This window comes from Lathyrus oleraceus, chromosome 7, assembly GCF_024323335.1.
Source record: "Lathyrus oleraceus cultivar Zhongwan6 chromosome 7, CAAS_Psat_ZW6_1.0, whole genome shotgun sequence".
Lineage (NCBI taxonomy): Eukaryota > Viridiplantae > Streptophyta > Magnoliopsida > Fabales > Fabaceae > Lathyrus > Lathyrus oleraceus.
The window spans coordinates 25,050,954-25,123,042 of NC_066585.1; the positions used below are offsets into that span (position 1 = coordinate 25,050,954).

At 35.8% G+C, this 72,089-nt stretch overlaps 3 protein-coding genes and 1 non-coding gene across 7 annotated transcripts; all 4 read left to right on the forward strand.

The window, feature by feature from the left end:
• The first annotated feature begins 14,970 nt into the window (after positions 1-14,970).
• On the forward strand, positions 14,971-16,224 carry LOC127101819 (uncharacterized). The gene is made up of 5 exons (XM_051039261.1): positions 14,971-14,998; positions 15,139-15,257; positions 15,340-15,739; positions 15,833-15,989; positions 16,098-16,224. Exons 1-5 carry the CDS (start codon positions 14,971-14,973, stop codon positions 16,222-16,224), a joined length of 831 nt encoding a protein of 276 aa, XP_050895218.1.
• A 16,965-nt stretch (positions 16,225-33,189) lies between these two features.
• Positions 33,190-33,296, forward strand: LOC127109019 (small nucleolar RNA R71). Its single transcript, XR_007796508.1, has one exon. It is a non-coding gene; the product is annotated as a small nucleolar RNA R71 (small nucleolar RNA).
• A 12,011-nt stretch (positions 33,297-45,307) lies between these two features.
• Positions 45,308-47,306, forward strand: LOC127101820 (uncharacterized). The gene is made up of 4 exons (XM_051039262.1): positions 45,308-45,890; positions 46,008-46,569; positions 46,876-46,984; positions 47,250-47,306. The coding sequence occupies exons 1-4, from the start codon at positions 45,308-45,310 to the stop codon at positions 47,304-47,306; spliced, it is 1,311 nt and encodes a 436-aa protein (XP_050895219.1).
• A 1,774-nt stretch (positions 47,307-49,080) lies between these two features.
• On the forward strand, positions 49,081-54,828 carry LOC127105309 (NADPH:adrenodoxin oxidoreductase, mitochondrial). Of its 4 annotated transcripts, none has more exons than XM_051042476.1 (13): positions 49,083-49,419; positions 49,510-49,614; positions 49,753-49,866; positions 49,982-50,035; positions 50,222-50,338; positions 50,617-50,726; positions 50,814-50,887; positions 51,247-51,308; positions 51,558-51,756; positions 51,971-52,031; positions 52,258-52,325; positions 53,011-53,153; positions 54,325-54,828. In XM_051042476.1, the coding sequence occupies exons 1-13, from the start codon at positions 49,291-49,293 to the stop codon at positions 54,574-54,576; spliced, it is 1,488 nt and encodes a 495-aa protein (XP_050898433.1). In that variant the 5' UTR covers positions 49,083-49,290; the 3' UTR covers positions 54,577-54,828. The 4 variants fall into 4 exon arrangements, with proteins under 4 accessions (XP_050898436.1, XP_050898433.1, XP_050898434.1 ...); XM_051042477.1 differs by having other exon boundaries at positions 49,391-49,419; positions 49,739-49,866; XM_051042478.1 differs by having other exon boundaries at positions 49,400-49,419; positions 49,731-49,866.
• The last annotated feature ends 17,261 nt before the right edge of the window (positions 54,829-72,089 follow it).

Here is a 72,089-nt window from a genome sequence, read left to right on the forward strand (position 1 = left end):
TATCATTTTATCTGTGGAATCCATTTCTGTCCTGATACGTGTGTTGTTTGGCCTTCCTTTTTTCTTTCTATGCATCTCGTCGTTGTGCCAAACTATATAACCTTCATATGGAGGTCAGTATTCCTCCATTGGTAGTACCGAGAAGCTTTGATTATATACATTCATGATGGTGACGGCCTTGTACACATCAGATAAATGGATGTAAGCGTCTTGGAGAGTATAAGCGCATGCTGCAATGGCATGGGAGCAAGGAATGCGGAAGGCCTGGAATTTTCCACAATCGCACCAACTTCTGTTTAGTCTAACAGCATATGCTAAATTTGGTTTCCCCTTGTTGTGATTCATTGTTTGTTTCTTGGACGCTGAAATTTTGCTATGACAGCCAAAGACTGTTATAGCGTGTATGCTAGCTTTGGTACTCTCTTCTTTCATGACTTTCATGCAACACTCACTAAATACTTGCCCGTACATTAACACCGCACTCCATCTTTCACCTCTGGTTGCGAACGTAGAAGCCAACCTATAATAGGTCGATCTTACTAAGGCGGTTATTGGCAGATTTCTAATTCCTTTGAATACCCCATTCATGCATTACACAAGGTTTGTTGTCATGTGGCCCCATCGACAACCTCTGTCAAATGTCATTGTCCACTGCTTTACTGGTATGTTATTTAGCCATCTCCACGCGTCTTCATTAGACAGTCTAATTTCATCACGATAATATTGAAATGACGGCTGAGTTAGAGCATATCCAGCATTCACCACCTTCTTGCGAAGATTCTTATCTTTTATTGCACGCATGAAGTTTTATGCAATATGTCTAATGCAATAGACATGGGTAGAAGGAGGATCATGTCATCCGTTGTCATGGTTGTTGTAGGCACTCTCAATGACAACATGTCTATCAGAAATCAAACAGAGATTGGCTTGTGGAGCCACATGCGTTCTGAGATGTCAAAGAAAGAAACCCCATCCACCAGCTGTTTCACCTTCAACCAGAGCAAAGGCAATGGGAAAGACATTGTTGTTGTCGTCTTGTGCAACCTCCATAAGCAAAGTACCCTTGTATTTGTCGTATAACCAAGTGCCATCAATTTGAATAATAGGTTTGCAGAATGTGAAACCTTTGATGCATGGGTCAAACGCCCAAAAGAGACGGTGAAAGATTCTATTACCTGTAACACAGGTTCCGTCTGGCATCATTGCTGGCAATGTCTCCATAATTGCCACAGTTCCTGGGACATATGTTTTTAGGGCCCATAAAAACTGTGGCAATTCTTTGTATGAATCCTCCCAGTTGTCGAATACCTGTTCAACAGCCTTTGTCCTCGTAATCCAGGCTTTCTTGTAAGATGGAGTATAATTATATGTTGTTCTGATATGGGATATAATTATATTCACCTTCACCAATGGGTCTTTATTAACCAATGGCAGAATGTCTTGACATATCAATGCAACACTTAGTTTACAGTGATCTTGTTCAACATTAGTTGCAATGCAACTGTGAGGTGGGTTTATTGAAGCGATCTCCCAAGAGTAATTTTTCTTTTTGTAAGACGCAACCAACCGAAACTTACAAAGGATGTTACGACATTCGATAACATACCTTCTTGAATCAGTGTGTTTCACTATAAAATCAGCAAAGTTTTTCATGTGGAATTTTTTGATAGCTTGCACACATTCTTCTTTGGTACGAAACATGTCTCCCACCTTTAATTCGCCTTCTGATCGTGGATACAGGTTATAGAAAACACTGTTGGATGTATCATCGTCGTGTAGATCCAAATTTGTCATATGTTGAGGCAGATTGTAGACATGACTAGGAGGTATTAGTGGTGGTTGATCATCATCTTCAATGTTGTTGTTCGGCATCTGATCAACCTGTATCTCGGTCTCCTCTTCTTCTTCATCAATAACATCCACTTCTGCTTCTACTTCTGGGTTGACGTCATCTGACCATTGTGGATCAAATTCACCAGATTCATCCTGACTGGTTATTTGAGATTGCTGAGACGGTATACATGGTTGAAGAGTAATGTACAACTCAATACAGTTGCAGTCTGAATGTTCATGACTAACAAACATGTATTCAACATCTTCATCGTCTCGTACCTTAAGCGGGAAAAACTTGAATTGACTATTCTAAAAAAATATTGGATTTTGATACATGATCTTTGACACAATACCCGATCCTATACAGGATTGTATTCTTTTTTTCAAATGCAAGAATGTTGCATTTCTCTTGATCGTAAGTCTAATGGTATCAGTGTTTCGAAAACAAAAACCATATAACTCAGACTCGTATGTATCACCGTTGCAGTGAACGTTGACATTGTATTTTGGTGAAGATGACATTGTGCAGATGAAAACTATTTTCTTGCTGCAGATGAATGTGAGTGATGTGTCTTGGATGTTGATAGTAAGACACTTAAATAGGTAAATGATGTGTCTCACATGCTAGCTAGTTCGAAGTGATGTGTCGCACATGCAAGCTAGTCCGAAATGATGTGTCAACCATGCAAGCTACTAAGAAGTGACATGTTCAGCATGCAAGAGAGATGACAGCCACATGTCAGACATGCAGACGCACACTCCAATTGAATTGGCGCCCCCATTCATTCCTTGCACATGGGCTCCAATCCATTTGGAGACACCTTGTCAAAGCATGCATGCAGACCTCGAAACCAAGCAATCAGACCTAGGTCTTGCATGCATGTCCCTATGGAGGCGCCAATTTGAATGGCGACACCATGTACAAGTTGTACATGGGCGCCAATTCAATTGGAGACACCATGGAAGCACAACTTTTCATGCTCCCATTCATTTTCCTATAAATACATCCACACCATCAACACTTCTTCCACACCATCACTCTCACTACTTCTTCTACAATACTTCTTCTACAATTTCATCTGCAACAACTTCTTGTAGTTTCATCTGCACCAACCGCTTTCTTCCCCGATAAAATGTATATCCTCACAATGGGCGAAACGCATAGAGGAACGGTTGTGAACATAACAACTTATGTAAGTTTTTTTCTTTTGTTATTTGTTTTAATAGAGGTCCCTTTTATTTTAACATACCAACTTAGTCAAGTTTTTTGTTCTTTCTTTTATAGGATGTTTCAAGGTTCCGGACTCGGGTCCACGAACATGTCCATATGGACCCGATGATTCAACCTTATGTGGAACTCGCTGGTTTTGGTCACATAAGCAAGATTTTGTCTTGGTCCGTAGATAATAAATTCATTCTTGCTTTGTGAGAAAGATGGCGTCCAGAGACACACACATTTTGGTTCCCAACCGGTGAATGTACCGTGACGTTAGAAGACGTCTATATGCTTTTGGGAATATCCATTGAAGGTAAGGCTGTTAATGGTAAAACCAACTATGCAAATTCAATTTGCATGGACCTCTTGGAGACTGATTTGTTAGATGATAACGCAAGAGGTCAAGGTATACTACTTTCACGCCTTAAATCATACTATAATAGTTTATACTTAGATGAGCATTCTACCGAAGATGCTCGAATAATAAAAACTAGGTGTTACATTATGCTGTTAATTGGTTCGTTTTTATTTCCCTAAGGTAGTGGTTCTAGCATGCATATTATGTATTTACCTTTACTTAGACATGTAGATAGAATAGGAAGTTACAGTTGGGGATCTGCTTGTCTAGCCTATCTCTATAGCTCCTATGAAAAAACTCACACAAAGACACATCTACATTTTCTGGATGTGCTGTTTTGCTACAAGCATGGGGTTGGTCAAGACTACTGTCCCTAGCACCCGTCAACAACAATCCTTTCACATTCCCTTATGCACAAAAGTAAGTTGTTTAAATTGCTATATCTTTACTTACTTCTTTAAAGATTATTATCTCTAACTAATATTCCTACCTTTTTGGTGTAGATGGTATGCACGTGGTATGAGTTATAACAGATGTCCTAGACACTGTATTACTCAGTATTGCAATATGTTGGATCACCTTCGACCGACAGACGTAAGGATAATAACTTAATTTATTTCGTTATAATTTGTTAACTTCTTCTACCTAGATTTTAATCCTATCTTTTTTCACATTTCAGTTCATTTGGTGTCCATACCTTAATTTGGATCATGACCATGAGGTCAACGCTGAAGACACGGCCGTATGGATTGCATGCACACCGATAATACGGTTCACAACTGTGGATATGCACAACAGTGATCGTGTGAAGTTGCAGTTCGGTATGCCCCAAAACATCCCAGATCCCCCAGCAAGCCTAGGAGAGTGGCATTTTGCGCAAAGTTAACGACCAATGGAACTTCAATCCATGGAAATGCTTCGCAAGATCGGAGTGTTGCAAATGGAAGCACCGCCGTGACCATGTCTTAACTGACGCAATCATGCCATAAGAAGAAAAACCAAGTCGTACTTATATGGCTTGGTACAGATTGGTTGATTTTCAGTTCATCGCCGAGGATATGTACCTCTACGACCCACGCCAGATGACTTACACACCTGACACCTCAACATCAAACCCCTAACAACAGTGTTAGACCGGATACACATAACCCCTCGTCCGTCAAACGTTCCGTTTAACCAACACACAAACATATAACCAAAACATGCCATACACCCAACCCCAATACCAAGAGCATACCCCATACCATTATCAACAAATTGACCATCAACCTGAGACCCAACATCGCTTCGCACCCACCCCATCACCCTACCAAAGTCGCCTTAGCCAGGACACCCAACGATCATTCAACACCAACCGCCCCTCCTCCTACCATAGCCAAGAAGCCCAAACCTCACAAAACCAAAACATCCAACAACCCTATCTCTACCAAACACCCCAACAACCTTTCCAACCTTTCCTCGACGTATCATTCACACCCATGTCTCCCTTCAACCGTCCCGGTCGCCCATCAATGAGTCAACCACAACCCAACTACTCTGGCATGGGTCATGAACTCAGCTACAGAGTACACCCTCGATGCATACTGAAGACTATGTAGACTTGTCTGACTACCTCAACAGACCATCTCCTGTAGTTGGTAGTGACGCTACTGGCCCCTCAGATGCTCAAACACCAGTGGTGAATCATCAACGTGAGTTAGGCCCACGGGTTAGGGTAGCTAGGGGATGTGGGACCGGAGGTCGGTTAGGTGATCCCGGTCATCACCATTAGGCTTTTTTGTGTAAACGAAAAATTTTATTAATATCAATTGGTCATATTTCAAATTTATGTATCACGTAGACCATTTACCAAAAAAAATTACATTTTACACTGAGGTGCCAATCCAATTGGCGCCTCCTATCAAGTAATACACATGGGCGCCAATTGGATTGGTTAGGGCATATGCCCTAGCCAATCCAATTGGCGCCTCCATTCAATTTTTAAGAGGAGTCGCCAATTCAATTGGCGACTCCTCCTAAAAGTGGGGTAGTTTGAGATTTTTTTTTTGAAATCGGGGGTATTTTGGGAATTTCAATGAAAAAATGGGTTATTTTTGTAAAAAATAATAAGAAAGTTGATTGAATATATCAATTTGTAAGTAATTTGTTAACATGGTTCTTAGGTGATACTAGATGAAATAGAGTCCTTTTGTTTTAATTTTTTTTTATGATTTTTATGATGTATATAATTTTGTTTAAATAAATTTTTCATAAAAACTTTAAATGAAAATTTGATTTTAATAATTACTCTTAAAATATTATTTTAAATATTTTATCATTTTATCGAGAAAAAAACAGGATATTAAAATTTCAAAAAATTATTTAATTTTGAATTCATTTCAAATAATTATTTGTAAAAATTATTTTTTAAATATAACTTTTTAAAAAGAATTACAATTTTGATTATGTATTGATCTTCGTTTATTTTATTTGATGTAAAAAGTATTTGAGAAAAACAATTTTCAAAAAACTTCTAACATTTTAAAAAGCATTTTTATAAAAATAAATTTTTGAAAATACAATAAAAAAATCTATTTTTTTTATTAATTTAAACAAATAGGCCCACAGATTATAGTTATAAATTTGTTATTCAACTTCTCTTTAATAAAATGTTATTTTAATATATTATAAAGTTGAACGAAATTATGAAGAGTATTGATGGCCAATTTATTATCATAAAACAAGTTGATATTAGTTTCACGCTTTATCTTAAACCTTATAGCACAAATTTAATGCATAATAATTTACGAGTTATTAATGACATTGTTGTGAAAACGATCTCGAAATTACAAAGTATAATTGGTTTCTTGATCGGTAAGAAATTCACAAGAGTAGAAGAGAAAAAAATAATAAGGCAATGAAATTGGTTATAAATTATTATTATTTACTTTCTTTTTGAAACAAGATTACAAGTGTTACAGAACAGTAAATATCATATCTCATCCTAATTAGGATTTACTTTTTGCAATGATGAGAGACGAGTATGTTATTTATAAGAAAACTAACACACTAAACTAATAGGTTTTTACACATAGGTCCATTACACAAGTTAACTTAGAGAACAAGCTAACTTAAATAATTGAGCATCACAAATAGGCCTAATTCGGCATGCTAACAATCATAGCATACTTCGATTACAACATGTGAACAGACTTCGACGACATGCTAAGGTGATGTCGAATTGTCGAACCAAGAAGCTACCCTTAGACCATTGTAGAGTTCGATCCAATATCTCACAAATCTCCACCTTGGAACAAACTCTATAACATCAAGGGAACAAACTAGATTTCTTCATACAATTTTATCAACTGCATACAGTGGAAAAACTTGTAACTTGGTAATGTCTTGGTGATCATATCAGCAACATTATGATCTATCGAAACCTTTACCACTTGGACTTCTCCCACGTTCGATTACCCCTCTAACGAAATGCAACCTCACATCGATGTGCTTGGTTCACTCATGATAGACTGAATTCTTTGACAGGTGTATAACACTTTGACTATCACATTTAACAGTGATAACTCGACCTTGAAGTTTTAGTTCCTTAACAAAACCTTCAAGCCACAATGCTTCTTTCACAGCTTTAATGGAGGCGATATATTTTGCTTATATGGTTGATATGGCAACAACCTTCTAAAATGTTGTTTGCTAACTGATTACTGTGCCAAACATAATGAACACATATCTGGAAATAGATTTTTTGGAATCCATACAACCTGCATAATCATAGTCGACATACCCTTCAGGTTGCCTCATCAGAAATGTTTCATCTAGATCTTTATACAAGAAAGCAATCTTCACATCCATTTGTTCCAGTTCTAGGTCGAGTTGTGTCACTATGGTAAGTAACATTCGAATGGACATGTGCTTCACAATAAGAGAGAACACATCATTGAAGTCGATACCTTTTTTCTGAGTGAAACCCCTTGCGATCAATCTTGCCTTATATCTCTTCGACGCCACTCATTTGATTCCTTCCTTAACTTTGAAAGTCCACTTACAACTGACTAACCTGGCTCCAATAGGTTTCTTGATCAGTTCCAAGTGTGGTTATCATGAAGAGACTTCATCTCATCATCCATGGCCTTCAACCATTCAATCTTATTTTGACTCCTCATAACTTCCTTATATTCTCTAGGTTCTTCATCTAGAACCCTACTTGCAGAGATTAAGGTATAAGTTATGAGATCTGCATACCCAAGTCTTTGGGGTGGCTTGATGACTCTTCTCGGCCTATCTCTTGTCAATAGGTAGTCATCGACAGTTTCCTCATCTTCCTCAGTATCTTCAGCATCTTGTGCTTCTTCTTCAACTTGATCTGGGATACACAATTCAACATCGACATGTTCCACCTCAATACTAATCTCTTCTTGTTTCATCTCTTCTTCAGATATTTGTGCATTTTGACTAACATCGTCTGTTTTCTTGAAAGATGTCTTAACTTAATTGAAAACTACATATCGACTGGTGATACACCTCCTGTGACCTGGCTCTAGGCACCATAACCTATAATCTTTGACTCCTTTAGGATATCCCATGAAAATGCAACTCAGAGCTCTAGGTTCAATCTTGTCTTGCCTAATGTGAGCATAGGCTATGCATGCAAATACTCTAAGTTTGTCGAGATCTAGTGGATGCCCGACCAAATTTCTTCAGGTGTTTTCATATCTAACACAATCAAAGGACATATTCTTATCAGATATGTTATTGTTGAAACATCTTATACCCAAAACACCTTATTTAATCCATCACTAGTCAACATGCATCTAACTCTTTCTAAAATGGTTTGATTAAACCTTTTAGCCTAACCATTTTGTTGGGGAGTACATGCAGTAGTTATGTTCCTTACAATACCAGAGGCTTCACAAAAACTATCGAACATCTCATTGCAAAATTCGAGGCCATTGTCAGTTCTCAACCTCTTGACCTTCCTGCCAGTCTGATTTTCGACCATAGTCTTCCAACTTTTGAAGTTCTCGAAAGTTTCATCCTTAGTCTTCTGGATGAATACCCATAACTTTCTGGAATAATAATCAACTATGGATAGAAAATACCTTACTCCTGAATGTGATGGACACCTCGCAGGCCCCCAAAGATCACCATGGATGTAATCAAGGGATCCGTGTGTTCTTTGTTGGCCTTTATTAAACTTCACTCTGCAAGATTTTCCAAGTACAGAGGGTTCACAAAACTTCAGATTCTTGACTTTGTCTCCACCAAGTAGATTTTGTTTCCCTAATTCGACCAGACTCCTTTCACTGACATGGCCCAATCTCATGTGCCAAGTTCTTATCTTCAACAAAAGTTTCATGGATGCAACATCTCCAGAACTACTGGCAACTTCAGCCTCAAGGGTATACAAGCCTTGTCTTTTCACGCATCTTAAGACTCCCTTCGACCCCTTCATGACTTTTAGAATACTTTTCTCTCCTTAGAAAACATATATTTTCTTGTCGAATTCACCAAGAGAAATCAAATTTCTCTTCAAATCAGGTACATACCTGACTTCGGTCAACAACCTTATTGACATATCATGGACCTTGAATCTCACAGATCCAACACCTGTAATCTTGCAAGCTTTATTGTTTCTAAGCAATACAGATCCACTATCTTCATCACATGGTTCCTCGAACAAGTCTTTGTTTGGATTCATGTGTCTGGTGCAATATGAATCCATAACCCACTATTTACTTGAGTCTCCGCTTGAAACCACAAGAACATTAAATGAGTCAAAATCATCTTGAACAATGGTTGCATTGCCATTATCCTTACCTCCATAATCTTTCAGGCGTTCATGTCACACTTTTCTTGTATGACCCTCTTTCTTACAATGATAACATCGAATACCAGATGCATTACCACTATAAGACTTCTGCTGACTTTTACCCTTCTTCTTGACGAACTTGCCATCTCTCTTTGTAAATTCCGCCTTAACCGACATACCTTCACCAGTTGAAGATGGCATGTGCTCATTTCATGCGTTCAAATCCTTAGAGTACAAGGTTGATTGAACTTCTCCAAATGTCAGAGACTCTCTTCCATACAAGAGAGTTTCTTTGAAGTGAGCATGTCTTCTAGGCAAATAACAATACAATAACAGTGATTGATCTTCATCCTATTTTTACATCGATATTTTCAAGATCAAGAATCAGCTTGTTGAACATATCTAACTGCTCAGCCATAACTCTGTCTTCACTCATCTTGAATGAATACAGAGCTTACTTCAGATATGGGCGTGTGACCAATGATTTGGTCATGTACAAACTTTTGAGTTTCTCCCAAAGAACCGACATCGTCAATAAGATGGCATTGTGGGCTTTCTCTACCATAGTCAATTTTTCTTGATCCTTTAACGCAATGTCCATGGTTACGGCTCCCTTCAATGCTTCTAAATAACCCTGTTGTACCAGTAGGGCTTTCATCTTCAAGCGCCACATACCAAAATCGTTCACTCTGATGAACTTTTCAATCACATATGTTGACGACATCTTATCCATGCTCACTGCACCAATTTGTTGTGAAAATGATGTCGGAATTACAAAGTATAATTGGTTTCTTGATCAGTAAGAAACCCACAAGGGTAGAAAAAAAGAAAACAATAAGAACATAATGAAATTGGTTATAAATTGTTATTCTTTACTTTCTCTTTGAAACACGATTACAGGTGTTACAGAATAGCAAATAACCTCTCTCACACTAATTAGGATTTGCGTTTTGCAATGATGAGAGACTAGTATGCTATTTATAAGAAAACCAACACACTAAACTAATGGGTTTTTACACACAGTCCCATTACACAAGTTAACTTAGAGAACAAGCTAACTTAAATAATTGGACATAACAATCAGGCCCAATTCGACATGCTAACAATCCTAGCATACTTCGACTATAGCATGTGAACAGACTTCGACGACATGCTAAGGTCATGTCGAATTGTAGAACCAATAGGCTACCCTTCGACCATACTAGAGTTCGATCCAATATCTCACAGGCATATCTCTAAAAATTTAACAATATTTAACCGAACAATTATACTTTACTTCTTATTAGAAAATTTTCTAAGCAACAAGATTCATACATAGGAAGTTACATTACCTTTAACTAGAACTTGTATAAGCAACATTAATGTAAGCTTATATATTTAGGCTTTCACTTATTTTAAATAATAGTGTTCTTTCTATGGTGGCTTTGAGTTAGTGTAGAACACATTCTCAATTTGCAAGTGGCTCACCATAATAAATGTTATATATTTGTGAAGGTGAGAAAAAATACAAGAAAAAGAGTTGAATTATTTTAGACTTTTTCTTTCTTTTTAAAACTCTAGTCAGATTCTAAACACAAAGTATAGAATCTGAATCTGAGGTGAGAGATAAGCAGCGGATAAGGAAAGAGAGACACACAAAGTTATTCTAGTTCCTCTCACAAACCAAGAGTAGTCTAGTCCCCTAGTACTTACAAGAGATTTTTACTATAATCACACAAGATTACAATTTGCAAGCATACGAGACAGAGACTTCTTATGCTCAAACACTAAGTAAGAGACTTATATGCTCAAGCACACAGGCAAGAGACTTCCAATGCTCAATCATATAAGCATGCGACTTATATGCTCAAGCACACAAGTAAGAACCTTCAAATGCTCAAACACTAAGTAAGAGACTTCTAACAATCTACCTAATAGATAAAAGATTGTTTCGGTTAATACATTTGATACACAATCAGAGGTGTAGACAAAATACAATACAAGAAGATTCTTTAAGACTTAGGGATTTCTAGAATATACAAAGATAAGAAATCCTAAGTTAAACTTGTGCTTATGTTTTGATAAATTATTTGCTATTTGAATGTAAAAAGTTCATTGTTGTACTTCATGTCTTCAGTTCATTAAATAGAGAAGGAAAAGAGTCGTTGGAGAGATTGCACAAGACAGACTTTGAGAAGTTTGAACAGAGACGTTGAAATGTTTCTTCAAATGGTTAATAATGTTAAAAGGTCATTTGAAAATTCTTTGCTTCAAAAATAATTATTGGTTACATCTCAGCTTAGGTCTTCACATGATCAGAAGAAGACAAAATGGCCTCAGAGTCTGGCAGTGGCCTATCAGAGTCACTTTGATCTTTGTGCTTTGACTGACCTCAGATTCTGATCTTCAGAAGCAGAGAGGCTGCCTTCTTCAGAGTCTTATCTTCAGGCGTTGACCTCTTCATAGTATGATCTTCAGAAGTATACTTCTGATCCTTCAAATTCTTATCATAAAGCTTTTATTTAGATGTTCGCTGTTAGAACCAATACTTAGATTATTCTTAAAATTTTAGTCCATGGTCTTGCACACTTTAACAAATATTAGTATACCTAATTGTTCTTTAAATCCTTTGTTATCGTCAAAACCTCTGGGATATGGTATAAACCAATTTTGTTCCAATGGTCTCCATATTTTTTATGATGACAAACACAAGTATTTAAGAACAGTGGTTATTAATTTAATTAACGAGTTGACTTCAGGGTCTGAGGTTTGTAAGATCTCATTGAGTCTAATAGTATAAAGGGTGAGATTTGTAAGTTTCCCCTAAATTCTATCCAGGTTAATTAAATTTAAACTTTAAAGCAAAATTAATAAATCTTCAGAATTTTAACATAAATAGTAAGTGTCAAATTCAGGTGCTTAATTATTTTTATATATACTCCACCTTTTGTCATCCACATTATATTTAATGAGTATTTTATTTCACAATATTTAATTTTAGTATTAAAAAATAATTTTAATTTAAATAATTACTAGAATAATTTTTTCATTACTAAATTTATTTTATTAATTAATTTTTTTATAAATATATTTTGAACATTGTTTAAGACAAATTTTAAAATAATAATATTGGGTCTTTAGTCCAATTCATTGCAATGTCTCTCCATATCAACCACAACTATTTCAATTGCTATGTTTATTTAGTCTATATAAACACCAAACTTTTCATCATCTAAATCATCTAAAACAATTAGACTATTCAAAATAAAGATCAAACTTAAACCTGCAGAATTTTTGCAGTTCTGGTTCAGTAACACAGCAGCAACAACAAGATAGTAACAATGACCAAATATTAATTTTGAAAATTTATTAATTTATTAATTCTAGAAAACTTAATTACTTAAAGTTATTAATTAAAAAAATATTAATGGAAAAATTATCCTAGTAATTGTTTAAATTAAAATTATTTTTTAATGTTAAAATTAAATATTGTGAAATAAAATATTAATTAAATATGACATGGATGTACAACACATGTGCAATGTCATTAATGAGACTGTCAAATGAAGGGGCCATGGAAATTCCAAGGAAAGTAAATTTTAGGAACAAAAATGTGTTTTTAAAATGGGGGGCTAAATTTTAAAAAACTTCAAAATAGAGAGACAAAAATGTATTTAAGCATTTTTTTTGAAATTCCTACCATTAAATGTTTTGTATTGTTGACTTTAGAACTGATGTAACTTATTAACTATATTGAAGCATGTGGTAATATGTTCTTAATTATGTTTCATTTCTACTAATATACATCAGAAATTTAGCGAAAACATACTTTAGTGTAGTTTCTACAAATTCAAAATTAGGTACGACTTGGTTAATCAATATAAGTTTTCTTAAATCCTATGACTATAGAATTCTAAGACATTAATTATGAGGACCAAAAGACATTGTTCATATGTCATGACTATTTAAGGTTGGGACATATTAGTTTATTTAAAAGTTTAATATATTTTTTAGTCTCGTATCTTAATATTAGGGTTCATTTTTTGCCCCTTAACTTAAAAAAGGTTTATATTGGTCTTTTAACTCTTCAAAACATATCATGTTGGTCATTTCCATCACCAATTGGACGAAAAGGACAAACATTATACGTTTTAAAGAGTTAAAGAACCAATATGAATATCTTTTAAGTTAATGGACAAAAATGAACTTCAATGTTAAGATACGGTACCAAAAAGGATATTTAGTCTTTCCTAAATGTCTAATAATAATTATTCTGGCATTTAGTTGGAAATATGAATGAATGTATAACATTACTTATTCTACTAAAATGTTAGAAACAAGATTGAACGTATCAGTATCAAAGCATATCGGTAAACATATTAGTATCAAAATCATATCAATATCAAGCATTTCAGCATATCAATAAATGGACACAACAATGAATCACGAATAAATCAACTAAGTAGGTAGAATAATCAATAACATAAAAATGCATAGAGAAAAGACAAACATAAGTCAAGCAAACATACTAGTAACCCTCTCTCACACAAACGCGCGCGCATACATTTAATAATAGTAATTTATTGAATAAATATCTATTTCTTTTTAAATAAATTATCTATTTTATATTAAAATTTTATTATATGATAATTATTTAGAATATATTTACTTAATATTCAATAAACCATATAATAATTATTTTATATTTAATAACATCAATTTATTATGTAAATATTTATCACATAATACTAGTAAAAATATATTAGTTTGAAATATATAAAAAATTGGCTTAGTTGCAAGGGGCCTACACATTTTTTTGAGAGAGGTAATGTGTTGTTGGACCCCTACTAATTTATTCAATCTTTTAAGATAATTTTTCATTTTTTTTACTATAAAGTTCTTTCATTCGCATTCAGGATTTCATGCTTGCATCTCAAACCCTAATAAGTTCAACCGAAAATCCTCTGTGTCTCTCATTTTCTCCATCGAAGATCCTCAAGCAAAGGCTCAAGATTCCACCTGTTGTACTCAATTTGTAGGTTTGCTTTATGATGAACTTTCATATTTTCTACATCAACTTTAGATTGTTAGTCTTGAATTGCGAATTTGGTGGTGTGTGAGTACTCTTGATGCATGTGTTCTATTGCAATGTTAATTACTAGTGTTGTGGAGTTAGAATTAGATTTCTTTAGGATATCATATCTTTAGAGTTGGACTTAAAATTGTGAGTAATCTTGACAACAACACTAGTACTAGTATTGTCCGTGAAAGCTTCCAATTTTGTGATATAAATTTCATGTTTTTGTAGCAATTTTCATTCCTTGTTTCTGTTTTTGTGTTGATTGCATAGTTTCTAGTGTGTGTTCTATTATGGGTTTCATAGTTGCAGTGGGGCTTGCATAGTTTCGAGTAAGAAATATAGCTTGCTTACAAGTTTTCAAAAATTCGAGCGTCCCCTATATTAAACATTAGTTATATACGTCAAGCTCATTTGACGAAAATTTTACCTCATAGCCCTAAAATTATACCTATACCCTTATATTTTGTTAAAAATGCTAATTTTGCCATTGTTTATTTTTAACTAATTTATCGTTTCACTTTTAACCATGTAATTGAGACTTCGAAAATTGCACCCCTTCAGACTCGCACCAGAACACATTGAAAAAGACTCCCCGTATGTATTTTTTTCTTTACCAAAACACTTTGTTAAAGACATCCAATTTATTGTAAAATATGTTCCGGAACACTGTCTATAAGAGTTCCGATTTAGTCTAAAAAATGTATCGTTCTAGAATACTTAACAGATGTGTTATGATTAACACACTCATATATACCGAAACTTTTTCCTAAAGATTTCCGGTTTGTTAACTTTGTGTATCATAACTCTTTTATGAAAACTTCCGGTTTGTGTTGTTAATTTATTTTGGACAATTTTTTATTGTGCAGGTATGGAAAATCTTCCCCAAATATGTGTAGATACTTCTGATACTTTTTCAACAACTCAAAGATTTGGTACACGAGAAGAGATGATAAGATGGATTAAAGAGGTTGAAATCCGAAATAAAGTAACTGTTATTATCACTCGTTCAGATACTGAAACAAACAAGAGAATGAGAAGTAACAAATTAATATTTGATTATGATAAAGGTGGGAAATACAAGGATACTGATAGTGGAATCCAAAGTGCGGCCAAAAAAATGTGGATATCCATTTAAAATCAGGTCGACTTTGGAAAAAGATGGGTCTGGCTGGAAGGTTGATGTAAAATGTGGAGCCCATAACCATGGTTTACCTGATAGATTAGAAGGTAACTCCTTTGTTGGTAGGTTGACCATGAATGAGAAGCAGCATGTCGTTGATTTGACAAAGAGACATGTTCCACCTAGACACATATTACTTTCCTTGCAAGACCGAGAGCCAAAGAATGTCATTCGGATCACGCAAATATACAAGTATAAGATTGTGATAAAAAAAGATATAAGAGGTCCTAGAAGTGAGATAAAACATTTGTTTAAGCTTATTGAGGACGCGGACTATGTGTATTGGAGTAGAAAAAGAGATGACTCAGAAGTTGTGAGAGAGATATTTTGGGCCCATCCAGATTCAATTAAGTTATTGAATATATTTCCTATTGTGTTAGTTATGAACAACACCTACAAGACAAATAAATATAGACAACCTCTGTTTGAAATTGTTGGCATGACATCAACCGAGTTAACTTTTGTTGTCGCATTTGCGTATATGGAGTCTGAGCAGACAGAGAATTTTTGTTGGGTGTTGGATAAGCTTAAACAATTGTTTGTGAAGAAAGATTTGTGTCGATAGGTGATTTTGATAGATAAAGATCTTTCTTTGATGAAAGTAATTGAAATTGTGTTTCCTAGATCGATTAATTTGCTATGTAGATTTCACATTAACAAAAATGTTGGTGCAAAATGCAAGCAATATGTGGTGAATGACATGCAAAAGACGATCGACATATTATGGGTGGAAGTTGTTTGGGCTAGTGATGAAGTTGAGTATGATCAATGATTGCAACAACTTGAGCAGACATGTGTTGATTTTAGTGGATTTATTGATTATGTGAAAGACACATGGTTGACTCCACATAGACAGAGATTTATTAGAGCATGGATTAATCGTGTGCTACATTTGGGTAACACGACGACTAATCAGTATGTTTTTTTAAATATTTTTTACTATGTATTTTTTTAATTTGTATTATTTTAAATATTTTCAATATGTATTATTTTTAGGTTTGAATCTGCTCATTGAAAGTTAAAGCAGATGTTAGTGAACAGTATAGGTGATATGGTCGAAAGTTAGGAAGCTATGAATAAAAACTTAAGGTTACAACTGGGCAACATTAGAGCTTCATTTCAAAAAAGTTTTTACGAAGTTGAGCATGCGCACATAAGTCCATTTATGTTAATCTGCGTGGTTCAGTGACTCGAGCTGCTTTGAGACGTATTCCTGAAGAGTTATTGAGAGTTAATTATGTTGGAACTAACAGGCAAATATGTGGTTGTACTCTTAGAACATCTTATGGGTTACCTTGTGTTTGTGAGTTAGGAACAAATGGAATATTGCTTGGAAATTTGATGCCCTTTAAATTAAAAAAAAAGGTGGTTTCGGGCTTCACTGGTGGAGTGGAATAAAGATGTTTTGTTGAAGCATATCTAAGTTATGGCTGCAAAAAGTCTTTATATAGATTATAGGTATGTATTTTACATACAATGCTTCTTTTTTATAAGCAATTTATTGGTGTATTTAACCACAAACCAAATTATGGTATCTGGATTTTTAAGAAACTTTTACATGTGAGAGAGTTGGCTATAATATATATTATACATGATATTGGCAATGGAACCAATACATATCTCTAGTATTACTCTTTGCTACCTATAGGTTCTATAGTTAAAAGATATGTATGGTGAACAAATCATAGGGGAGTTTGGTGTTAAAAAAAATTTAAAAGTTGCAGACATACTTTCTAATTCCCCCCGACGTCTTATTCCTGTTATCCCAATAGTAATTGAGCAGGGTGAGGAGTAAATTTATCTTCTTTATTTTCTCATTAAACGATTATATATGAAATGGTGTAATTATGGATCTCATTCGTATTCAAGTGGTTTGCACTAATAGTTGCTCGAAATGGATAACTTTGTTTTCGGGAATTCGAGGATACCGCCAATATTGCGTTTCAACCAACACAGATTTCAAAGAAGTTGAAATTGTCAAAGAAACAACCATAATCAAAGAAACATTTCACTCTTCAATTTCCTAATCATATTAGGTCATATATTGAAGGTGTAGTTAATGTTGTATCAGATGGTAATTTTGGATTTAGACTCATTGCATCATTGCATGGATATGGTAAGGATGGTTGGTCGATGGTTTGCCGAGACTTGGAGTTGGAAGTAATAGACAAGGAAAGATCAAGTTTGTATGACAAATTATTTTGTAATCGGTTAGCAGAAGTGAGATAATCTTTGATGATAAAATCCTTTGGTCCGCAACCACCACAAAAAATGGTTAACTCTACCAGATATGGGTTACTTGATATCGAATTACTATAATATTGTACTTGTCTGTTTAGGCAATCCGTGCATGACTTTCTTTCTTATGACAAGTTTACATTCACCAAAATGTCCCAATTTATTGCATTGGTTTTGTAAACCAAAATCATTGGTTTCATGTACTTTGTTTATTTTATTTAACATATGACTTACTGTTTTAATTATTTTACTTAGTTTACTTTATTAAATATATAAATTAATGTTTTAATTATTTTATAATCAGGTAAACATGAAAGGGGGGTTTCCGTTGCCACCAGTCATATTTGATTGGAAGAAGTTTCGTTGTCCAGTAACAACGTCTTGGATGTTAGGGTTTACAGGACGTCTACAACATTGACAATTACTTACGCCTATATTACCATGAATATGTAATCAAAATATGAATATTATATAATGTCTCATGATCACATAATTAATAAGAAATTAAAGGTACGTCTAAAAGTTAATACGTAGGAAAAAGCATAAACATAAACCAATGTGAACGAGAAATATGCAAATCTTGAAATAAATCAACGAACTGCAGGTCATCCTTGTCATAATTAACTTGTCTCAGATATCGCTGAATCAATGTAGAAATAAGAGCCCAATTAGGATCAGATGGTCCTACTTTGTAAATAGGAACTAGCACCTCTCTTAGCACATCACGATGTGGCGGACCAAACAAGGATGCGAAATACGATAATACCACTCAAGGTATCCATCATTTGTATTAGATGGAGTGATGGCCAATATTGTCGGACAGATCACAACAACAATGCTCTGATGGTAATCAATCCACTCAACATCAATATCATCAATCATCATATAATCAGGAGGTGAGGGTGAAACATACTGCTTGTATCCGAACTGACGTATACATCTGTCAGGCAAGTATGGAACAACTATGTCACCCCACTTCATTCCAACTTATAGTAAGAACCCTTGCATTTATGAACATGTGCTTGTACCTCATTTTATGACACTCCTAAGTAATCAACAACAAGTTTAACAACAACCTCTTCAGTGATATCTTAAGGGCTCCATAACACTCCCTTGATGGATAGATGAAGCAGACAAGAGACGTCATCCAGAGTAATGCCCATCTCATCAAACGACATGTGAAATGAAGATCTCTCTAGATGTCATTTCTCCATAAACGTGAATATCAGGTTTGTGTCTATCTTCGTCAAACTGGTTTTTTAAAGTGAAGATAATCCAGACCTAGAAACCCAACTCTCCATCTGTTGTGGAAGAGTTTGTGGAACCCTCGATGTCAGCTTCAACCCATGTCCAACAACCTTCAACTCTTTCTTCAGATCTCTATCCTGAAAATAATTAAAGCACATATTAAAAAACACAACATAAAAAATTCAAATATTATTCAATATCAAATATAAGTCATTTACTTACCTCACTGAACCATAAATGTCGAGCAACATGTTGCTCGTACTTTACCAAAAGAGACGTATTGTAAAACCCTATTAGAAAGCCAATCGGTTGTGTTGCGGATGCAAATGCACCAATATGCCCTTCCTCACCAGCCAACGTCGATGTAATGCTCCATCTTAAACCACGTGTAAGACCTCAATTGTGACCCTAAGATCCCTCATGCAATTTCATCATAAGCATTAGCATTGGGATCATGCCTTAACACCATCCTTACCCCTCCTTCATTGGGTTTGTTTTGGGAGAGATCACCAAGAACTTTGTGATTATATCATGCATGTATACTATCATTTTACTAACTAAAATACCAAAAATATGTCTTTGCATCTATCTAACTCTTTTGTAGGTAGGGGCATGATCTCATTGATGCATCAAGATCACATCTAGGGTTTGAGACCCTCATGAACAAAGAGCACAACCAAGAATTGATTCAAGAATGGTTATGAACATCATATATGAGTCCCAATGATCTCTACATGTTATATTGATCAAGTTTTCTTCAAGAGTTTGAGGGTGATTTTCCTTGGAAACCCTAGTTTGACTAGGTATCTTGAGTAACTTCTCCAATAAGCTGTCTCACCAATTGATCATTTTTCTTAAAGGGACACTTCAAATTTCATAATATTATGCATATATGATCTACCATGAGCCAATAAAGTCAATAGAATTGGAAATTATCAAGTTGGTTGATGGTGGTTGGCCAGATGAATTCATCTAATCAAAACTGGGTCTCCCTAGACCCTATCTCCTACAATTTTCACCATATGAAAATGATTCCAAGAGAAAACTTACTCTAAATGAAATTATAAACAACTCTCATGTTGAGACCTATATCTAGTTTTGCTTGGAAAATCATTTTCTATGTTGAAACATTATAGGTCATTTTGTCTAAACCCTAATTTGAAAGTCAACTTCCCAAGGCCATAACTTGCTCAATTTTTATGATATGAAAGATTTCCAAGTATCTACTTCAACTTTGATGTTTAGAGTGTGAGCTAATTCAACTTTTTTGAGCATGTGATATGAGGCTACATTATAGGTCACTTTTGACCTATACCATTGATCAAGTGATTTTTCCAAACTTCAAAAATGCATAACTCTATCATTCCAAATCCAAATGACATGAAATTGGTGACCATTTTGAATGTCTTTGAGATATATAAAACTTTGATGAAGACACGTTTCTCATTTTAAGCTCCCATAAAAAGTTAAGCAAGGTAGAATATTGAGACATATGGCTTGACACTTAGAATTTTTTTTTATATGTCAAATTTTTCCAAACTTCCACCTCAAACTTCTCCAAGTTCCAAGCTCCAAATGAAAATGTGTTCAACATCAAACTTGTTCCTCTTGATCTCACCTTCCCAAAGAGCTCAAATTCATTCATTTTGGATGAGAAATGCATAGGCTGCGCATGGCTTAAACAGGATGATATCATTTGGCATGGATCAATCTTCAAGCATCAATGCACATATGCCTTGCAATCTAAGCCAACTTCAAACCGCCTGATCTTCAAATTTGGACTTTCAACTATCATTTCATGGGCCTATACGCGCCCATGCAATATTCCATCATCATTTGCCAATTTTGGAAAGTGGAAGTGAGCGTGCAAATATCACATGATTCAACTATAAATAGAGCTTCAATTGCTCAGAAATACACACAACATTGCGCCAGCTTTGATCCCCCATTGAAAACCCTTCACTCTCATAGGATAAACTTGATAAATTCATTTTAATTTGAGCTTGAATCTCCACTGTTTTGGAATTCAATTCTCCAGGAGTTCATTGCTTCTAAACCTTTCCATTCCCTTCCTGTAAGCAAGTAGAGTGAGTCAAAGTGCAAGCCAGATCAAGATCCATCGTGTTCAAACCTCCATTGAGGGTAATTTGCAGAAATTTTAAACTCTTCGATTCTCTTAAATCCTTGCTCAATTCCATTGATTCTTTGGTTGTCTTAAGTCCTACCAATGTAGGCAAGAAGATTGAGTTGCTTTGAGGTCAACTCGAAGCAACTTAGTTCATGTACCTCAGATTTCAATTCCACATATCTCTTAATATATTTGGAATTGGAGTAATTGGAGGTTAGATTCGAGCTCAGTGCCATTTTCTCTTTAAGATCATGTCCTTATTTCTTTTTTTGGTGATGGTTCATCTTGACCAGTCTGGTGAGTGCCACCGGAGAAGATGACCGGAGCTCTGGCTCCGGCGATGAGGTGTCTTGCATCTGAACCACAGGATCCATATGTCACGTTTTAATCTTGAGCGTTTGTTGTAAATACCATGTGTACAGCGCTGTTGACTAGCATCAATGTGGAACGCGCGTTTTGGATCATCAGATCTTCCACCTCAATTAATGAGGGAGATCTAATGGTCCACTTATTTTTGAATTTCTGATACTTTGTTTTACTTACATTTTCTTCAATAATTCATATTAAATTCAATATTGATCCAAAAAATATGGAACTTTCACCAGAAATTTTCAAATATTTTTCTCTTCCATATTCTGAATTAAAATTATTTTTTGGATCATTATTAATATTTTTCATGAATTAATTGATTTTGAATTTGTTTTTAATTATTTAAAAATATTTTTAAATGTCCAAAAATTATGAATTTTTTTCTCCAAAGTCCTTTGACCTTGTTTGATCTATGATAAATCTCATGGCCATTTCTTTGGTGTTTTGATGAGATTTTAGGATTTGGACAAAACATATTTGAATTAAATGCACTATTTTATTATTTTTAATTGAATAAATGCCATTTTAATTGTGTTGACTGATGCGTTGTAAATCTTGATGTTCGCAAGTGTACGAACGCGTCAGAGTAATATAAAAGATTATCGAACCACAGAGACCAAGTGTCAATCTATCGTTATCTATTATTATGGTGTTTATCAAAGGCAATTAAAATAGGTGTTTTTGTAGTGTGCAATTGAAAAGTAAAGTTTTAAAATAAATTTAATTAATAAAGACAGGGTCTAACGTAATTCACATAATTAAATGATAATCCAAGTACTTGCTAATAGAACTACTTATGGGCAATGTTTCCTACTTTGAAAAGAACTAATTTAACACGAACTGTCGCTTTCGCGTATTCAGAACCGAGTTGTACTCCCTAATCAAACCCTCTTATTGTCACTTATAAAAAGGCGCGCATTGCGTTAGAGTAGTAAACCTATTTTTAAGAAATATAGTATCTTGACTAAGTTGAAAAGTATTATAACCTGGATTTCTTAACCAAAAGAGGTTCTCAGAACCAGACTCTAAACTTATAAACGCGTCCGAAAATAGTTTCAAAATCTCTTTTCTTCTTGATGTTAAAAACTCCTAATGAACTAGACAAAGCGTTTTCGCTGTTTTTGAAATAGTTAAAAACAATTAAGTTTAAAAAGACGTTGGACGGCTTTCGATCTTACCCAACGGAATTGAAGTGCGGGAAAACTTAATTTGAAAATTAAAATAGCCCTTTAAGTGTTTCTACGAACAATTGTACGGATTATTGGTTTAATTACGATCCTTACATTCTAGCCTTATAAATTTAGCTAGACATGGTAAAGTAAAAGTGCATTAAAATAAATAAAAGTAGTGCGAGTGCAGAAAGTAAATAATTTAAAGCGAGTGCGGAAAATAAATGAAAGTAGTGCGAGTGCGGAAAATAAATAATTTAAAGCGAGTGCGGGAAATAAATAATTTAAAGCGAGTGCGGAAAATAAATAAAGTAAAAGCGAGTGCGGGAAATAAATAAAGTAAAAGTGAGTGCGGGAAATAAATAAAGTAAAGCGAGTGCGGGAAATAAATAAAGTAAAGGCGAGTAATAAAAACCTGCTCCAATCGGAGGGCTGAGTAAATTGCAATGCGGAAAAGAAAATGGCGGCAGGATTAACTTCCTTCCAAAGTGCTCCAAACTCGAGTACAGACTCTATCACGGACTCAATTACACAATTGTGGTAACACTCCAATGCGAAGCGATTACCACTTTATAAAACTGAATATATGCCTAAGTGAAACAAAGTTGCTTCTGATTTCGCCTTGTTCCAACGTTCGGACCTTTGTCTGCTCTAAGTTTGGGTGATTGTAAAACTGAATTCGCGTTTCTATTTATAAGAAAATAAAAAAAGGTGGAATTTACTTGGATGCCCTTCAACTTGAAAATAGAGGAAACCGTTTTCCTCTTGTGGCGCCCGCCACAAGGCCATGGCGCCCGCCACAAGCACAAAGTGGGGCGCCTTAGTGGAAGTGGTTGGAAAACGTGGGAGTTGATGGAAGTTTGAATTGGACACGTCATGACTTGGACTGTGGCGCCCGCCATTGGGTAGGCCATAAGAGCAAAATGCTGATTTTTAGGGTTTTTGGCTCTTTTTCGCTCCTTTTCTCGATCGGGGCTCCTATTAAGGTAAAAACCTGAAAACAAAGGAAAACACAGTAATAACACAACAAAACGATAATAAAATAACTAGAATGCATGCGAAATCGGAGTCGAAAATACGTAAATTTTAATGTGATCAAACTCTCCCACACTTAAACCTTTGCTTGTCCTCAAGTAAAACATTGAAAAGCTTATAAAAGAAAATTTGTGAAAACGAGTGCTTCAGGTAAAAATTCTAAGTTCAAGTCGGGATGCAGTGATAGATACTAACTGAGTGAACTAAGGGTATCATGATGACACTAATCCGCAAATACGGACATAAACTTCATTCCTATATTAACCAACCCATATTATCCCACAATACCTAGGCCTGCCTCTTCATCTCTTTTGTGTCCTTTTCATTCAGGCGCAATCACATTAAGCCCGTTATCCGTACATACTTCATAGTAGAGTGGCCTGTTAGTGATTATGATCAGAGCATGGGATTTCTGGCACATAAATATGTGTAAATCCTTTTCTGGACCCAACTGTAGTTGTGGGGGATCGGATCGTAATCCGCCCTACCGAGTTCAGTGCCAGATACGTCTGAACCAACTAACAGTGAATACTGCTTTTCTTTTTCTTTTTCTTTTTCTTTTTGTAGCAATTTTTTACAATTCTTTGGTTTAAATGACTTTGTGAGGGTCACCTATACCGGAGTTGCCTTTTTGCTTTCTTTTATTTTTTTGTTTTTCTGGATCATTCACTTATTTGCATCGGTCCCCTACGTAGAGGATGCATAGGCCGGAGCTGACTGCTGAGATAAACTACTAAGGACTTATACGGAAATGATGATTAAGGCCGTGGTATATGGGGTTTCGGGAATGATTCCTATATTTACGAAGTCTATGGTGCTAAAACAGATACTGATGTTTCGCAAAGTTCTCCCAAGTCACCGCATCCTTACTCAAAACATGTCCTTAAAACCTGAAAACTTTCGAAATAACACTATTTTCTTTTTGCAAAAATTTTTTGGTGGGGCTAAAGGTATGGGGAGGTAGGATTGTACTAAGGATCTACTATATTTGGTGACTCGTCAGACTCATGCATTATACTAAAAAGCAAAATAAACAACTGAAAGGGAAATTAAACAACTAAAAGGAAATAAATAGTCTAAAAACAGCAAATAAACTGAAAATAAAAGGAAAACGATAAATGCTCCTCCCACACTTAAATCGAACATTGTCCCCAATGTTTCGAAATAAGATAAGGGAAGAGTTACCTGGCAACCTATTGCTGACCACTAGTGCCCTCGCCATCCTGAGGTGGACAACGGGAACGGGTACGACGACGGTCTCTCTGATCCATCCTCGCCTGCAGGGTATCCTGAGCGGTCCTCACGTCTCGAAGGTGACCTAAAATGGTACCCTGAGTGTTTTCTACGAGAGCAATGTGTCGCTGGTGGTAATGTTGTTGACGGGCTTGTGTGTCGGTGATCACTTGCAGAGACTGTAGAACAGTGTCATAAGACCTGTCTGTCCTCCGCTGCGATTCTTGCATGAAGTTCATAGTACCCGTTATTTGTTACTGGAGTGTAGAGAGTAGGTCGTCACGCCTTTGATCTCTAGCCAGGTGGTCACGCCACATCTCCTCTGTAATATAGAAGCCAGGAGTGGTACCTGCAGAAGAAGAAGATGGTGCGGTGTGTGGTGGTGAAGGATGATGGGGGGACACATGTGGTACGGGAGATCTCTCTCTCCGATCATATTCATCATCAGTGTCTGGTCCCGCCTCATCAGGAATGTTAGGAGGAAGAGGATCCAAAACAGGTGGAGCATCTAAATCGTAGGTCCAATTCCTCTCATCACGTATATCTGTACGTCTAGTGCAAGGTAGAATAACAGATGGGATGGCCACACCATGAATCATAAGTGTGTAACCTCCTTCTCTCCTTGAGCGGCACAATTTCATGTCTCTCAGAAATTTTAAATTAATTGTGCGAGGAGGTAAGGGGTTTAGGGTAGCCATCTCATTGTTCAGGTTAAGTGCCCGAGCAATAGACGTAATTAATCCACCAAAAGAAATCGGTCCCGCCTTATTCAGAGTTAAAATCATATGGGCGAGCATGAACGGAACCGAATTAATTTTCCTATTTTTGAGGCTTCCTTGCAAAAATAGAAGCTCTCTAGCGTTAACCTTATTTGGATTCTCCCGGCCAAAAACAGTGCATGCCAACAGATATCTAAAAACTCTGATGGCCGGGTTATGGATGGTTGAGGCAAGAACTCCTTCAAAAGAGTTAATGGAAGTGTTTGATAGACGCTCCCAGAAGGAAAATACCTCAACAGCCCATTCGGAATCCAAAGGGGCCTCACAAATAGCACCCTCCCCATGAGGGATCCCTAACAGACTGGCTAGTTCATCGGTACTGAATTGGTATTCAACAACAAACATTCTAAATTGAACAGTACCGACTGTGCTAGCAGTGTTAGGGCGGACAACATAAATTAAAGAACTTAAAAATTCAATTGTCAGCCGCTCATAGGTGGGTTCTTTGTTGATAAAGAAATTATGCAAACCTAAGAAGTCTAATAAATGGAAAATGTTATGGTAGATGCCTAAAGTATATAGACAATCTTCGTCAACATACCTCGTCGGGAGAAGTTCCCGATTTTGCAACCGTTCAATGATTTTTCTTTGTCTCTCCCCTGGTTTCCCTCCTCGAAGAACGAATCCGTTGAACTCCATTTGAATGCTCTTGAAATGTGGATGAAGAAGATGAAGTGGTTGGTGAAAAGGTTGGATTTTTACAAAATCCGGTGGATGAAATCAAAAACGGAAAGTGGATTAATGATTTGTGTGGTATGATGGTTAGGAAAGTATGAGCTTTTTGTGGGTTCAAGGGCTTTTTTCCAAGGTGAAAAAATGGGTTTTGAAGGTTGTAAGTTGCAAAAATGGTGAAGAAGAGAGGTCTGCCCCGACCATTTACAGACGCTGTGGCGGGCGCCACAGGTCCTATGGCGGGCGCCACAGGTTCTATGGCGGGCGCCACAAGGCAAAATCCGGCTGGGCCAGATTTTGGTCCTTTGGTTTGGGCTTCGCTTGTCTTTTGGCTTTAAGGGGGTCTGGATAGCATTTGTCTTGTGATTCTCCTAGTTTCTTTGACTTGCATAATTTTATAAAAGTAAAAACGAAAATAAAAAGTGAAACTGAAACAAAAACAAAAATAGAAATTAAATATAAATATAAATAAATAACTGAAAAAATTAAAATGCAAAATAAAATAAATATAAAACATATATAGATAAAAATAGAAATACTAACGTACGGTAGTAGTTTATATAGTATCCAAATGCGATAATGTAAAATGAGTAATGCAAATACGATAAATATATGAAAGAGAAATAAAGTGAAATGGTGAGATCAGGTATTAGGGTGGTCGTCTGCCTGAGTGGATTCACGGAGCACGGCTATCTCCTGTCTGAGCTCGGCGATCTCCTGATATAGACAATCGGCTTCAGTAGCGTGGGTGAGATCAGACACTCCAATCTGTAAAGTTAGGTCCGCCACTTCCTGTCTAAGCGCTGCAATCTCTCTACGGCACTCAGCAATCTGGGTGCGTATGTCGGGTGTCTGCAATGAATGATTATTAGAGAGAACAGTGATTCTAGGAGATGGTGGTGCAGGTGTGTATTCAGCAACTGGGGGCGATCTCGGCTCCTCAACGGTCTCTCCTTGGCCCTCTAGAGCATAACTCCAATTCGCTGGATCATGCACACTGGTCATCATAGGGTCTGGCAATGTGAAGTAATGGATGGCCTCACTGTCGACTAGCAATCGGAACTGACATGGGTGGAAAGAGGCTCTCCTCATCAATCCTCTGGTCAAACAGAAATCGATGTCCATGGTAGTATATCCACAGTAGGTCCGAAGATGCAACAGCTTGCAAGACAGACCCAAAGCGACAGCAATCTGTATGACGATTCCACCAACATGGATGACTCCTTCGGTGGATCTAGAGATACCGCTGAGATTATTCAATAAAAAGTTCCCACATGCTACTGGGCGAGACTGGGATGCGCAAAATAATAGGAAGATCTCCTCTTCACTCAGTAGAGTCTCTGCATCTTGTCTTCCCATGAAGGAATGTGCTAATATCATCTGAAAATATCTGAAGGTTGGGTTATGTATGACATAAGATAACTGTGTAGATGGATCCTGGCTTCCTCCGCCTGATATATCACTCCAAAACTTCTCCACTTCCTTACCCAGGAAATATCCCAAAGGTGTCTCCGGGATAGCATCAGGAGTAGTCTGGAAACCTAATAAGTCGCCGAACTCTTTCTGTCTGAAGGAGTACTCAACTCCAAAGAGCCTGAAAGCAGCATACCCATCTGGTCCAGAATATGGGTCGTAGTCAAATGAACTCAGGAACTCCAAAGTCAGGTTCCTATATGTGTTGCTCAAGTCATCAGCAAATTCGTCCCAGTGGAGCTGGTGGCTAAGGAATCGGATACTAGGCTCGATACCCAGTGCCTCCATACAATGCTGATCGGGGTAGCGTGTGGGTGCCATAGGGCGCTGGTATAAAGCAATGTAGCGCTCCCTCTGAGCATTGTCTCTATAGGCGAGATGCATGTCATCAAAAACCTGTATCCTGTAAAAGTTAGGAAAGTGATCCTGAAAATACAAACCATTCAAAGTTTAGTCTTAATGCAAAATAAGAGAAGATAAAATAAAAATAAAAATAAATGTAAATAAATGCGAAAAAAAAGTAAAATGAAAAGAAAAACCATGGGTTGCCTCCCACACAGCGCTTGTTTAACGTCATTAGCTTGACGGTTAGAATTTATACACCTGTAGTAGTGGTAATTGGTGGATCAATCAAGGTGTGGCTTGAGTAGTATGTTGGAATGTCTCCTCCTTCGTAGAGCTTCAGTCTTTGTCCGTTTACAAGGAATGGACTACAGGTATCGTTCTTGATTTCTACGGCTCCGGATCTCAGAATCTTGGATACTGCGAAGGGACCAGTCCATCTTGAACGTAGCTTTCCAGGGAAAAGTCGTAACCTAGTGTTGAAAAGGAGAACAGAATCGCCTACATTGAAGTTTTTCTTTACTATTCTTTTGTCATGATAGGCTTTTGTCCTCTCTTTATATATTTTTGCATTTTCGTTGGCAGATTGCCTAAGCTCTTCTAATTTATGAATGTCCAGGATACGCTTTTCTCCAATGGCTAAGTAGTCTAAATTCAAAGTTTTAATGGCCCAATAGGCCTTATGCTCTAACTCGAATGGTAAGTGACAAGATTTTCCATAAACTAGTTGGTAAGGAGTAGTTCCTATAGGGGTTTTGAAAGCGGTTCTATAGGCCCATAATGCTTCTTGAAGCTTCTGAGACCAGTCTCTCCTAGAAATAGAAACAGTTTTCTCTAGGATCTGTTTTATCTCCCTATTAGATACTTCTACTTGGCCATTAGTTTGTGGATGGTATGGTGTTGCTAATCTATGCCTAACTCCATATTTTCTTAAAAGTTTGTCAAATATTCTCGATATAAAGTGTGATCCTCCATCGCTTATGACTAAACGTGGTGTTCCAAATCTAGGGAATATATAGTTTTTAAATAGTTTGATTACTACCCTAGTGTCGTTTGTGGGTGCAGCTATAGCTTCAATCCACTTAGACACATAGTCTACAGCTACTAAGATATATCTATTTCCTAAGGATGGTGGAAAAGGTCCCATGAAATCTATACCCCATACGTCGAAGAGTTCTACTTCCTGAATGTTTCTTAGAGGCATTTCATCACGTCTTGAAATGTTTCCAGTGCGTTGGCATCTGTCGCATTTGACAATGTAAGCATAGACATCGCGCCACATGGTAGGCCAGAATAGGCCAGCTTGAAGAATCTTGGCGTATGTCTTAGAGGTGCTCGCATGTCCACCATAAGGTGCAGAATGACAATGCTCGATAATATTATTTACTTCTTCTTCTGGGATGCAACGGAGAAAGATGCCATCTTTACCCCTTTTGAAAAGGAGCGGTTCGTCCCAATAGAAATTTCTCACATCGTGGAAGAATTTCTTCTTGCGGTAGTAGTCAAGATCAGGGGGTACTATATCAGCAGCTAGGTAATTAACGAAATCTGCATACCAGGGTACGTTATTTATTGCTAAGGAACTTTGGGAATGCTCATAAGGATCTAGGTTATTGTCTTCAATGGTTTCTACTCTAGCGATCAGTCTATCATAGGCGAAATCATCGTTTATGGGTACTAGTTCAGGTTTTAGATGTTCTAGCCTAGAAAGGTGATCGGCTACTACATTTTCAGTGCCTTTTTTATCTCTTATATCTAAATCAAACTCTTGTAGTAATAGAATCCATCGGAGTAACCTGGGCTTGGCATCTTTTTTACTTAATAGGTAACGAATGGCAGCATGATCGGTGTAAACAATAATTTTTGCTCCTACTAGATAAGATCTAAATTTGTCTATAGCGAAAACTACAACGAGTAATTCTTTTTCGGTTGTTGCGTAATTAAGTTGGGCAGCATCTAGGGTTCTACTGGCATAATAGATGGCATGTAACTTTTTATCTTTTCTTTGTCCTAGAACGGCTCCAACTGCATAATCACTAGCATCGCACATTATCTCAAAAGGTTCTGACCAATCGGGCGGTTTCATAATGGGTGCAAAGATTAATGCTTGCTTTAAAAGATTAAATGCGTCATTACATTTTTCGTCGAAAATGAATTCAGCATCTTTCATTAAAAGTCCGGTTAACGGTTTAGTTATTTTGGAGAAGTCCTTAATAAAACGCTAGTAGAATCCAGCGTGTCTAAGAAAGCTTCGGACTTCTCTGATTGTTTTTGGTGGTTTTAGGTTTTCTATAACTTCTATTTTAGCTTTATCTACCTCTATACCTTTTTCAGAAACTATATGTCCTAAAACTATTCCTTCGGTCACCATGAAATGACATTTTTCCCAATTTAGCACGAGGTTCACCTCCACGCATCTCTCCAGGATTTTCTCAAGGTTAGCAAGACAATTGTGGAAATCGAATCCGCAAACCGAGAAATCATCCATAAACACTTCCATGATACCATCTAGGTAATCTGCAAAGATTGACATCATGCAGCGTTGGAAAGTAGCTGGGGCGTTATAGAGGCCGAAAGGCATTTGTCTGTAGGCAAAAGTTCCATAGGGGCATGTAAAGGTAGTTTTTTCTTGATCTTCGGGGTGAATAGGTATTTGGAAGAATCCAGAGTATCCATCTAGATAGCAGAAGTAAGAGTGTCTCGCTAGACGCTCCAACATATGGTCTATAAATGGTAAAGGGAAATGATCCTTCCTAGTTGCTTTATTTAATTTTCTATAATCTATACACATCCGACATCCTCCTTCTAAACATTTTGCTACATGTTTGCCTTTATCATTTTGCACGACTGTGATGCCTCCCTTTTTAGGTACTACATGCACAGGGCTCACCCACTTACAATCCGAGATCTGGTAGATTATATCTGCCTCAAGCAACTTAAGAACTTCATTCTTAACAACATCACTCATTATAGGGTTTATTCTTCTCTGATGCTCCCTAGAGGGTTTTGAATCTTCTTCGAGTGAGATCCGATGCATGCATACGGATGGGCTTATACCTTTCAGGTCAGAGATATTATATCCTAAGGTTGAGGGATATCTTCGTAAAATGTCTAAAAGTTGGTTCGTTTCCTCTTGGCTCAAGGTATCACTGACTATAACTGGACGATTCATCTTTTCATCGAGGAACTCATATCTCAGGTTCTTATGCAGCTCCTTAAGTTCTAAGGTTGGTTTCTTAGGGCATGGTATAGGATCTGGAGTAAGGGATAAACATTTGTAAAGGTTATCATCGATGTAAGGTTCTTTAAAGTCATCATCTTCCTTTATGGGGGTTGATGGTAACTTAATAATTTCTTTTTGTTCTAATTCTCTAACACATTCATCAATGATATCTAAGGCATAACATGAGTCTCCCATCACAGGTGCCATAAGAAATTTCAAAAGTATAAATTCTATTTTCTCGTCGCCTACCTCAAATGTCAACTTTCCTTTCTTGACATCTATTATGGCTCCTGAAGTTGATAAGAATGGTCTACCTAGAAGAATTGGTATATCATTGTCCTCTTTGATGTCCATGACGACAAAATCAGTAGGGATAAACAGCTGACCTATCCTAATAGGAACATCTTCTAAAATGCCTATCGGATATTTGACAGATCTATCGGCTAACTGAAGTGACATCTTAGTGGGTTGTAATTCTCCTAAATTTAATCTCTCACAAACTGCCAGAGGCATTAAGCTCACACTAGCTCCTAAGTCTAGAAAAGCTTTTTCGATGACATGATTACCCAAAAGGCAAGGAATGGAGAAATTTCCAGGATCTTTATCTTTCTTTGCTAATTTGTCCTCGGAAATTGCATTACATTCCAAAGGCTTCAGATCGTCAAGTCTACGTTTGTTGGTAAGGATGTCTTTCAGAAACTTTGCATAAGAAGGTATTTGGGTGATGGCTTCTGTGAAAGGGATTTCTACATGAAGTTTTTCTATAACTTTAATTAAATTTTGATATTGTTTATTGATTTGGGTTTGTTTGAGTCTTTGCGGATATGGTATAGGTGGTTTATATAGCGGGGGTGGTACGTAAATTTTAACTTTAGGTTCTTCTCCTTTCTCTCGACCTTCCTGGTTTTCAGATTCCTCTGGTTCCTTTACTTTGTCCGGGGGTTTGGTACATTCCTTAGAAGTTTCGGGTTCACTTAATCTTGGGTTTGGTGGCTCATCATAAGCGTTCCCACTTTGTAGGGTAATGGCATTGGCTTGTCCTCTCGGATTTTGTTGAGGTTGTCCAGGGAATTGTCCTCCAGGTGTAGTCTGAGGGGCTTGGTTTAAAGTTACCTGAGAGATCTGGGTTTCAAGCATCTTGGTATGAGTAACTATTTGGTCAACCTTGGTTCCTAACCGAGTAATCAATTCGTTAACATGAATGTTTTGGTTCATGAACTCCTTGTTTTGTTGGGTTTGAGCGGTGATAAAATTTTCCATAATTTTCTCAAGGCTCGGCTTTGGTGGTACAGGTTGCATAGGTTGATTTGATCTAGGGGCTTGATAACTAGGTCTCGGAGGTGCATTATTTTGAATAGGGTTATTGTTTTTATAGGAGAAGTTAGGGTGATTCCTCCATCCAGGGTTATAGGTATTCGAATATGGGTTCCCTTGGGTGTAGTTCACTTGCTCGGAGTGGGTTTCGTTTAATAGACTGCATTCTGCGGATTGGTGTCCTTGGGTTCCACATATCTCACAATCCGACGAAACTGCGGCTACAGTATTCGGGTTTATGCACATATGCTCGACCTTAAGGGCTAATGCGTCCATTTTAGCTTGCATCATATCTATAGAGCTTAGTTCACGCACTCCTCCTTGGGCTTCCTTCTTCTCAACTGTCGCTCGTCCGACTCCCCATGATTGATGGTTTTGAGCCATGTCTTCGATGAGGGCACTAGCTTCAGGGTAAGGTTTGTTCATCAGAGCACCGCCTGTGGCAGCGTCGATGGTCATATTTGTGTTGTAATGAAGTCCATTATAGAAGGTTTGAATGATTAACCAATTTTCTAAGCCATGATGTGGGCATGCTCGTAACAACTCTTTATATCTCTCCCAAGCTTCGAACAACGATTCTCCTTAGTTTTGGGTAAATCTAGTTATATGGTTTCGAAGAACGGCGGTCTTACTCGGGGGAAAATATCTAGCAAGAAAAACTCTTCTAAGGTTATCCCAAGTCGTAATGGAATTGGGTGGAAGGGAATCTAACCATGATAGAGCTTTATCTTTGAGGGAAAAAGGAAATAATCTTAAACGTATTGCCTCAGGAGAAGCTCCATTGGTTTTAAAAGTATCTGCTAATTGAAGAAATATTTTTAAATGTTGGTTTGGGTTCTCGGTAGCGAGACCCGCGAAATGTCTCTGTTGCACTAATTGCAACAAGGATGGTTTAAGTTCAAAATTATTGGCTGGGATGATTGGGTTTACTATACTAGAACTAGGTTCTTCGTTAGATGGTTGAGCGAAGTCCTTAAGAGGTCTTTGGTTTTGATCTTCGGCCATAGCTCTCTTAATTCTATGAAAGAATAAACGTGCGCGAGCGTAACGTTCAGGTTCCGCCAGAGGGTTTACTAAACTTAAACTTCCGGTGCTGCGAGTTCTTCGCATCGACCGGCGGGAAATAACCTAAGTCTAAACGATATAACAACAGGAAAATGAAATTTGACAAAATTGGTCCCCGGCAACGGCGCCAAAAACTTGATGCGTTGTAAATCTTGATGTTCGCAAGTGTACGAACGCGTCAGAGTAATATAAAAGATATCGAACCACAGAGACCAAGTGTCAATCTATCGTTATCTATTATTATGGTGTTTATCAAAGGCAATTAAAATAGGTGTTTTTGTAGTGTGCAATTGAAAAGTAAAGTTTTAAAATAAATTTAATTAATAAAGACAGGGTCGAACGTAATTCACATAATTAAATGATAATCCAAGTACTTGCTAATAGAACTACTTATGGGCAATGTTTCCTACTTTGAAAAGAACTAATTTAACACGAACTGCCGCTTTCGCGTTATCAGAACCGAGTTGTACTCCCTAATCAAACCCTCTTATTGTCACTTATAAAAAGGCGCGCATTGCGTTAGAGTAGTAAACCTATTTTTAAGAAATAGAGTTTCTTGACTAAGTTGAAAAGTATTATAACCTGGATTTCTTAACCAAAAGAGGTTCTCAGAACCAGACTCTAAACTTATAAACGCGTCCGAAAATAGTTTCAAAATCTCTTTTCTTCTTGATGTTAAAAACTCCTAATGAACTAGACAAAGCGCTTTCGCTGTTTTTGAAATAGTTAAAAACAATTAAGTTTAAAAAGACGTTGGACGGCTTTCGATCTTACCCAACGGAATTGAAGTGCGGGAAAACTTAATTTGAAAGTTAAAATAGCCCTTTAAGTGTTTCTACGAACAATTGTACGGATTACTGGTTTAATTACGATCCTTACATTCTAGCCTTATAAATTTAGCTAGACATGGTAAAGTAAAAGTGCATTAAAATAAATAAAAGTAGTGCGAGTGCGGAAAGTAAATAATTTAAAGCGAGTGCGGAAAATAAATGAAAGTAGTGCGAGTGCGGAAAATAAATAATTTAAAGCGAGTGCGGGAAATAAATAATTTAAAGCGAGTGCGGAAAATAAATAAAGTAAAAGCGAGTGTGGGAAATAAATAAAGTAAAAGCGAGTGCGGGAAATAAATAAAGTAAAGCGAGTGCGGGAAATAAATAAAGTAAAGGCGAGTAATAAAAACCTGCTCCAATCGGAGGGCTGAGTAAATTGCAATGCGGAAAAGAAAATGGCGGCAGGATTAACTTCCTTCCAAAGTGCTCCAAACTCGAGTACAGACTCTATCACAGACTCAATTACACAATTGTGGTAACACTCCAATGCGAAGCGATTACCACTTTATAAAACTGAATATATGCCTAAGTGAAACAAAGTTGCTTCTGATTTCGCCTTGTTCCAACGTTCGGACCTTTGTCTGCTCTAAGTTTGGGTGATTGTAAAACTGAATTCGCGTTTCTATTTATAAGCAAATAAAAAAGGTGGAATTTACTTGGATGCCCTTCAACTTGAAAATAGAGGAAACCGTTTTCCTCTTGTGGCGCCCGCCACAAGCACAAAGTGGGGCGCCTTAGTGGAAGTGGTGGGAAAACGTGGGAGTTGATGGAAGTTTGAATTGGACACGTCATGGCTTGGACTGTGGCGCCCGCCATTGGGTAGGCCATAAGAGCAAAATGCTGATTTTTAGGGATTTTGGCTCTTTTTCGCTCCTTTTCTCGATCGGGGCTCCTATTAAGGTAAAAACCTGAAAACAAAGGAAAACACAGTAATAACACAACAAAACGATAATAAAATAACTAGAATGCATGCGAAATCGGAGTCGAAAATATGTAAATTTTAGTGTGATCATTGACCATTTGTATTGACTTGGTTGAGTTTGCTTTTTGTTGTTGGGTCTTGGTCAAGGTTGATTTGACTTTGTCAAGTTAATATCATTGGATTTAGGGGATTGATGGAATGTACATTCCATCTCCCAAATGAATGAATGATATTAATTTGGTAAAAGTCCTCCTTTGACCAATTTGTGATCTCATTCATCCCTTTCCCTCTTCATCTAATCCCCCTTCTTCATCCATTCATTTCCATTTGGCCAATGACATCTCAAGGTTCTAATGCTAGTTGATTAAAAGATTGACATGAGTATAGATGAGATTAGGCCACACATTTTGCATACTTTTTGTGTGTGGTATGTTTCATGAGCATAGTTCATAATACTATGTCTCCAACATGCATTAACACCAAAAGCCTATTGCCCGGTCTCAAATAGTTGTGACTTCTACATAAGTCCAATTACAATTGCTTAACATAGCGCTAAATTTGTGACACAAAAGGCATAAGCATTCTAGTTAGTGAGATTGTAAGTCTCCCCTCTTTCATGGTATTGTGTGGAAACTTGGTCTTCTTTCCTTCCTTTGGAAGATGTTTTGGTTCAAGGATCCATGCTTGTGATAAGTGGGTTGAGTGTTCTCCAAAGAATGTCTTGAAATGAAAAGCAAAGCAAAACTAACCTCTAACTTACTAACCATTAACTTTTAATTTCAAGCTTTATCTTAATGCAATTTTACTTTTAACACTTTATTTCATTTGCCATTGTACATATCATTCTAATTGTTTATGTTAACGCAATTTTCACTTTGTCCATTTGGACCATATTGTGTGATATATTTTGTTTGTGTATACTTTGCTTGTTTGTGTGGTCTTTGACCATTAATGTACATAATAATCATAAAAACCATAAAAAACTTTCGAGTGGACTGTTGGCTTGATCTTGGACAAATGGACTTAGAATCTAGGCAACCTCCCTAAGATAAAAGGACATGCCCAATGCCAATTTGTGAAGAACCAAGTGCTTGCAATTTTTGAAATCCATCTGATACATCTTTGAAGATCTCTCTAGGATTCATCTGTAACATGATCATTGGGAAACTGTTATTTTGAACCTGTGACTTGTGGAATTCATCTGTTACATGGGCTATTTTTGAAGAAGATCATGAAGTGGATAAGCTTGGATGAGACCATCTTTATTTGATGCCTTGCTCTTAAAGATAATATAATTGTGCATTTGTGTGTTGCTTGATTCTAAAAGTCCAAGGGAATTCTGGGTTTCTATTGACATTTTTGTCTATTGGATTGCTACCCATTTGGTCAGATCTTTTCAACTCTAAACTTTTAAATTTTTGTGCATAGGGAAGTCTCTTCATCTTCTCCCCATTTCTTTAATTTCAAAATCTCCCCCTCCATTTTCAAAACCTTCTTTGTGTGAACTATTTTTGTTCTAAACTTTGACCACTTTTGCAAAAGATAGAAACTTTGGCCTTATGCCATTGCATTTTCAAACTTATTTTATTAAATCAAAATTGTAAATAAACTTAACCATACTTGACTTAAACTTTCAAAAATCCAAAAAGAACTAATCCATTCAAATCATTTTAGGCCTTGGTGCCCTCTCAAACTTAATTTTTGTTAAAAGCAATGCATCCATTTTGAAATTTGTACCACGAACTACGAGGTTTTGATCCCTCATTTTTATGTTGGTACGTAGGCACAAGTCCGAAGGTCTTGTCAAACACAAAAATATAATTAATAAATTCTTTTCTCATCCCCCATTCTATTTGTTTGTAAACATCACTTTGTACAAAATACATATGAACACAAAAGGGGCTTCCTAAGAGTACCTAGGACACTTTGGATGCTAACACCTTCCCTTTGTGTAACCAACCCCCTTACCTATGATCTCTAATTTTTATTAGTTTTTATTTGAAAACTTTTTACTAATTGGGTTTTGTTCGTACTTTTTCTCTTTTCCCTTGGAAACAATAAAAGCGCGGTGGCGACTCTTGTTAATTGATCTCTAGCTTGTCAATAGCTTGATGATCATGAATTTCCCGCTACACCACGATCTGGAATCTTACCGTCTTTACCTCGTGTTCGAGGCACTATAAATTTTAAAAAAAAAATCCTGGAACACTTCGTTGGTTCTATATGTTGGCATCAATTTTGGTAAAACTTAGAGTGATCACAAGTTGTCACGCGTGTTGTCTTGACATGTGATATCAACTTCCTGCATGATGTTTAAATATGGTTGTGTAGGATTTAGCTAAGATATCAGACCCGATGTTAAGACATGTGTATACAGAACATTCAGTCTGAATGTTATGTATCTTAATATTGCACTTTTCATGCAAAGCTGTGTGTGATTATGTGGAGATTGAATGCGCTAATCAATGAGTAATTTGATTTAAAACCAGAATGATCTATTTTCTAATAAGAGATGATTAGCTGCTGTTTCTTAGAAGATACGCAAGGAAAATAGAATTAGGGTTTTATGCTGTCCAGGCCCATTCAAAAGCTTCTATTTAAAGGCCATGTAAACCTGGTTTAAACACACAAGAGACGAACGATAAAGAGAGAGAGTTTTAGGGTTTTAGCCTTGTGTGAGCTTGTGTATTGTGAGCCATTCATTCATCTTATTGATGTTTGAATTGGACTGACTTTTGTGTTGTAATTTGTCCACTCTAAGCTTTGAAGCACGAGTGTTTGTTTACTTGATTGAAGCTTTTAAGCAAGATCAAGTATGTGTCCTTGAAGAGTGTCTTCTTTCTTGTAATATTTGTTTTTATATCACTGCTGTGATTGAGGGGGAGTGAGTAGGGTCTCATATCTAAGAGTTCTTAGATAGAAGTCACACGGGTAGAGATTAGGTGAAAAGACTGTAACTTGAAGTTGTTTACTGAGAGTCTTTGAACTAATTCTGTTTAGTGGATTTCCTTCCTGGCTTGGTAGCCCCCAGAAGTAGGTGAGTTTGCACCAAACTGGGTTAAAAATTGCTTGTGTCACTTGTTCAATTATTTCTTTGTTTTTATCCTGTTTATACTTTAGTTGTTGTTCAAATATTAGTGTCATAACATTACCATCGACATCTCGTATCTGATACCAGAATTTCAATTGGTGTCAGAGCAGGCATCCTACTCTGGTTCTGGATGAGATCTTGGGACGTTACTTTTTGGTACTATGGATAGAGACGGAGGATCTGTACACAGACCACCAATTCTTGATGGATCTAACTATTACTAATGGAAACCTCAAATGGTAGTCTCCTTGAAATATTTGGATAATAAGGCTTAGAAGGTTGTTCTAACAGGTTGGGAATATCCCTTCACTACTAAGGAAGGAGAAGTTACAACTGATAAGAAGCCTGAGGAAGAATGGACCAAGGAGAAGGATGAACTAGCTCTTGGAAACTCTAAAGCATTGAATGTTATATTCAATGGGGTTGATAAGAACATCTTCAGACTGGTGAACAACTGTGAGGTGGCTAAAGATGCTTGGAATATTCTCAAAACCACTCATGAAAGTATCTCTTGAGTGAAGATGTCTAGATTGCAGTTGCTTACTACTAAGTTTGAGAATTTAAGGATGAAAGAAGATGAAAGCATTCATGACTTCCATATGAATACCCTTGAAATTGCTAATGCCTCAGGAGCTCTGGGTAAGAAGATGTCAGATGAAAAGCTTGTGAGGAAAATTCTCAGGTCACTTCCCAAGAGATTTGCCATGAAAGTGACAGTCATAGAAGAATCTTAAGATATCTGCAAGATGAGAGTGGATGAGCTAATTGGATCCCTCTAAACATTCGAGTTGGGAATGAGTGATGGATCTGAAAAGAAAGTCAAAAGCATAGCCTTTATGTCAAACACTGAAGAGAAAGAGGAAGACATTAGTTAGGATACTGATGAAGATCTGGCAAATGATGTAGCATTACTTGGGAGACAATTCAACAAACTCCTGAAGAGGATGGATGTAAGGTCAAAGTCTAATGTCAAGAACAACTCATTTGACATCAGTAGGTCCAATGATGCTGGAAGAAGAACAAAACCTGAGGAAAAAACCAAACAGGGCAAAGGAATTCAGTGCCATGAATGTGAAGGGTATGGACACATTAGAGCTGAATGTGGGACCTATCTCAAGAAACAGAAGAAGAGTCTTGCTGCTACTTGGTCTGATGACTATTCTGAAAGTGAAACAGAAGGAGAGTCTGCCAATCTTGTGACTGCCTTGACTAGAAGATGGGATTCTGATGAAAACTCCAGTGATGATGAAGTAACATTTGACGAATTAGCTACTACCTATAGGAAGTTGTGTTTCAGAAGTGAAGAAGTGTGTCAACAAGTGGAGAATCAGAAGAAATTGATAACCCAACTAGAGGATGAGAAGACAAAACACTTAGAAACCATTTCTAAGTTGAAGATCAAAGCCGTATTCCTGAACTCCAAACTGGATGAGATGACGAAGTATGTCAGAATGCTAAACAGTGGATCTGACACCTTAGACAAAATCCTCAACACTGGAAAGATGGCAGGAGACATGACTGGCCTTGGGTTCAATGAATCCTCTCCTGATTGTAATCCCACTGGTAGCAAACTAAAGATGTCACATCAGTTGTCTCAACATCACAAGGAAAGACAACATAAAGGAAAACACCAAAGATGGAGATGTCATTACTGTGGGAAATTTGGCCACATAAAACTATTCTGCTTTAAGCTGTATGGTTATCCTAGTCCTACTCATCATCAACCTAGATCCAAACAACACATCCCTGTTAACAGAGAACACTAGTTCCTAGGGCTGGTGCTACTAACTTGATAGCTCACACCTCCTTCAGAGTCTCAGCCAAAGAAGATTGGTACTTTGACAATGGGTGCTCCAGACACATGTCTGGAAGCAAAAACCTGCTAATTGACCTCCAACCTCATGCCACCAGCTATGTAACTTTTGGTGATGGAGCAAAGGGTGAAATCAAGGGGATTGGAAAGCTGAACTGTCCTGGAGTCCCTAACCTTGATAATGTGCTGCTTGTTAAAGGATTGACTGCAAACCTGATCAGTATCAGTCAACTATGTGACCAAGGTCTAAATGTGAACTTCACAAAAACTGAATGCTTGATTACTAATGCAAAAAATGAGGTGATCATGAAAGGAGTCAGGTCTAAGGACAACTGCTATATATGGAATTCTCAAGAAACTAGCTATTCATCAATATGTGCTCTAGCTAAAGAAGAAGAAGTGAAACTGTGGCATCAAAAAGTAGGTCATATGCATCTTAGAGGAATGAAAAGGATCATATCTGTTGAAGCTGTCAGAGGAATCCCAAAATTAAAGATTGATGAAGGAAAAGTTTGTGGTGATTGTCAGATTGGAAAGCAGACAAAGATGTTACATCAGAAGATCAAACATGACACCACATCTAGAGTGCTGGAACTTCTCCACATGGACTTGATGGGACCTATGCAGGTGGAAAGTCTTGGTAGGAAAAGGTATGCTTATGTTGTGGTGGACGACTTCTCCAGATATATCTGAGTAAATTTTATAATTGAAAAATCTGATGTGTTTGATGTGTTCAAAGATCTTTGCCAAAGACTTCAAAGAGAAAGAGAAAGTCACGTTATCAGAATCAGAAGTGATCATGGGAAAGAATTTGAGAACAGTAAATTTGCTGAATTCTGTTCATATGAAGGAATTGGTCATGAGTTCTCTTCTCCCATTACCCCTCAGCAAAATGGTGCGGTAGAAAGGAAAGATAGAACTCTCCAAGAATCTACTAGAGCTATGATTCATGCTAAGAATTTGCCTTACCACTTCTGGGCCGAAGCTATGAACACGACCTGCTATGTTCACAATAGAGTAACCTTGAGGAAAGGGACCCCAACCACTTTATATGAAGTCTGGAAGGGAAGAAGACCTACTGTTAAATACTTCCATGTGTTTGGTAGTAAACGTTATATCCCGGCTGATCGTGAAGAAAGAAGGAAAATGGACCCCAAGAGTGATGAAGGAATATTTCTGGGCTACTCAACAAACAGCAGAGCTTTTAGAGTTTTTAATTCCAGAACAAAAGTTATGATGGAATCTATCAATGTTATTGTTGATGATCAAGAGACTGATGTCACAGATGATGTTGAAACATTTCTGAATGATGCCCCAGCTGATCTCTTAGACAAAAGTAATGAGAGTGAGTCCACTCAAGTTGAACCTAAAGCTGATAAAGTTAATAAGGAACCCTCTATCAGAATTCAGAAGGATCATCCTAAAGATCTCATTATAGGAGACCCAAATAAATGGGTCACCACTAGATCAAGGGAAGTGATCTCACATGCCTGTTTTGTGTCCAAGATTGAGCCTAAGAATGTCAAAGAAGCCCTAACTGATGAATTCTGGATCAATGCCATGCAGGAAGAGTTAGGCCAATTAAAGTGAAATGAAGTGTGGGAATTGGTTCCAAGACCTGAAGGAATAAATGTTATTGGAACAAAGTGGGTTTACAAGAATAAATTTGATGAAAAAGGTGTGGTTACTAAAAATAAAGCAAGATTGGTAGCACAAGGATACACTCAAGTTGAAGGAGTTGACTTTGATGAAACATTTGCTCCTGTAGCTCGCCTGGAGTCCATTAGATTACTGCTAGGAGTGGCATGTATTCTGAAGTTTAAACTGTTCCAAATGGATGTGAAAAGTGCCTTCTTAAATGGCTACTTAAATGAGGAAGTGTATGTTGAACAACCTAAAGGGTTCACAGACCCAAATCTTCCAAAGCATGTGTATAAGTTGAGGAAAGCCCTCTATGGGTAGAAACAAGCCCCTAGAGCTTGGTATGAGAGACTCACAGTGTTTCTCATTGACAATGGATACAGGAAGGGAGGCATTGATAAGACTTTATTTGTCAAAGATGAAGGAGGAAAGCTCATGGTGACTCAGATATATGTGGATGATATTGTGTTTGGTGGAATGTCAAGTAAGATGGTTCAACATTTTGTTGAGCAAATGCAGTCTGAATTTGAAATGAGCCTTGTTGGAGAAGTAACCTATTTTCTTGGCCTGCAAGTCAAGCAGATGGAAGATTCTATCTTTCTATCTCAAAGTAAATATTCCAAAAATATTGTTAAGAAGTTTGGCATGGAGAATGCAAGCCACAATAGGACACCTGCTCCTACTCATCTGAAAGTGTCTAAAGATGAAAATGGTGTCAGTGTGGATCAAAGTCTCTACAGAAGCATGATAGGGAGTCTGCTATATCTCATAGCAAGCAGACCTGACATTTCTTTTGCTGTAGGTGTATGTGCCAGATATCAAGCTGAACCAAAGATGAGTCACATAAACCAAGTGAAATGGATCCTGAAATATGTCAATGGTACTAGTGACTTTGGGATGCTATACACTCATGAATCTGAATCTGTGTTGTTTGGATATTGTGATGCTGATTGGGCTGGAAGTGTTGATGATAGGAAAAGCACATCAGGAGGATGCTTCTTCTTGGGGAACAATTTAATATCATGGGTTAGTAAAAAACAAAATTGTGTGTCTTTGTCTACTACTGAAGCTGAATACGTAGCAGCTGGAAGTAGTTGTTCTCAACTGGTGTGGATGAAACAAATGCTGACTGAATACAATGTCACGCAAGATGTCATGATATTGTACTGTGACAACCTGAGTGCTATAAACATTTCTAAGAATCCTATTCAGCACAGCAGGACAAAACATATTGATATCCGTCACCATTTTATTAGAGAACTCGTGGAGGATAAGATTATAACCTTAGAGCATGTTGCTACTGATATGCAATTAGCTGATATTTTTACAAAGGCATTGGATGCAAATCAGTTTGAAGTCCTGAGAGGAAAATTAGGGCTTTATATTTATGAAGACTTGTAGCAATTAATATGGAGTGGGAAAAGTAAGCAAAGTAGTATCTATGTGGCTAAAATAAAGCGCCCCCATTATGGTAAATCATCACCTATTTTTGGAAATACCATCTATTACCTTTTCACACGCAACCTCACTACCTACTTGATCACACTGAATCCCACCGCGTTTTTGACTCGGATTTCACATGTTTATTAGGTCTTTACTATCATTTTGCTTGTGTTATGCTCTCTTATATGTTGTTTTCAGATATTTAGCTCTTTCGGGACCCTTTTAGAAGAAACAAAGCAAAAAGACCAAAAATTAGGGTTTTTCGGCAAATATTGCACACATGGCATTATACATGGCGACCGTTATAGGAGAAGCCATGACTCATCAGCCCTCAACCAGGAGGTAACTGCCACGATCCCATGAACTTACCCATTTCCACACATGGCGGGCGCCACCTTTGTATTTCACGTTCCCACTAAGGAGAAGTTGAAGGGCATCATGGTCTTTGCAAGCTGCTGAATTCCTCTATAAATAGGTCGTTCTAGTTCATTTCCAAATCATCCAACTTAGTTTACAACACTAAGACTATATTTATCATCTGTAAAAGTGGTAATCCGTCACATCGAGGGGTTATGACACCTTAGTGAGATTGAGTTGGAGCACTTTGATTTTGCTGTCGTCTTTATCTTCAGAGTCGAAGGTTTATTTTCCTTGTACCAGATTTAAAGCCTCCGTTTGGAGCAGGTTCTTATTTAATTGCTTTTATTTATTTTACTTGCCATGCTTTACTTTATTTAATTTCTCGCCACGCTTTACTTTATTTAATTCCTATCATTGTCTTTACTTTATTTAATTTCTCGTCACGCTTTACTTTATTTAATTCCTGTCATTGTCTTTACTTTATTTAATTTCTCGCCACACTTTACTTTATTTAATTCCTGTCATTATCTTTACTTTATTTAAATTTCTCGCCATTATCTTTATTGCTTGTTTTAATTATTTTACGCGCTTTACTTGTTCTTGACGCCTTACATTCTAAAACAACTTTTCATCATGATCAATATCGTTGTGTTTGTTGGTATTACCATGTCTGGATAAATCTTTCAAAGGTTAGAATATAAGGATCGCGGTTAAAGAGATGTTTCACATATTGAATCTGTAGAAATGCTTTAAAGGCTGTTTTGATTTTTAACTCGAGTTTTCTGAAACAAACTTGGTTAGTTTTAACTACTCAAGGAGTGTGAAAGCACCCTGGCTTAGTTAACTAGGAATTTTTATCACTTTAAGGAAAAACAATTTTTGAAATTGTTTTCAGACGCGTTAATAGATTTAAAATCAGGAAACTCCTGGGGTAAACTTTCTAAATCAAAATCACTTTTCAACTAAGTTTACGAGTCTTATTTCTTAAAAATAAGTTTACTACTTTAGCGTTTTGCGCACCTTTTATAAGTGACAATAAAAGGCCTTAATTTAAGGGTAAACTCGGTTCTGAATACGCGAAAGCGACTGTTCCTGTTAAATGGATTCTTTTCAAGAGTAGAAAATATTGCCCCATAAGTAGTTCTATTTAGACAATCGAAAAATCGTTTAACTGACGTGAAATACATTCAAACCTGTCTTTATCTGCACTGCACTTAGTATTTTCTTTATTTACTGTTATTTTGCAACATCAATATCTCTTTTATACCGCCTTAGATGAACACTGCAACGATAGTAATCGATAGATTGACGATTTGGTCTCTGTGGGATCGATATTCTTTTATATTACTCTGACGCGATTCGTGCACTTGCGAATACATCGATCACTACTCCAACTCTTCCAACTTCCTGCTTCTTCCTCACACTCCTCTACTAGGGCAACTGCAATTTTTCCATAGAAACGTCAAAATGTCACAACATCAAACTACTTCTACTTCAAAAACTACTAAGTCCACTCAAAAGGTTAGCGCTCCTTCCATGGACTTTCATGATGATGAGATTCTGGATGTGGTTCCTCTATCAGTTATTCCCTGCGAGACCCTTGATTTGAACCATCCCATGGATGCATCAACTTCTGCATGCCCCAATCAAGGTAACAACTCTAGTATCCCTTCTAGCTCAACTCATGTCACTAGTTCTAAGGAAGATATACACCACACTGATCATGTCATAAGGAACCTAGTCACTAGAATCCTTAATGAAGGACATTCTATGAAGAGAGTCTCTACTCCCCTGTCTAAAATGTACCCCTCGCCCGAAGGTGCACAACATAGTGAGAAGAATAACGATTCCTCCAAGTCTGAGAAGGACATGGCTGCTGAAGGTTTGTGCTCTCTAGGGCAAACTATGTCTGGTAAAGGAAAATCTATGACATCTAAAACTGCCAATGCTTCCCATTCTGAGAAGCATGATGTTGCAAATGATGTGATTGACCTAGAGGATGATAGGTCTGATGAGCAAGAGGATAGCTTACTTCATCACTTAAAGCCAAGTGTGGCTAAGCGTATGAAGACTCGAAAAGGAAGATATGTGGCTGAAATGATGTCAGATATAACATCTAAGAAGACTGCTGGTGTTGGTCCTTCCAAATCTTGGAGCAAGGTTGAAGTGAAGAAGAGGAAGGTTAGAGAAGTCTCTGAGTCTGAAGAAGATGTTGAGGAAGATGTCCCTGACATCTCTCCTGTGAAGAAGACCATTGTGAGGAAGTCCCATGTGAAAGTTGCTGCTGTGCATTTGGATAATATCTCTTTCCATCTTGAAGATGGAGCTGCCAAATGGAAATTTGTGATTAAAAGAAGGGTGGCTGTGGAAAGGGAGTTAGGAAAGGATGCTGTTGAAGTCAAGGAGGTCATGAACCTAATAAAGACTGTTGGGTTGATGAAGACTGTGGCTGGGTTCTCTCAGTGTTATGAGGGTTTGGTTAAGGAATTCATTACCAACATTTCTGAGGATATTGCTGATAAGAATAACAAGGAATTTTGCAAAGTATTTGTGAGAGGTAAGTGTATCACTTTCTCTCCCACTGTTATTAACAATTTTCTGGGAAGAAGAGTTGAGGGTGCAAGTGAATTGGAAGCTACAGACAATAAGGTCTGTAGAGAAATTACAGCAAGACAGGTGAAAGGGTGGCCTATTAAAAAGCATCTTCCTTCTGGGAAGTTAACTGTCAAGTATGCAATCTTGCATAAAATAGGAGCTGCAAATTGGGTGCCTACCAATCACATTTCCACAATTGCTAATACCCTTGGAAGATTTATTTTTGTTGTTGGAACCAAAATGAATTTTGATTATGGTAGATTTATGTTTGAACAAATTGTCAAGCATGCATCTACTAATGCAGTTAAGCTGCCTATTGCCTTTCCCTATATGATTTGTGGGATTATCCTGAGTCAACACCCTGGGATTCTGAGTTCTAATGACTTACCAAGTAGAAGAAAACCTGCTCCGTCAGTGCACTATAAATTGTTTGAAGGCAGTCATGTCGAAGACATTGTCATGACATCTGTTATGGAAAAGCCAGCCTCTAAAGTTGGAACTATTACTGAGCTGAAGGAGACTTGTAAAGAGCTGGATGAAGGGATAAGGGTAACAACAACTAGGAAAGAATCGTTGGAAGCCCTGATTGCAAGCTTGGAGCAAGCTGAAGGTGAGAATATTAAACATGCTAAGGAAGCTGAAGCCCACACCTCTAGTGAGAGGTCTGCAACTAATAATGAGACAAGTGGCAATTCTGTTTCTGATGTTGATGAAGCTGCAAGCTCAAGCTCCTCTGATTAGCTCCTTTGAATTTGACCCCCATTGATGTGATGATTTTTGTTGCTGTTTTGATGGATTTTCTTGATTTTGGCAGTTCTGTTCTGCTGTATTCATGTTTTGTTGGTTTGTATCTCAACTTGCTTACAGTTGAATATGTACTTGGTTTTGTAACCCTTAACCTTTGACAATTTGGTTTATGACTAAATAGACATTTATTTTGTCTCGTTGGTCTCTTTTGGCTAAAAAGGGGGAGATGTAGCTATAGCCATAGCTGTTGTTTAATGTTATGAGGGAGGGATAAATATTTTGTCTGTGTAAAGCAGATTGGTGCTTGGTGTGGACTAGCTGAAGGGGGAGGTGGTGTGTTCTGAGCACAAGCACATGTGTGTTTACTAGTTGCTATTTTTGCTAGTAATGTGTGTATGTTTACTTCTGCTGCTGCTGAACTGATACTTTATTTGATTTCTTGTGAACGTATGATTTGATGTATGTTTTAGCCAAAATTTTCCAAAGGGGGAGTTTGTTGGTTCTATGTGTTGGCATCAATTTTGGTAAAACTTAGAGTGATCACAAGTTGTCACGCGTGTTATCTTGACATGTGATATCAGCTTCCTGCAGGATGTTTAAATATGGTTGTGCAGGATTTAGCTAAGATGTCAGACCCGATGTTAAGACATGTGTATACAGAACATTCAGTCTGAATGTTATGTATCTTAATATTGCTCTTTTCATGCAAAGCCGTGTGTGATTATGTGGAGATTGAATGCGTTAATCAAGGAGTAATTTGATTTAAAACTAGAATGATCTATTTTCTAATAAGGGATGATTAACTGCTGTTTCTTAGAAGATACACAAGGAAAATAGAATCAGGGTTTTATGCTGTCCATGCCCATTCAAAAGCTTCTATTTAAAGGCCATGTAAAACCTAGTTTAAACACACAAGAGACGAATGATAAAGAGAGAGAGAGTTTTAGGGTTTTAGCCTTGTGTGAGCTTGTGTATTGTGAGCCATTCATTCATCTTATTGATGTTTGAATTGGACTGACTTTTGTGTTGTAACTTGTCCACTCTAAACTTTGAAGCACGAGTGTTTGTTTACTTGGTTGAAGCTTTTAAGCAAGATCAAGTATGTGTCCTTGAAGAGTGTCTTCTTTCTTTGTAAGATTTGTTTTTATATCACTGCTGTGATTGAGGGGGAGTGAGTAGGGTCTCATATCTAAGAGTTCTTAGATAGAAGTCACACTGGTAGAGATTAGGTGAAAAGACTGTAACTTGAAGTTGTTTACTGAGAGTCTTTGAACTAATTCTGTTTAGTGGATTTCCTTCCTGACTTGGTAGCCCCCAGACGTAGGTGAGTTTGCACCGAACTGGGTTAACAATTGCTTGTGTCACTTGTTCAATTGTTTCTTTATTTTTATCCTATTTATACTTTAGTTGTTGTTCAGATATTAGTGTCGTGACATTACCTTCGACATCTCATATCTGATACCAGAATTTCACACTTCTTAAGAGTTCCGGTGTGAAAAAAAATCAAACATCCGGAACACTTTTGAGAAGACTTCCGGTGAAAATAATAAAAAACTTGAAGACTTCTGAGAAGAGTTCCGGTGTGCAATTTGAAAATCGAAAGACTTTTGCAATGAGTTCCGGTGAATTGGAGAAAACTAGAACACTTACTAAATGTGTTCCAGTATGCGAATTGTAAACCGAAAGTCTTGCCGATTGAGTTCTGATTTGGAGCGATACAATGTGTGTTTCCGAAAGACTTGAAACGAGAGTGAAGTAAAATGAAAATTTTAAAAATATAGCTTATTTATATGAGGGCATTTTGGTCCAAAAAATTATAATATAAAAATAGGGGGATAAGATAATTGATGGGATATTGGGTAAAATCTTCTCATTTGACCAACAAAAAGGCCAAGCCCAAAAAGATCTATTTCATTGCTGACCCGGAAACTGGACTGGACCCGCCTTTATGAATTAATCTGGGTCGGGTCATCCGATTCTTTATGGTACTTGATCACCGCTTTTCAAATCTTCAACCGGAAAACCTTTGAATTTTATGCAGAAAACGCATATACAAAGGACAGTAACAGAGCAATTCAATTACCCAATTTCTTTCCCCAGTTGATAAAATGCTGCAAAGGAGAATTTCCCACTCACGAAAGTGGCTTTGTAGAAGCTTCTCGAACGTTCTTCACTCGGAGCCTTTGCGAGTGTGTGTTGTCGGAAGTGGCCCTGCCGGTTGCTACACTGCCGAGAAGGTTAGTCATCTCTGTCAACATTTTAGGGTTTTTAGTTTTGAAAATTGAAAATGGGTAACGAAATTGAGTAATTGGATTGCGTTGGTTTAGATGCTGAAGGCGCATCAACAAGCACAAGTTGATATCATTGATAGGTTGCCTACGCCTTTTGGGTTGGTTCGCTCTGGTGTTGCACCTGATCACCCTGAAACAAAGGTCTATTTTTGGATTTAGTGGGAAAAATGTTTGCTTGTTAATTTGTTATTATTGTTTGGGGGTTGGAATGGGTTTTCTATATTTTTCTTTGATGAGAGTAACTCTATTGAGCTTAGTTTACCAGAAAAATTGCAACAGATTGTCGTCAACCAATTTTCACGGGCGATGCAACATGAACGGTGCTCGTTTTTCGGAAACGTGGCCCTTGGATCCAGCATATCTCTTTCTGAATTACGCAAGCTGTATGATGTGGTGAGGCTTTGGTTCTGAATTTGTTATGCCAATGGTAAAATGTTCCATGTACATGTTGATCATGTTGATCAGCTGTACTATCTTTTTCAATGACTCTGTTTATGCGTTCGAGCAGGTTGTCCTTGCATATGGCGCTGAAAGCGACAGAGATCTTGGTATTCCAGGAGAAGTATGCTTGATTTATTCATTTTTCTTTTTTTCTTAATTATAGTGATATGATGCTGGAATATTTGAATTCATTGATACTTTATCATAGTATAAGTGACGTTTTATTGTTTATCACGTGACAGTTGTGCATTAACTGATAATTTGTTGCTTTCATTTTAATGCCTTGTTTACATTTTTTTCTTCTCAGAACTTAAAAGGGGTAATATCAGCTAGAGAATTTGTTTGGTGGTATAATGGGCACCCAGATGGACGAAATCTTGATCCAGACCTGAAGAGCACTGATACAGCTGTAATTCTTGGACAGGTAACTCTACCTCATGTGTTCTTACAATGGCTAAATTTTACAGCGACTCTTAACTGAGCAGATGCTATAATGTTTTGTTCATAAGAGATGACTTTTCAAAATATTTGAAGCAGCTTGGTGCTATTAAACTCCTATCATGATGGGGTGCATATTAGGGTTGACCCATTGTGGGTGTGTTGGTTTCACAGCTCAAATCCTAATCAATTAGATGACTTATATTGATTTAAATTTTAACTTTGGTTAAGGTTTACTAGAGAAACGGTTTTATTTAATTTCAGGGGAATGTTGCTTTAGATGTTGCACGTATTCTTTTACGACCTACTACAGAGTTAGCGACAACTGATATTGCCAGTCATGCTTTGGCTTCTTTAGAGGAGAGCTCTATCAGGTTTTAATTGCATTATTTGAAACAACCAGATATTCTTATTGATATTATTCAGCATGTTGTATATCAGTAATATAAGCAATATTACAGGGTAGTTTATTTGGTTGGAAGACGTGGTCCAGCCCAAGCAGCTTGTACTGCCAAAGAGCTACGTGAAGTTCTAGGTAACTTTTGCATAAAGTCCTATACCAAATCTATTTTACCCATTTAGTTACTTATTCATATTTGTTTGATTCTTTTTGGTGTCGTCCTATGTAACTGTTTGGAAAAGGGCACTTTGGCTATATGATGATTTTCTTTGTTAGACATGGATGTTTCCTTTGTAAAAGAATACTTCTCACTTTACATAGTATACCTTGTTATGTGGGTTTCTATTCTCCATTGGTTTCCATGATTTCAGTTTTTGGCTTGCCGTTTGATATATTATATTGGTTTATCATCCTTATCTGTATTGGTCACAGTTGCCGTTTTACACCATTCCCACTTATATTACACTAACTGAAGCTCCGGCATCTATTTACAGGTATTCACAATCTTGATATTTCAATACAGGAATCTGATCTACTACTAACCCCAGCTGATGAGGTATAAGATGAACCAATTTTATTTGATTCATCATTATTTTTCCAATCTTCACCCAGGAAACATGAAAATATAAAGATTCCCTGAGTAGTATCTATTTTCTACTTGCTATTTTGTAGTTCTATTTTCCTGTTTTGCATCTTCTATCTAGAATCTAGATATGCTATTCTGTAAATGTTTTTACAACTAAAAAAAAACTTAGATTTCTTTTCACTAATGTTATCAATGTATTGATGTTGTCACTTGGCAAAGGAAGAGCTTAAGAGCAACCGAATACACAGAAGAATTTTTGAGTTGTTATCCAAGGCAGCCACCTCAAGACCAAGACATGCTGGTTTGAACCAGCGCCAGCTCCGTTTTGTGTTCTTCCGTAAGCCAGATAGCTTTCAAGAAGCAAAAGACAGTACTGGCCATGTCTCTGGAGTGCGTTTTGAGAAGACAGTTCTTAAAGGTAGTTTTCATTTTTATAAGAAATTAATTTATTAGAATTTAGAACATGGATAATACACTCTAATATAATAGAATACGTTCAATAGTTTAAAATTGGCATAATTTATTGTGGTAACAGATATGCCCAATGCGTATACACTACTGGGATTGTTTGAAAATACGAGTCTTTTTTTTACAGTGATATTCTTTTTTGATTACTCAAATTAATTTTATAGGTGCTGGCCCTGGAAAACAAATTGCCGTTGGTACCGGAGAATTTGAAGATATAAAATGCGGGTATACTCAAGAAACAATATTAAATCACCAAGTTTTTTATTTGTAAAAATTGTTAGCATTTGGCATGAAATATTTTCTGCTGATATTATTATATTCAAAGCTTCAAATGTTACAGTATTATATATTATATATTATATATGCCACTACCGATATTTATTCCTGCACTGTTATCACAAAATGGTCTGAATATTTACTGATTACATTGCCACTTGCTGGCTTTTTGTAGGATGGTTCTTAAGAGCATTGGTTACAAATCAGTACCGGTAGATGGCCTCCCTTTTGATCACAAGAAAGGTGAAGGAATAACGGGTGTTCCCAATTTACTTACTTTTAGTTCATATTATTGTTAATTAATGTTACATATTTTCTTGTGACAAAGCCATGTTTTTATTCAATGTTAATTTCAAAATATGCTTGATTGTAGAAATTTCTGCCGATTTTGGGATAATGGTACTTTCTAAATAGTATTCAGCCTTTTTTTTCGAAAAGCAGTATTCAGCCTTTTTTTCCCGAAAAGCAGTATTCAGCCTTTTTTTCACCAGAATATGATTTGTTTAAGTTTTGGGACACGTGGTTTTGTCGATGGCAGGATTTTGAACATTATATTGTTTGATTGACTGTGACCATATTAGACTTAGAAGTTGATCAGAGTTTCAGAAGTTTTTAAGTGGCAATAAAACAGTACATGGATGGCCCAAATTTCAAACCTTAAAATCAAAATTTTAGATTCAACTTGCACTAGTGTATTCACTGTTTTTTTTCTTCAGTGTCTGTAGGTAGGACTTATAAATGGATTCAGTTGCTCTTTTGTGATGATGCAATTTTATTATTTATTTCTCTCTGTTCATCGTGGATTAAGAGATTGGAGGATTCTAATCTTCCTACTTTGTAGTCTCCTTTTGTTAATAACTCGCGCATTATAAAAAATAGTGACATCTGTCAGTAGTTCTTAGTTAATATATATGATGTGTACCTTCAGGTATAGTTCCAAATGATAAAGGTCGAGTGTTGCATGAGACTTCGGATACTGCAGTTCTTGAAGAAGGCTTGTACGTATGTGGTTGGCTGAAGAGAGGGCCAACTGGGATTGTTGCGACAAACCTATATTGTGCTGAAGAAACTGTATGCGACTCTTTCTTTTCTATCCATATTGTCCCTATAAAAGTTAAACTGTCAGAAGTAGCAAATCTCACAGTTTTCATGTTTTCATTAGAATTCTTAAAGCCGAGTCTGAGTTAATGAGATTGATGTGAGCTTTTAGTTGTTAGGTTGTTACCCATTTAATTTAACCCGTATTTTAAAGGTTAATATAATGTTTTTTCTCATGTTATTTCGCTGCAGTTCCTCTTCATTGTCCCTGTGTGTATATTAAGAACCTGCAGCATTAATGCTAGTTAGATTAAGCTCAAACAAATATCGTATTAAAGCTTTGCTTCAACAGCTTCTCAAACCCTTTATTTCTCGATTCCCAATTCCGAGTTCATTCAATGTTCTTCCACTTTCTAGTTCCTTTGATCCCGGTCAAACTCTAGTTTTCTCATTTTAAGTTCCTTGTTCCAAATCTGGGACAGATTCTCCACTATATTTCCTTGGTGGGTTCATCAAGAAGCCATTTACACAAGATCCTTCCCGTGCTAGTTTAGAAGACAAATCATAATCGGTTCTCTTAATGATTCACAAGTGTTATCGAACCTATTCAATTGCAATACCATGCCTAAAGAAACATATCCATTTAATGCTTATTTATAAGCTATTCTGAGTTGTTTACTAAAATAATTCATACATTTGTACAAATACTTAAGTTATGAGATAAGCCTAAATAAGCTTTTCTAAATCTCGAGTCTCGACTAAATTCCACTCTATGAGGAACATTGTTTTTCCCGTTGTAGTTCTTTTACCGCAGCATGCATTTTTTTATAGGATACTATTGGTCTTATCTGTTTCTCACTGTCCTCTTCACTCCCCTTAAAAGAATTAAACTGATTGTCGTAAAGCTACCAATTTTGAATTATCATACATATAACTGCACAAGTTTCACAAACCACATTTTTCTCAGGCACTCTATTTGACAAATCTATTTTATGACCAAATTTTAATTTCAACCATGTCATCTAAGTCACACACAGTTCACTGTGAAACCTTGTTTTACCCTTCAAAATCCCTTATTTGGGACATGTTACATAGAATATGATTGGACTTGCTCAACTTTTAACAACAGGGAAGAGGGAGGGGTAGCTAAAGTTTACATGTGATTACTAGTATTGTATTTTTCTGCTGACAATTGACATGATAGGTTTCGAGCATTTTAGAAGACCTTGAGAAAGGAGTTTTGATTTCATCAACGGCCGCACCAAAACCAGGTAGGGACGGTCTCCTCAATCTTTTGCAAGACAGAAATGTTCGAAATTTCTCATTCAATGATTGGGAAAAGATAGACTCTGAAGAAAGGAATCTTGGAAGTTTAAGGAACAAGCCTAGGGAAAAACTAGCCACTTGGAACGAACTACTGACAGCTACCTCCGAAGGAACCGGATATTCAACGTGATACATAATTTTAGCCTGGTAAACATCTTTTCATGCACCAAGAAAAAACTAAATAATTGAAAGAAGACTTTCACAATCCACACTCATTGGTGAAGATATCAACAACGAAGTCCGGTTAAAGAGTTTTCTTGTAAATGATTTTTGGATTGCAATACTAATCATGCCTGATTATTGTCTCATTGATACTTTCTATTGATACTTTCTATTGCCTGTGTACACTATTTTTTGTATTAAATTAAATAAGCATTGCCAATTTGCCATATTACAAAGATAATTTACAATAGTTGTCATTATTATAAACATTTAAACACTTATTTGCCTATAGTTCATTGTATACATTAAACAAAATTTGCAGTACAACCTGTACTCAGCTACCTAAATGATATGATGATGCACTAAGATCTTAACATCAACCAAATTGGAGTAGGCCATCACCAAACGGTCAATTCCAGATTGAAATTATTGTCTCTGCATATCTTTTAACAATATTTGACTTATTTTGAAGTGACGCACGATGCGGACCCAAAAAGCGGAAAGAAGTGACCCAACAAATTGATTCTCTGAAGATTATGTTTGGGTGGCTCTGCCTCTATGATTCTATCCCAGACTGTAAAACACATGCAATCACAGGGAAGGATATTCTTACATATTTTTGGCGAATTACATCTAATTGCTGTGGTTCATTCAATGGTATAAATTCAATGTGTCACATGTTTTGTTTGGTTGGTTTGAAACATTATTTTCAAGTCAACAGTCGTGTTTCATTCTGCTTCATTCTGCTGATCCCCACAAGGGGAACGATATTCATCTTAGATTTATTTTTGCCAAATCCGTCATTTATTATGCCCTAACAGTTAGTAGTAATCATCTTAAAGCAGGGTGATTAAATATTTTGAAGTGCTAATTGATGCTGTAAAAGACCTGATTTTTTCATGCAGTAACGTGCTTTCATCCCTTCAAAATTAAGCTTAAAGTGTGAATTATTCGATTTTATCTATTGGTTATATAATCTGTGACTGTGTTTTGGAAAACAAAGGGAATCCATTTTCATTAGTACATTCGTACATATGATGAGATAAGATAACGAAATAGATGGTCATGATTTCACTTCAATGTTATGAGATGAAATATAGTCCACAAACTATGACCCTTTCTAGAAATGAAATTTGATTCTCACAATTCTCTTTGCATGGCTCTAAACTTAACTAGTCAATCATTCAGATTTCAGGCCTTTCAAGTGTTTCACACTCTGTTTTGTAGGGTTTTTGTATCAACTTTTTGCATAAACCTCAAACTTCAAGATCTGGAAAAAGGAAGGAATATGCTATAAATTTTCTTTGGTCCAAATATTACTCAGATATATGAATGGAAAGGCTTTTCATACCATGTCAATTTTTTTCAAAGTACAAAATTTTATATCAGATTTGAAAAAAATGATAGTCAATACACAATATTTACTGATTTATAAATCGAGATTCATGGAAGTATAAAAATAAGACAGAATATAAAAAGCCATTTTCTAAGAATTTAAATCTTTAGTGGTACTAGTCGCATTGCATTTTTAGTGGGAATCAAATTCTTACCCTATATGTAAAATCATTTCATATGATAATTTAATTATTTAGTTGACTTGAGTCACGTTTTGGTTGTGACATAATATAGTGTTTGATGAGACATAATATAATAACTCAATCATAAAACTTATTATATCATGTCTTATTAAAATTAATGATTAAATTTGAGTTAAGTTAGAAGTTAATAAAATATAATTTAAATATAAAAATGAAATATAATATAATATATAAAAATTAAATTTGCTACTTAATTTGTCTATAGAAATTAAAATTTTTTAAAATAAAATTATTATTAAAATTGTTCAAAATTATTATTTTTATGAAAAATTGTAATATTCTTTATGATAAAAATAATCGTGTAATAATCTTGCAAACTTTTTTTAAAAGGGAAAAATTATTATTCATAATAAAAGTATTTTTTGAATTTTTTATGACATAAATAAAATATAAGATTGTATCATTAATTAATTTTATAATTTTATTAACCAAAAATATATATTATCAACAATTTATTTTACTTATAATTTATTAATCAATTTCATTATTTTATTAATTAATAAAATACATAATATTAATATTTTTATAATATATATTAACTAACCTTTTACGCATGTGAAATTTTATTTTTGTATGTCAGAGGACAAAATAATCAAATTATAAATTATACTAAAAATAAACTTTTATACTAAAATAACCAACTTTATTTTTTCCCCTTAAGCCTACTTTTAATGTCAGAACACATATTAATTAAACTATGCATTGTATTAATCAAATTTTTATCCACCATAAATCAAAGATTTTTTTGAGAGAAAAAAATAGAAAAATCAAAGTTATATATGTATATATATATATATATGAGATTAATTACTATGCACTGTCAGTGTAAAAAGTTTTACACAATCGATTCATCACTATCACCCGTTTGCATTACATTATAGATTTTTTATATAAAAGTCAAACTTGTTTCAACATCCAACGACTATGATTAACTGACGGCGTAAAATCCTTTTACACTGTCAGTGTATTTCAATTAAATCCTATATATATATATATATATATATATATATATATATATATATATATATATATATATATATATATATATATATATATATATATATATATATTCCAAAAGTCAAATTCCACTATGCATCGGTCGCACTTGTTAAAATTTTGTTCATAAACTCAAAGTCTTCCCACGCTATAAACTGCTTTTTAAATTAGAAAAATGTCTCTATTTTAGGAAAATAACAATGGATGTTCCATTTACAGCCAATTTTTTTTTTTATAAATTATGGTTATGGATGTCGAACATTGAAGAATACCGCGGAGAAACGTCTCCAAATAGATTTTAATAAACACAGTTTTATTGTTAGAATAAATTTTTAACTTTGAAATATCATTTGATTTCAAATTTTCTTTATATTCATAAAAATGTAATTTCATGCTTTAATACACGATTTTATATCATCGTGTTGTTTAATCATCCCATTCATCAATTTAAAATGAAAAAAAAATAGAAAAAATACGGAGCGTTGAATAAGAAACGTTCCGTGCGATACAAGAGGAGTAAGTAGAGCTTTCACTTGAGGGGGAGCATTGTGGACTCATATGTGAGAGGGAGTGCACGGTGAGAAAAACACTGCGAGGGAGAGAACCAAGAAATTGCAGAGTTGTTTTTCTTTCAGCACACATGGCTTCCGACAATAGCTTTGTGCAAGCTGCTATTCCCCGCTTTGATGGTCACTATGACCATTGGAGCATGCTCATGGAAAACTTCTTGAGATCCAAGGAGTATTGGCAGGTTGTGGAATCTGGATTACCAGAGATAGGAGATGAAGCTGCATTGACTAATGCACAAAAAACAGAAAGAGAAGCTTTGAAGTTAAAGGATTTGAAGGCGAAGAATTACCTCTTTCAAGCCATCGATCGAGCAACCTTGGAGACGATTCTTTGCAAAGACTCCTCCAAGCAGATTTGGGACTCTATGAAAAGAAGGTATATGGGAAATGCAAGGGCAAAGCGTGTGCAACTGCAGGCACTTCGAACAAAATTCGAAACTTTGCGAATGAAAACAGGCGAACCTGTCGCTGATTATTTATGTAGAACCATGGCAGTGGCTAACAAAATGAGAGTTCATGGAGAAAAAATGGAGGACGTGAAGATTGTAGAAAAGATTCTTCGGTCAATGACGCCCAAATTCAATTTTGTTGTCTGCTCCATTGAAGAATCAAAAAACATTAATGAACTGACACTTGATGAGTTGCAAAGTTCCTTGTCGGTTCATGAGCAAAAAATCATCCAGCAGGACACCGAGGAACAAGCTTTGAAGGCTTCAAACTTTAAAAGTTCCGATAGAGGAAAAGGAAAGTGGAAGGACAAGAATCCATATCACAAATCAGATGAGGATTATGCATCAGATACGCGAAAGGGTAACAACTACCGTCAATTCAGAGGCAACAAGACGAATAATGACAAGTCCAAAGTTGAATGTTTTCGATGTCACAGATATGGTCACTACAAGTCTGAGTGTAGAACTAAATTGCACCATGATCGTGGTCAGAAGTCTAACTATGTGGAAGAAAAGGAAGAAGATATTTCTCTCTTGATGGCATGTCACAAGGAGGAGAAAATGCATGGAAGTATGTGGTACTTAGACACAGGCTGCAGCAACCACATGTGCGGGGATAAATTATTGTTTTCAGACTTGGATGAATCATTCTGAAGCACTATAAAGTTTGGAGATAACTCTACCGTTTCAATCATTGGCAAAGGAAATGTCAAAATCTATACAAAAGACAACACAGAACATTGTATTGGTAATGTTTACTTTGCCCCTGATTTGAAAACTAATCTTCTTAGTGTTGGACAACTCCAGGAGAAGGGATTTGAGATTAATATCAAAGATGGGGTGTGTTGTATCCAGAATAAAGAAAAGGGATTGGTTGCTGAAATAAACATGACATCAAATCGCATGTTTCTGCTGCATTTCAGAAACACTTCCCAAATTAGTCTCTCAGCGGAATTGAAAGATGAGTCATGGCTATGGCATTTTCGCTATGGTCATTTGAGCTTTGGAGGATTGCAAACTCTCCAACAGAAGAATATGGTGAAAGGTCTGCCACAGTTTCAAAGACCATCCCAAGTTTGTGAAGAATGTGTTGTTGGAAAGCAACATCGAGAAGCTTTTCCAGCAGGAAAATCACGGAGAGCAAAACAAGTCTTGGAGCTGATTCATTCTGACATCTGCGGTCCAATCACTCCAACCTCAAATGGCGGTAAACGTTACTTCATAACGTTTATTGATGATTTTAGTCGGAAAATATGGGTTTATCTTTTGCAGGAAAAGTCTGAAGCTCTATCCGTCTTCAAACAATTCAAGGTTCTTGCTGAAAATGAAATGGAGATGTCAATTAAAATCCTACGCAGCGATCGTGGTGGTGAATACAACTCACGAGAATTTGTAGATTTTTGTGAGACACATGGAATCCGGAAGCAGCTTACAACAACTTACACACCACAACAAAATGGCGTCTCAGAAAGGAAGAATAGAACCATAATGAATATGGTTCGAACAATGTTGAAGATGAGCGGGATGCCAAAAAGTTTTTGGCCAGAGGCTGTAACCTGGAGCATTCACTTGCTGAACAGAAGTCCCACATTTGCTGTCAAGAATATGACACCCGAAGAAGCATGGAACGGCCACAAGCCAAGTATTGAGCATTGAACATAGTGGGACTTCCTTTTCTAGAGCAACACCTTTGTGAGAGACACACCACATATTCACCCAAAACCTTAAGGTGATAGGTGAGTGGGTTCTCTCACTTATAAATGCTCAAGTCTCTACATTATCAACCAATGTGGGACTATTATCCACACTACTCACACTTGACACATTCTCATAATTGACATGACAAATCCAACAATCTTTAGGTTAAAGCGCAAGATGGAAATTAGCAAAAATGAAACATGCGATTTAAAATAGACCAATCAAAACATTTTAAATAGCCAACGGGGATGCAAACTTAGATGACCTGAGATAAATTTCGGTCATATTCCCCGATAAACTCAGAGCATAAGTCTACCACCAATGTGATCGCCTCTTCATCACAAATTCGACCTCATGCTCAAAATTCATTTATCTAAACTGAGCATGGAGAATTTCAGAAGCAAGCAAACCACGGAAAATAAAATTAAATGATGAATTCGATCAATCAACATCAGATAAGTTAGGGAAAGATATCATAGAGTGAATGACTACATCGTGATAACTTGTTTGAGTTTAAATGATGCTCAGAACTACCTTGTCTAAATGGTGGTCAGAAGTTGATGAAACTCGATCTGGTCAGGGCACTTCAGAAGGTGTTAGAGCTTGGAGATTGTTGCAAAAGCTTTAGAGAAGATCGAAGGTGCTAATGGAATCAAGAAATTGGATTGAAACAAGCTGTTATTCAAAACACAATAGTTCAATTTTCTGGAAAAATTTCAGAGTGAAGTAGGGATTTCTTGGCTCTCAAAAGCTTGAAAATGAAACAAGCATGTTGCTTTATTTATAGAGAATAAATTGGGATCCACCACTCTGGCGCCGTTGACACTCTTCAACTGAACGTTTCTTACTCACCACCATTGTGGCACCGTTGACTTTCGATACAAGTAAGTTAGTCTCTTTCTCAAACCAAAGGCTCATGATACCATTTGTTGGAGGAGCATTGAACATTAGGTTTTGGATGAATACATGGTGTGTCTCTCACAAAAGTGTTGTTTTAGAGGAAGTCACAATATTCAATGCTTCATAGTAAAAAAACTCCTCCAACATAATTAATAGAATAATTGAATTAAATGAAAGCTAATAAATAGGAGTATAATTATAGAAAAAAATAACAAATATTAAATTGATATTGTAAATTAACAATTATTTTAAGATAAAGAAAAAATACATATAATAATTTTTTATGAAACAGAAAGTCTTAAGTGATAATAGAATGTCGGATGAAATAACTTTTTATTAAGAATGTATATCTCTTAATCTTAAAGAATTTTCTCCATTCCACAATAATAACTGATTTTGGGGGCTTATTTATCATGAATTTTGGCCTAATAATATCAATCTTGACATGAGTTTGACTTAATCTTTTGTTAGTTCATGTATGTATATATACCTTAATGTTTAAGTTGGCTACCACTTTTGTTTATTTACTACCTAGTAGAGATTCATGAATGTCTCCATTTTTTGAACATAGATAGTTGATTTCAATAGCTACATAATGCAAATAATGAAACCTATTGTAGTGTAAAATGTAATGAGCCATTGTAGGTGCTCTTTGGAAAAGATAGAGTATAGACTTTAACTTCAATGCCACTATGGTTGACTGATTGGGACTGGTCACTTCATTTTCTCTAATGTACATGCTGCTTATTGCATTAATTAAGTCAATACAAATACAAAGAAACATCTACTTCTACTACACTTTCATGTTTCACTATTCTAATGGCTGCTCAAAACTTATACTCCCTCCGACCTAAAATATATATATATATATATATAAAAAAAACTATTTTTCTTGATCTATACTATTATAAATTAATTAAATAAATTTATTTTTAAAAAACAAAATTAAATGTAAATTATATTTTATTTACTCTCATTTATACATAATCAATAATCAATTAAAATATTGTTTATACATATTTTTATAAAATTTATTTTAAAAAATACAAAATAGTTAATTTAAATTATTATAGTTTACTTTATTTAAATTAAGTGTAATTTTCATTTTTTTTCTCATTGAAACAGAGGGAGGATTTTACAAGTTATTGTTGAAATAAAGAAGGAAGTCTATGGTGAGATTTTGGGTAATTAAGGAGGTTAGAACATTTGAAAGAATATCTTGTTTTTTTTGGGTTAATTTTATTGTTTGGCTTACAAATGATAATATTTTTTTATTAGGGTTTAGTCTCTAACAACATTATTTATTTATATTTATATATTAGTTTAAATAAATTATTGATATTTATAAATCAATAAATTAAAAAAAATTCTATTTATAAATTTTAAAAGAAAATTCTATAGAAATCGTGATAATATTTTACACAGGATAATTTATTGTTTGCTTTACAAATGACAATATATTTTTTATTAGGGTTTAAAACATCATTTATTTATATTTATATATTAATATAAGTAGATTGTTGATATTTATAAATTAATAATTAAAAAAAACTCTTTTCTATTTATAAATTTTGAAAGAAAATTCTATAAAAGTCATGATAATATTTTACACAATTTAAGGTAGAGTTTTATATATTTATCTATAATCTCTATTTCTAAATGAGTGGTTTATTTGATCAATTTATAAATTAAAAAAATAAAGTAAAAAAAGAATAGTATGTTTTCTTACTTAAAATATTAATATCATGTATTGATAATTTATATTTTCAAATAAATACAACATTACGGATACTATTTTTCTAAATAAGCATTTAAAGATACTATTGAATTATGAGAGGTGTAAGTAATATTAATTATAAGAGAAATGTTAAAAACATTTTATTTTTAATATGGTTCAAGCTACCGAGTGTTTTAGGACACTCTTTAAGAGTTTATAAAGATAAGCTTTTTTTACAAGCGTGTATATTCAATATTATTAAAAATTAAAATAATTAATGTTTATAAAAAATACTTTTTTAATTTAAAATTTTTAAAGACGATTTTTAGAGTACAACAACTTTTTTAATATTCACTTTATTATTGGATAAAATACATGTGAATTATACATGCGAAACACATTTTTAAAGTGAATATTTTATTTAATAAAAAAATAACTTTTGATAGAGTGTGCATGTCACTCTTCTCAATTATAATATATAATTAAAAAGAAAAAAATTAATATTTTATTAAAAATTAAACAAAGGCATTTATTTTAGAACACATTATTTTTCAAATAAATTAACTATTTTGAGACAAAAGAAGTATTACTGATAACATTGCTTTGAATTTTTTTTGCACCCCAATCACCGATGAGGGTGTTGGTTTGAGGTCCCCCATCGCTCTAAATGAAGCCATTAATCTGAAGTTATGCTGAGACATGATGATCTCTGATGAGCCCTTTGCTATCATCTTAAAATGCAGAACTCTGAGGAGATTTGATATGATAAAACATCATATATTTTCTTCAGTTTGGCAAGGTATCAAAAGTGAATATAATCTTCTCACAAGTAAGACTAGTTGGATTATTGGCCATGGTAGTTCCATCAGATTTTGGACTGAATCGTGGTGTGGAGCTCCCTTGATCTTGGAGACATCCATCTCTTTTCTTCACAACAAAGATATTGACCCTTTTGCAAAAGTTTCCGACATCCTGCTAAATGGGCAATGGCACTTCCCTGATACATGGTCCATACAATTCCCTTTCATTATTTATAGAGTCAAGGCTCCTGATAGCATTTAAATCATGGACAATGATCATTTGGTGTGGGCTACCTCCTCATCGGGCATGCTTAGCTTGAAAGAAGACTACTTACTATTACCCACATCCAGACTCAATTAGACATCACTAACAATAATTCAAAGATCATTTGTAACTCTCCCATATAAGACTTTGTCCTTCTCAAATCTTTCAAGGCTCAAATTAATTCTCTGCTAGCTCCGGTGATCAAGGTAATTTTGTGGCATCCTCCGAACAATGTGTCGCGGTGAAGAATTGGAGACCAAGCTATTGATTAGGCTTGACTCATGAATCAAAATATCACCACCGAATTTTCATTTATCCAAGGGAAGGAGAAAAGATTCAAAAATAACCCAATATGTATATGCAAAGCTAGAATATTAAACTTAAGCTAAGCAAAAAAAGGGGGGAGATTCTAAGGCACGAAGGTGTGTTATGAAAATGGAAGGTATTAGCACCATAATCATCTGTAGTACTCTACAAGAACCTTTTAAATATATGTGTTTGGTTTAAAATTGTTTGTTATTTGATTGGGGAGATGAGAACAAGAACATCTTTTTATTGTTTGATGATTTGGAAAGATATTGAGTCTTATGCCTACGTACCCGTGAAGGATCAAAACCTCGTAGTTCGGGTTCAAAAATAAGAAGGGATTTGTTGGGGTTGATTTTATGAGAAAGAGACAAATTGTCATCTTAAGGAGAAAAATCACTTTTAAACCACCACAAACGTGTGGAAGATCTTTGCATCAAATTGAAAGAAGGACTCTCACTTGGATATATAATCAACAAGTATGCCACATACCTCTTCCAAATGGAAAAGAATCAATATCAATCTCAACAATGTTATGGGCTAGGGGATTTAAATCTCAACTAGGGATGACTCATGTCTAATCCTTTTATGAAAATATTTTCAACATGGAAAAGCCAAAGTGGTAAAAGGGTTTGAATTAAGTTTGTGTTTTTTAGGTCTTATGAAAAGATCTTTGAATATGCTTAAGTATTTTGAAGCATTTTATTAAGAAATAAAAGGGAAAATAATGACCTAAGTCAAAGTTTATTATGAAAGTGGTTATAAGAAGGAGAGAGAGAGAGAGAGAGAGAGAGAGAGAGAGAGAGAGAGAGAGAGAGAGAGAGAGAGAGAGAGAGATAGAATCCTAAGATTTACATTGAGGGGAATCTAAGATTGTATCTAGAAGTTTTGGATTAAGGAGAAGCAAAGTTGTATAGGATGCAGATGAACACACACATGCAAAATAACAAGAATGTCATGATTCCTTTCCCTTGGATATAAATAATAACAAGGTTGAACATGCATTAACATTAAGGCACAAAATATGGCTAAATACAATGGCAATCACAAGGTGAGTGAGATATGGATGACAATATTGATCATGGTTTTTAGGCATTGAGATAAACATAAACAAGACATGACGAAGTTTCACATAACATCACAAGACACAACACATTGATGGTGAAGACAAAATCATATTTGACATGGTAAAGACATTCATTGGTACATGGTAAACACAACATGAATCAATTTAGGTCAAACATGCATCACATTATAAGTCTTTACAAAATAAATATTAAACTTGAATCAAAGTTCATGATAAGACCAAGCTTAAGTGGAAACCCTAATCATGCATCAAGATGCTTCAAAAGATTCATCTAAACAAAACCCTAAGTTTCATCTAAATAATCAATCAGTAATATTTTAAAACAAGGCCATTTAATTATGGTATAATGCCCAAAATATGATCATGTTTAAGAAAACAAAATGCTACCAACATCAAACAAGACCTAAACAAATATACATTGGTCACACAAACATCTATGATCACTTAGAACAAGGAAACAATAAAAGAAAATTCATTAAAAGGCCTAAAAATAACATAAAATGCACTAGTTTTCTACCTAATAAAAATGGTCAAAATAAATATTATTTTTTGGGATTTTTTTTATGGATTCATAAAATAGACATTCTCATGAACACATGGCAAAAATAATGGGTCAAAAATGTTAAGAAATCATAAAGTTATGGATATTTGAAGTTAGGAAGAAAAATGAACATTTAACAAGTGAGAAAAAAACATTACACTGGCCAGGTTCGAACCCACGTCCTTGGGGTTCCATGCACTGTTTGGAAAAATAAAATAAAAACAAAGTCTAGGGCGAGGGGGATTCAAACCCCAAACCTTTTGGTTACAAGTGACTTAGGACGCACGTTTCTACCACTAGGGTGACTATACATCTGTTTATTATAAAACAAGAAATTGTATATATTATAAAAACACGTTTGATTTGACTTTTCCATGTCATGTCAACATCTTCTTCAACCTCTCTCTCTTATTTTTGTTTTTTTTCTTTCATTATTTTTCAAATCTTCCATCAATTATATCTCTCTCATTTCTCAACCATTTTTCATGAAATAAATATCAAAATTGCTTAGAAAAATGTAAGGAACACAATGGTACAATAAATTTTAGCTAATACTCAAAGATGAAGATGCACGAAGGCCAAAACCAGAACTGAAACTTTAGGTTTCATGAAACTTAAATTCACATAAACAGCAAGATAAATGGCATGTGAGTTAATGATCAACCTTAACACAATAAGTGCTACATATTTGCTTCATAAATCACATAGAAATGATGCATGTATAGTGAGTTTCAAAGTGCAAGAATATACCTATTGGAGCAAGGTCCAATGCCTCATCAATACCACTTCCAGCTACTATTTGATGCTTCTCCTAATGCTTATGAACTCCCATAAGGTGATTGGAACCCTTGGTTGGCAGAATGCACGAGCAAGATGAGAGAAATGGAGGTTAAGGTCAAAAGCTTGCAAAAATGAAGTTTTGCTTGGTGAGCTTGGTGTCCGGATAGCTGAGACTTTGTTCTATACTTATAGTGATCCTTTAGGGTTCAAGAAGCTTTAGATATCATAAAATAATTGTGGTTTGTACTGGTTTGCTTGCTTGGCTGGTTCTTGCACAAAACACCAAGTGGGAAGCATGGAAAAAGCATGGGGTGCATGTAGTGTTTTGTTGAGCTTTGTCTGAAGTATAAGAGTTGACTTGAGGTTTAGAGTTGGTATGTCTCATAACCAAATCCATTTGAGATCTCAATGGTACTTAATATTGAGTTAAATGTACTTTACACAAATGGAAGTGTAACCTTTATGCCAAAAATGGAATGATTCATTGTGTAATGGCTTGGTTGCTTGGATAATGGCTCAAAAGTGTGTGTGATCTTATAATTAGAGTGAGATTTAGAAGCAAGATATCCTTTAAAGTAATTTTATGTAGCTTTGGCTCAAGGTTGCATGATGAACTTGCCATGAAAATGACCAAAAATTCAGATTTGGAGAGCCAACTTCATCTCTTCGAAACTCCTAGCTCAAATATGATAATTTCATGCTCTTGGAATTTTTGCAAATCTAAGACCATCCTCTATAAATTTCATGTTGGGAGTTTTCCTTTAATCAATATGGATCATGATGATCAAGTAAGTCACTTTTTGGAGGCAGATTTGGTTGAAATTGTTTCTAAGTGTTTCAATTTTATGGCTTCATCACTTGAAATCCTTGTATTTTTTGGGAATCAATCAAGGACAAAGTTGAACTATGAAGTAAGACCTTTAATCTGATCATTGGAGCAAAGAAAATGATGGCTTGGATCACAAGTTATGGCCTTGGAAAATTGGGTACTTGAACATGTATTTTTTTCATAACTTGGAAAAATTTACAAAACCAAATCTTGCCCTTTTTGTAAGTAGCCTCAAATTTCTTGTTTTCTCTTGATCAAATGCATCTATCAACCATATTTTCATGATCCTTGAGTTGAGAAGTCCATGGCTTACCAAAAATGTCAAAAGTCAAACTTTGACTTTGCCTCAGTTGACTTTGTATCAGATGAATCCAATTCTTGCAATCTTTAATAAATGAGATCTCTTGGGAACATTGGATGATGTGAATGGATCACTTATTATTTATTTGAGTTCTTTGAGCCATACTTCAAGCTTTGAGATCATGCCTTGGCTAAAAAGTCAACCAGTTGACTTTGGGTAAAACCCTAGTTGAGGGTATCAGATGAACTTTGGCCTTGATGAATTTGAGATGGAATGATCTTGAACTTGATTCTTGTTGATGGAAGTCACTTGGTCACCTGGGAAGGATGAGGAGTTTGAAATGTTTAAACTCATGCCAAGTCTTGATTGATCAATCTTTGAAAGCTCTTGGTGCAAAACTCTAGCTTAAGGCAAACAAAGTAGAAAATCTTTTTGTATTTTCAATAGGTTAGTCATGCAAAGATGCTAGATGTCACGCAAATGATACAAATGATGGTGGCATATTAGGGTTTACAATTAGGGTATGACATATTCCCCTATTTAAGTTTCTTCAATCCGGAGATGTGAATATTGGAATTTTCATCTCGACGTGATTGGAGAGACTTAAATACAAACATGAACAATTTTTTGGCCCCAAGAGGCCACCAAATGCTTATGATATGATCATGTAGGACTCAGGAATTCTGTGAGGAACAATGTCATAGGGGAGTAATATTAGTTGAGAAAACATACAGGGATAAAGGAACACCACTATGGGGATAAACAAAAGGAAATTCCACTTAGGAAAAGATTACAACTTCAACTGAGGAAGAAGATTTGCAAATTCCAATGGATCAGGGCTTACTGGGGAATAAATCATTCCAAAGGATCGTGAATTCAACTAAGGAAGGGGTGATGGCTCCAAGGGGATGAGATTATCAACCCTACTAGGGAATGAGACTACCGACTACCAATTACAGGGCAACTTAAACAATAGGGTAGCTCAAGGAGGGAGGTATATTACCTACTACCAAACATGTGGTAGCCTAAGCAAATGTAATCATCTTGTTAGAAATATATTGGATCACAATAGGTTTCTCAAAGGTAGAGATGATTTCCTGTTCAAATAACGAGTCCAAATAAAAGTACACTTCACTGAGGAAACATCTTCGCAACAGGTTTCTCAAAGGTAGAGATGACTGCCTGTTCAAACAACGAGTTCTGGCTTTCGCAATAGGTTTCTCAAAGGTAGAGATGACCGCTTGTTCAAATAACGAGTTCTGGCTTTCACAACAGGTTTCTCAAAGGTAGAGATGACCACATGTTCAAATAACGAGTTCTGGCTTTCGCAACAGGTTTCTCAAAGGTAGAGATAGCCGTTTGTTCAAATAATGAGTCCAAATAAGCTTACATGATCAAAACATGATTCAACTTCTTCTTTACTTAAGTATTCCACCTAGAAAAGGCAAAATAAACATATCCATGATTCGGGTCATAAGCCAGTGAACGGGCCTTGGTTTCTTCTTTAACCAAGTCTTTCTCTCGGAAAGGATCAATGAACAAGCTCCTAAAAAGGTGACCACTTGTTGGGGAAAGAGAAGAAACTTCACCGGGGATCTTCGAACGATGCAAGTCAATTAATCTTGTAAAAATCTGGAATTCTCAAATAAAGAGAAAATCACAGTAAGGATCTTCAACAAACTTCCACCGTGATTTACTAGGGAAAGTACCATTAGTTGTGATTAACACCTCACTGGTGATATAAGTTCTTGTAACGGAACACCACACCGGGGATATAAAGTCCTGTGATAAAAGAAAGGTGCTTGTAGTAGTCTTTAACAAACTTCTTTGACAAAATTTTCTTGGGATATTACCATTTGTTGGAAAGAATGTTTGATATGTTGATAACTTCATTGGAGATAAACAAAATTCTCAAAAAGAGATTGCCATTTGTTATCTAAAATGGGCGTCCATAAATAGAATAAGCTTCTCGGAAAAAGACAACTACTTACTGGGGATCAGAGATCATGAAATAGGGTTCTCAAATAAAGAGGCAACTACCTGTTGGAAGTATTCATTAAACTTCTCTGGAGAGAAAACCATATGATAGAAGAAAAATTCTATGTTGATAATTCCTTCGAGATAGACAAGCTTCTCAAAAGAGATAACCACTTGTGCCTATACTGGGGAAAATGATATCTCTTCACTGGTGATAATGAAGATGCTTCTCCTAGGGAGACAATGCAAAATAAATGCACTCTCGATCTAGGTTTAATAGCCTAGAGAGATTCACCATTAATTTCTAAATATTTGGCTCACTCCAAGAACAATTGGAGAGAAAACAATCAAGCAAGACTCTACCAATGGGGAATAAAGATCAATTGGGATTTTATCCTATCCAAAGATGGAAAAGGATAACTAAAGCAACCATCTTCCACGAGGAATAAACTCAGTGGGGAATTAGAAAGGATATAAACTCTCTACTTAAGGTTGAAGACTCCTATGGGGAAGGAAACATAACACCCAAGGATGAACATAGTCAAAGAGATGGAGGTAAATGTCATCAAGGATGAACATAATATGTTTCATAGCTCAACATGAGCTTGGCTAGTCTCATTAAGGTGGAAAACATCACTAGAGATGAGTTAAAGGTCATCAAAGGAGAAAAGGCTCGTCACGAGGTCCAATTCTCTCTGGGGATAGGAAGATGCTTCGTCTGGGGATGAAATGTGAACCTTTGATGGAGCAAAGATGTTGCTGTAGGCTTCCAGTTTCTCAAGGATGTGTATAGATTTGTCAGGAAAACCTTCAAAAATGATTCTTCCGGGGATATCATCAAAATTTGCAGCTTCCACTGGGGATAATGAAGATCGCTGAAAAAGCTTGATTGTTTATTTTAAAGATTGATAGAAAATCCAGGCTTAACACTCTGCTGGGGAACATTAAGTTCCAACATCTAATACTTCACAGCTTACTCGCCGCTTGGGGATTTAACTGTGGACGTTCTTTTTTGCATTCACAAATCAAAAGAAAACAAAATTTTATTTTGAAAAAACAAATTTTTTCAAATATTCATTTCAAAAATTGTTATCAAAGTAAAAATGATATTTTTGCGGAGCAGAAATAAAATAAGGATTGCCAATAAATATATATAAGTCTCAAATTTTATTGATAGAATGGTGATCCGTAAATGGCGTGATCCCATGGATATTTACAAAGTTAGAAAAATGGTAATACGGGAAAAGGCTACATTAAAATACAATGAAACTATTCTCCCTAACAAATTTGAATTCGAGATGTATTTGGGCTTCTGATAAGAGCCAGTTGAGAGCTTTGACAGATAACCATTTCTTCAAGTGATCCAATCTGATCTGATGCAGTTACTTGCCATATAATCCTTTGTTTTTTCCTAGATTGCCTTTTCAGGTTTTCAATCTACCTGGATAATCATTTTCTGTTTATGTCTTTAATTTTTGCCTGGACCGCCCTTTCAGGTTTTTAGTCCACCGGGACGCTCATTTTTGCCTAAGCCGCCTTTTCGGGTTTTCGACTTAGCGAGCTGTTCTTTTATTTTTCTAGGCGAAGTATTTCTTGACTGCGTTAGCATTCATAGGACGTGGGAGTTCCTCACCATCCATATTTATAAGAATCAAGGCCCACCGGAGAAGGATTTCTTGACAACATATGGACCATCATAATTAGGAGTCCCTTTGCCCCTAGAATCAGATATGAAAGATTGAATCTTTTTAAGCACAAGGTCACCTTTGATGCGGTACTTTTTGCAAGTATACAAACGCGTTAGAGTAATATAAAAGATTGTCGAATCCACAGAGACCAAGTGTCAATCTATCGTTATCTATTGTTATGGTGTTTATCAAAGGCAATCAAAATAGATGTTTTTAGAGTGTGCAATGAAAAGTAAAGTGTTGAATAAAGTTTAATTAATAAAAACAGGGTTGAATGTAATTCACATAATCAATTAATAATCCAAGTACTTGCTAATAGAACTACTTATGGGCAATGTTTCCTACTTTGAAAAGAACTAATTTAACGGGAACTGTCGCTTTCGCGTATTCAGAACCGAGTTGTACTCCCTAATCAAACCCTCTTATTGTCACTTATAAAAAGGCGCGCATTGCGTTAGAGTAGTAAACCTATTTTTAAGAAATATAGTATCTTGACTAATTTGAAAAGTATTATAACCTGGTTTTCTTAACCAAAAGAGGTTCTTACGAACCAGACTCTAAGCTTATAAACGCGTCCGAAAATAGTTTTAAAATCTATTTTCTTCTTAAATTAAAAACTCCTAATGAACTAAACAAAGCGCTTTCGCTGTTTTTGAAATAGTTAAAAACAGTTAAGTTTAGATAGACGTTGGACGGCTTTCGATCTTACCCAACAGAATTGAAATGCGGGAAAACTTAAGTTGAAAGTTAAAATAGCCCTTAAGTACTTCTACTAACAACTGTACGGATTATCGGTTCAATTACGATCCTTACATTCTAACCTTATAAATTTAGTTAGACATGGTAAAGTAAAAGTGCATTAATTTAAATAAAAATAGTGCGAGTGCAGAAAGTAAATAAAAGTAGTGCGAGTGCGGGAAATAAATAAAAGTAAAGTGCGAGTGCGAGAAATAAATAAAGTAAAGCGAGTGCGAGAAATA

Coding starts and splice junctions, on each gene's coding strand:
- LOC127101820 (XM_051039262.1), top strand. CDS start 45,308: ATGTCACAACATCAAACTACTTCTACTTCAAAAACTACTAAGTCCACT. Junction 46,570..46,875: donor TCTGGGAAGTTAACTGTCAA/GTATGCAATCTT, acceptor GTTTGAAGGCAG/TCATGTCGAAGACATTGTCA. Junction 46,985..47,249: donor AGCTGGATGAAGGGATAAGG/GTAACAACAACT, acceptor TGATTTTGGCAG/TTCTGTTCTGCTGTATTCAT.
- LOC127105309 (XM_051042476.1), top strand. CDS start 49,291: ATGCTGCAAAGGAGAATTTCCCACTCACGAAAGTGGCTTTGTAGAAGC. Junction 51,757..51,970: donor TGAGAAGACAGTTCTTAAAG/GTAGTTTTCATT, acceptor TTAATTTTATAG/GTGCTGGCCCTGGAAAACAA. Junction 53,154..54,324: donor TATATTGTGCTGAAGAAACT/GTATGCGACTCT, acceptor TTGACATGATAG/GTTTCGAGCATTTTAGAAGA.
- LOC127101819 (XM_051039261.1), top strand. CDS start 14,971: ATGTATCGTTCTAGAATACTTAACAGAT. Junction 14,999..15,138: donor TTCTAGAATACTTAACAGAT/GTGTTATGATTA, acceptor TTTATTGTGCAG/GTATGGAAAATCTTCCCCAA. Junction 15,258..15,339: donor AGGTTGAAATCCGAAATAAA/GTAACTGTTATT, acceptor ATTATGATAAAG/GTGGGAAATACAAGGATACT.